General features: G+C 36.8%; 5 protein-coding genes and 1 long non-coding RNA gene across 29 annotated transcripts; all 6 read right to left on the bottom strand.

Annotated features, from left to right (window-relative positions):
- Window positions 1-6,779: 6,779 nt before the first annotated feature.
- Window positions 6,780-7,808, bottom strand: LOC148842362 (uncharacterized). The gene is made up of 2 exons (XR_016103781.1): window positions 7,586-7,808; window positions 6,780-7,259 (listed from the first exon to the last, which is right to left on the bottom strand). It is a non-coding gene; the product is annotated as an uncharacterized LOC148842362 (long non-coding RNA).
- Window positions 7,809-14,734: 6,926 nt separating this feature from the next.
- Window positions 14,735-19,976, bottom strand: LOC148842361 (Transducin family protein / WD-40 repeat family protein). The gene is made up of 12 exons (XM_088956883.1): window positions 19,745-19,976; window positions 19,432-19,592; window positions 19,235-19,313; window positions 18,516-18,701; window positions 18,284-18,382; window positions 17,731-17,899; window positions 17,519-17,625; window positions 17,259-17,398; window positions 17,103-17,175; window positions 15,677-15,792; window positions 15,366-15,483; window positions 14,735-15,273 (listed from the first exon to the last, which is right to left on the bottom strand). The coding sequence occupies exons 1-12, from the start codon at window positions 19,790-19,792 to the stop codon at window positions 15,142-15,144; spliced, it is 1,428 nt and encodes a 475-aa protein (XP_088813009.1). The 5' UTR covers window positions 19,793-19,976; the 3' UTR covers window positions 14,735-15,141.
- Window positions 19,977-22,825: 2,849 nt separating this feature from the next.
- Window positions 22,826-32,093, bottom strand: LOC148842360 (uncharacterized). Of its 18 annotated transcripts, none has more exons than XR_016102969.1 (15): window positions 31,771-32,093; window positions 31,606-31,668; window positions 31,444-31,495; window positions 31,280-31,353; window positions 30,999-31,129; window positions 30,312-30,440; window positions 30,123-30,201; window positions 29,826-29,981; window positions 29,390-29,715; window positions 28,478-29,284; window positions 26,776-26,898; window positions 25,574-25,706; window positions 25,345-25,440; window positions 23,334-23,401; window positions 22,826-23,105 (listed from the first exon to the last, which is right to left on the bottom strand). XR_016102969.1 is itself a non-coding variant. In XM_088956879.1 (13 exons), exons 1-13 carry the CDS (start codon window positions 31,793-31,795, stop codon window positions 23,102-23,104), a joined length of 2,037 nt encoding a protein of 678 aa, XP_088813005.1. In that variant the 5' UTR covers window positions 31,796-32,093; the 3' UTR covers window positions 22,826-23,101. The 18 variants fall into 18 exon arrangements, 4 of the variants coding, with proteins under 4 accessions (XP_088813005.1, XP_088813006.1, XP_088813007.1 ...); XR_016102971.1 differs by having other exon boundaries at window positions 28,478-29,281; XR_016102964.1 differs by having other exon boundaries at window positions 22,946-23,105; window positions 25,574-25,677.
- A 2,148-nt stretch (window positions 32,094-34,241) lies between these two features.
- LOC148842359 (uncharacterized) lies at window positions 34,242-40,358 on the bottom strand. Of its 2 annotated transcripts, XM_088956878.1 has the most exons (5): window positions 40,184-40,358; window positions 39,885-39,974; window positions 39,561-39,761; window positions 39,248-39,409; window positions 34,242-34,810 (listed from the first exon to the last, which is right to left on the bottom strand). In XM_088956878.1, exons 3-5 carry the CDS (start codon window positions 39,604-39,606, stop codon window positions 34,488-34,490), a joined length of 531 nt encoding a protein of 176 aa, XP_088813004.1. In that variant the 5' UTR covers window positions 39,607-39,761; window positions 39,885-39,974; window positions 40,184-40,358; the 3' UTR covers window positions 34,242-34,487. The 2 variants fall into 2 exon arrangements, with proteins under 2 accessions (XP_088813004.1, XP_088813003.1); XM_088956877.1 differs by lacking the exon at window positions 40,184-40,358 and having other exon boundaries at window positions 39,561-40,013.
- A 122-nt stretch (window positions 40,359-40,480) lies between these two features.
- Window positions 40,481-53,862, bottom strand: LOC148842358 (DEAD-box ATP-dependent RNA helicase 20-like). 6 transcript variants are annotated; one of them, XR_016102963.1, is made up of 11 exons: window positions 52,893-53,862; window positions 52,508-52,794; window positions 49,598-49,777; window positions 49,291-49,452; window positions 48,662-48,816; window positions 43,959-44,051; window positions 43,757-43,842; window positions 43,448-43,674; window positions 41,842-42,069; window positions 41,052-41,363; window positions 40,481-40,718 (listed from the first exon to the last, which is right to left on the bottom strand). XR_016102963.1 is itself a non-coding variant. In XM_088956873.1 (10 exons), exons 1-10 carry the CDS (start codon window positions 52,946-52,948, stop codon window positions 41,302-41,304), a joined length of 1,536 nt encoding a protein of 511 aa, XP_088812999.1. In that variant the 5' UTR covers window positions 52,949-53,862; the 3' UTR covers window positions 40,814-41,301. The 6 variants fall into 6 exon arrangements, 4 of the variants coding, with proteins under 4 accessions (XP_088813002.1, XP_088812999.1, XP_088813001.1 ...); XR_016102962.1 differs by having other exon boundaries at window positions 52,508-52,797; window positions 52,893-53,209; XM_088956873.1 differs by lacking the exon at window positions 40,481-40,718 and having other exon boundaries at window positions 40,814-41,363.
- Window positions 53,863-64,740: 10,878 nt separating this feature from the next.
- On the bottom strand, window positions 64,741-66,683 carry LOC148842357 (putative GATA transcription factor 22). The gene is made up of 3 exons (XM_088956871.1): window positions 65,873-66,683; window positions 65,367-65,777; window positions 64,741-65,295 (listed from the first exon to the last, which is right to left on the bottom strand). The coding sequence occupies exons 1-3, from the start codon at window positions 66,095-66,097 to the stop codon at window positions 64,966-64,968; spliced, it is 966 nt and encodes a 321-aa protein (XP_088812997.1). The 5' UTR covers window positions 66,098-66,683; the 3' UTR covers window positions 64,741-64,965.
- Window positions 66,684-70,247: the final 3,564 nt, after the last annotated feature.

The raw sequence follows: 70,247 nt of genomic DNA, 5'->3' as shown, positions 1-70,247 counted from the left end.
ACCAATTGGAGAGAAGCGTTCAATACAGACATATTATCAAAGAGGCTAATTAAGTGACAAATTGAATTGCAGGTTCTTGGTGATTTGTGGGGACATGTTACCTCTCATTTTGTGTAATCCAGCTTAATTTTATAAGAAATATATATAAAATAAAAAATAGGAAGCATTAGGGTGCAGGGAGCACAGCATGCCCACCCATTTGTTAGTAACAAACAATTCTAAGGCCAATTAGACATAAATATCGCATTTGGTTCGATAGAAGGTAACAAGAAAATAGAAAGTTTGAGATCACATTTTCTAACAAACCAAACACTGCCTCGTTTTCTTTTCTTTTATAAGAGAAAATAGAAAACATTTTTCTTACATTTTTTTATTTTATATGCGTTTGGTTTGGTAGGAATTTCCAATTCTTGAAAATTATTTTTGCCATATAGTAGAAAATAACCCAGAAAACAACTCCTTCAAATGAGATGCCATAGACTCCATTCGCCCCATCTCTCCCAATCAGATATCAGAAATTATGATTTATGAATGCTTCCTTTTGCCAAGTATCGTGACATTTAATTTATTGGATTTTTTTTTTTGTGAATGATTTATTGGAATTACCTATTTACCAAAAAGTGGTTGAATCCCATCACTTTCAGTTTTACAAATGAAAATGCTATTTATTCGGGTCGGTTTCGTTCACAGTTAGAATTTGAAATGGAAACGGAATTAGAATCACCAATTCGTTTATTCTGTTAATTCAGATGGAAATCAAAATCAGAATCCATAAGATATACACAATTCCCAAAGATGGTTCGCATTAGATATAGGAAAATAAGCTTTTAAGTAATTTGTATTTTTTAGGGGGGAGGGGCAGTTGGAATGAGATTCTCATTCCTGACGGGAGAGGCTAGAATCGCTACACTTATAGGGAAATGCCATTTCACCCAACCAAAGGGTTGAAATGAAAATGGGTTATTAAGATTCTAATTCCAAACCTTCATTCCCGTGAGCCAAAAAAGTCTTTTCATATCTAAACCTTAAACATTAAATCCTAAAAGTAACAAATAAAAGACAGTTGATTAGATTAAGGTGTGCATCGGGTTGTGTTAGACCGGCATGGCATGGTCTGGGCAAAGTGCGGGTTGTGCTTTCCTCCCTAAGATACTTTGAAGGGTCAGTTTGTGCCATACCGTGGGCCAAATTTTAGGCCAGACCAGGTCATAAACCAGGTCAAGCCATATTTTTTTTAAATTTTTAAAAAGTAATAAAAATTTAACATAAATTAAAAAATAGATAAAAAATAAAAAAAAAATCTTAAATTTTCATTTTATATGAATTTTGATGTATATAATTATTTATATATGCAATAATAAAAGAAAATAATATAATAAAATTAAAAACCTGTAATTAGTGTTTTAACGATAGACTTTAGGTGTACATAGAGCTGACTAGCCATATCCCTAAGAGCTTGTAGATCTGCAGGATCAATTCCATATGTTCTCTGTGTTTTCATGAAAAATCAACAAAAAGTATCAGGAAGACAATTTCAGAAATACATATTATATGTTGTTTATAATAACACAGATTCTCTGTGATATAGCTAGTGAGCTTCACATGCACCCTACTCTTTGCCCCATCCCCAATTCCTCTGATGCAATGTGCGCAACACTTCACCCCTTTAGGCACAACACAACACTGCACCGTACATATTTCTATTTATATTCTTTCTGAGCCTTAATGGCTAAAGCAAACCAGACATGATTTACAAATTATAACTTCCCTTTTTGGCATGGTTATCGGTTTTCTTTGTATCATATTTGAAAATTCAGAATGAATATAAACTTCAGCAAAGTAGAAAATCTGATCTAAATTTATCAACAAGATTGTGACTGAAATAAAATTTTGACGGAAACTTACGCAAAAGCTCTTTAAATGGAGTGATTTGTGTAATAGGGTTTAGAAATGGTCCCCTCCTAGTGGAGAATATGGTGTTGTTGTAGCCAAATGTAACCCAGCTGTTAATCTTACCACTGCGGGTGGTCTCGTAAATAAATAAATAAAATTAGAGGAACATTTGTCGAGCGATTCCATTTCTTTAGTCCCATAATATAAAGAGTTATTTATTCATAAAAATACCAAATAAAAGTATATAAACTATATAATATATAAAGAACGGTATAAACTATAAATAGTAAATAGATCTCACCTACCACAAAGAAGATAAAATAATATTAATTTTGAAACGAGCCAAAATATGCACGTGTATTGAGACTGGTGTGGGCACAACAAATTCTTGGTGAAATGTTTCTTATTGTGGCAAGTAAATATGAACTTTTTTTTTGAAGCAACACAGAATCGGAACATGGTTTTCTTTTACCTGGGAGTCTAAAGACAAAATCACCATTGTATTTGCGTGACACCCAAAAATGTTAGGTCAGTTAGAAGAGTACAATTATAAATGTATATATATATAATATAAGATTTTATATTATACATATTTGTATTTATACTTTTCCAAATGGAGCTTAAGTTTCGCCATGGAGTGGTTGGAACCACACCACACCGCACTGTAAAGACCATTTGCATCATTAACTGTTGTGTAGACAATTACATTTAATAGCTAATACGGCTTGAATCAGCCCCCACAAGGAGGCGCCCCCGCCCTACAACGTTTCGGAAATAATTTATAATTTCATATTCATTACTTCATACTGGGGCTCCCCTTGGGTCTCTATATATCAATCTTGCCATCTGGCCGTCTGGCACCAATATATCATCCCATCATACACCGGGAGCAGGGCACACGCACCGACGCCGCTTGAGAGCATGGCTCCTCCTGACATCTTAGGACTTGGTTCCACATCTCTGCCAATGTTTTTGACGACATATTATGGTCTCCAGGATAGGGCTGGGCTGGCAGCTGGCTTCAATTATTATTCTACACTACACGTAACAGGATGTGGTGTCGGTGATTCGGTGCATAAAGCAAAAAAACGATTAAAATGAGACGCGCATCGTGCGCCTCTTGACCCTATATGAAAATGCGTGCTATCCAACGAGGCAACGACTCTCGGGAACGGTCTGACGTGTAATGTAACCACTAACCAGAAGAACTGAAGAAGGATGCACGTGACGTCTGGTAAGACATAAATCCTTGCTATATTACAGCCAACAGGGGCTGCAACTTTCGGTTTTTCAGGTGGCAAAATACGGACCAGCTCACCACTTAAATTAAAAGGTAACATGCATTTGCTCAACATTGGTCCCAAGCCACTTACCTTTTAATGTAATGCTGAGCTTTACAAACCAGGGTTTGTGGGTCAATGAATTTCTTCTGAATCACTCCATTATTTCTTGCATCCCATATTAATCTCATGATAATGCAAACCCGCACAAAAAGATTACATTTTTCTTTCTTGTTAAGTGAGGAAGGAAGATTATTCCACCACTCCTCAAACAATGATGCGCAAAGGTTTTTGTGCGACCAGTTCAGGATTGATTCCCAGCTGACACCAAACATCTTTTGAGAAAGGGCAAAGGAAAAATAAGTGGTGGAAATTTTCTGAGTGCTGCTTGCACAGAGCACAACTTGTGTCCTCTTCTTTGTATTTATGTTTTACCTTATCTTTTGTGATAACACCACCCTAATAATCCTTCCAAGTAAAAACTTGAAATATATATAGCATTTTGGTACTCCAGATTCTGGACCATTTGATAGAGGAGTTTGATGATGTTGGTGGTTGGTGTAGGAAAGCCAAATAAGCAGATTTTACTGTATATTTTCCTAGTTTGTTCTGAGTCCATAAGATTGTATCAGAATGATTCCTACGGCTTTGAGGTACCTGAAGAATGTGCATTGTAGATATCTCATCAAAAATCTCTGACTTTGTCCATATCCCAGCTTCCATCATATTTTATTAGATCCGAAACCATGCATCTAATCCGTGAATGCCCCAAAGTGGCATTTGGTATTGGTATTTTACCTGCTAAAGTGGGGATCCAAGGGTTAGTTAAAGCATTTGCCTTGTAACCATCCTTGACTTTCCAACAAGTATTTGCTTTAAAAATTTTCACCATTTTCCTTACTTGCCTCCACCAACTTGAGCCTTGCTTTGTGAGCTTCTCATCAAAGAAACTACTATTTGGGTAGTACTTTGTTTTTATCATTGCAACCCAAAAACTGTTCTCTTCATTTAAGAGTCCAAACTTGCTTTCCAAATAAAGCCAAATTCATCTATCTTCCTACTTGAAAACCCACACCTCCTTTGTGCTTTTGTTTGCAAAATTTGTCCCAAGCAATTGAATGTAATTTCTTCTTTTTATATCATTTCCCCACCAGAAATCCCTTTGCCTTCTTTTTATTTCTTTCAATATCTGAGATGGAAATATAGAAGTTGACATTGTGTATATGGGAATCGCTTGAGCTACAGCCTTAATCAAGGTTGTCCTTCCAGATTGCAACAACAGCTTTGCTTTCCAAGCACACAGTTTATTTTGCACTGTCTCCTCCATTTCTTTAAACTGATGTTAATCTCTACAAGTTGAATAGATATTAGATCCCAAATATTTTTCTTTGGATCCCAGTGCTCTCATCCCTATGTATCTCATTAACATCTTTCTGTCTGTGATGTAGATTTGAGTCAGCAATCTTATATCCTTCAATATTCCCTTCTGCAGCTTCTCTTTCCAAAATCGCAGAGAGTACCTACATCCCCAATATGAAAAGATATGGAGAGATTGGATCCCCCTACCAAAGATCCCTTTTTATTTTAAAATGCCCAAAAGTACCACCATTCAATTTTATTGCAAAAGTAGGAGTACTAATGCACTGATGCACTAGATTACACCATTTCTATGGGAAACCCATTTTTCCCATCCCTGCCATCAAAGAACTGCCATCCCATTCTATCATATGCTTTTGACATATCAACTTTGATGGCTACCCACCCTTTTCCTTTCTTTTTCTTGTTCATCTTGTGAATAATTTCCTTTGCTAGCAAAATGTGATCTGTTATTTGTCTTCCTTTCAAGAAACCAGCTTATAGGTATAAATACTAAATTTGTGTTGTTCCACTCCTTCAATAGGGACTCACAATGGAAAAAATTCTACCACTGATTGATAGATGTCCTTCCCCAACAAATTCCAGTATTTCTGAAAGAAGAATGTTGTAAAACCATCCGGTCCCGGGGCTTTCTGTGGATTCATTGATTTCACAACATTAAGAACCTCTTCTTTAGTTGGCCCCTCCTCCAACAATAGAGATATGTTCTCTGTTCAAGCTTGGTAAGTTAAGATTTTGGATCCATGACTCTTGAAAATCTTCATCAACATCCCCTACTAACCGAATAGCTTCTTCAAGCACCTTAGCTATTTCCTTCTTTTTTGTCAGCCATTCTCCCATACTTACCCACTATTGATATATCTCTAACACTCTTCATTAAACAAGGTGACAAATCAATCCCTCCCTAGCATGTGGATGTAATCCATTTGTTTTTTTTTTTTTTTTTGGTGTTGATTACAAAGCTATCCTTGAACTCAATAGCTCATATTCTACCCTCTGTTTTAGCTCTCCCTTCTTTAAACTACAGCCCAGTCATATCCAAAAGATAAAACTATACATAGGGAACTGATAGCTCCATATCCACATAGGGGAAAGGGGAATTTTTTTTAAATAAAATTAGAGAACCCAATTCCTAACCCTCAAATGACCCAAAGGCTTAAAGCTACACAGAACCATCAAACAGATTCAGATAAGCAAATCCCAAAAAACCTGAAAATACAGCATTATGATCCAGCAACAAGAAAAAGTAGTTGGTCTATCCCATCCTCTTTTCTTCTGTCCCTTGGCTATTGATTCTTCCAAAATTTCCTCAAGTGTCATAGGAAAAACAACCACACCTTCATCTAGGGGTGTCAATTGGACTGGATTTGGTTCAATCCAATCCAGTCCAATGTGAGTCCATAACAAATGGACCAGGTCCAATCCAATCCAACAAATATTTTGGACCATTTGGACCGGTCCAATTCAATGTCTGAACCATCCAATCTGTTCAAATTTGTTTTAATTTAGATTATTCTAATCCAAACCTGGTCCATTGACACCTATATTCTTATCTTCTATCAATGGACCAGATATTGGCTCAATCCAACCCAATCCAATATAAATTCATTATGGACGAACCAAGTCCAATCCAATCCAATAAATACTTTGGACCAATAAGTCTGGACTGGCCCAATTCAATATGTCTTGTTGGTCCGTTCAATCCGTCCAAATTGATGTTGGTTTGGATGGCATCCAATTCAAAACCAGTCTATTGACACCCTTCATCCTCTTCACCACTTGACATAACTTCAGAAAGCCGATCCTTGTCACTTGCTGATTACACCAACATTGTCTCCCCCTAATAGCAGTTTGCAGCAGTACCTAGTATCCCAGAAAAAGAATGGAGAAAAGTAAAACAGTGGATGATCTTCATTGTAAAATATATATTTCAACAACCATGGCTTTCTTGCGTATGCCTCACACAAGAGAAGTTTCATGTGACCTAATCTTACCAAATTTCTCAAAAAAGAAAACTCTGCATCAAGTAAAGGATGCAAGTGATCAAGTAACATTTCATCATAATTAGAGGATTTTATATGAATTTGGTTTTAAGGCACAAATCATACCAGCACCCCTCAGCCTACCCTCAAGGTTGACAAGTAGATTTTTTCAATTTCACGTGCAATGGAAATCAAGGTCTCCATTGCTTACCTCTTTTCCAATAGGTCAATACCATCCTTCTCATACCAAAACAGTTCTAATAAAAGAATTCTCCTTTTAGCCTTTCAGTGTCTCCATGACAAATCTGATAACGATACTTGCATTACAAATTACAAAATCAATAAAAATTGAATATAAACCTGGCATGTAAAGCTCTATGTTTAGCTGATCATTCCCTTGCCTTAAGTTTGGAAGCTGCTTATTATCAGTTTTGATTCTTTCTGATTCTACCTTGAGGTTCTGGACTTGCTGAGTGAGATCCTGCCTTAAGATATTCAGTTTCTAAAGCATGAAGCAGCAGGGCCTCCTTTTAAGATTCAAGGGCTCAGTTGCTCGTAGATCGGCCTCCTGCTTTTATCCCTTTGCAATAAGCTCCCTAAAGTAAATAAATGAATATCTGCAGTGACAATATTTAAACAGTACAACAAATGCCAATTTGGATACTCCCCATTTCACGTATCTTCCGGAATCCAGATGCAGAATAAAACAATTTCCGGCCATACAATGCTGCAGGTGTTCAGAAGAAAACACACGAAAGTGAAATTAAATATGAGTGTTCGAACGAAGAAAAGTAGTACACAAAAAACGCGTTCATCTCTCGCACTCATAGAGTGTTTAACGAAGAAATAAACCCAATTCAAATTATATATTCTTATTAAAGAAACATTAGAGGATAGTGATCGGAGATCGGAATCAACAGGCGTCACAATGTAAACAGATAATTCCAACAGTTTACACATGATAATCACCAATTTACATATGCAGCGAAAACCCTAACGCCTTAGTCACAGAGAATGAGTAATGAGACAGAGGATCGTAGTCTTAGAACAAACCTACAAACCTTCGCCTTTGGTTAAAGATGAATCTTCTTTCCTTATTTGAGATGTATCTCGAATCTCAATATAGATAAGGCAGGGGAGGAGAGAAGGAGAACTGGTTTTGACTTTCGAGGCAGAGAAAAAGCACTGCCGGATTGTAGTCTGCAAACACTATAGCGGGAACATGAAACAAACTGCTTAAAGCGCGCCTTTTCCATCTCCGTCACCTCATGAGTCGTGAATCGTGATTTTAAATTGGGTCTCCTACTGAATTTTTACGACTATTTCGGTTTAAGTGGAAGTATTTCGGACGCCGAAATTTCGGAAGTTTAAATTTTCCCCTCAGGGACAATACTTGGCTCCTGTCCTATTGGAAAGGGGGACATGTGTCCTGCCCTTTTTAGGTCCCATTTGGTTCGCGGGAATAGGGGTCTGGAATCGGAATCGGAATGGGCTATTCCAATTCCAGTTGTTTGGTTGAGTGGAATTGGAATCCCATTCCTACTCCTGTTAGAATGAAATTCCCCAATATGAGGAAATGACCATTCCCTACCCCTCTCTTGGAAATGATCTCATTCTTGTTTATTCCAATTCTCATTCTCATTCCTTTCTCAACTAAACATACTACAATAGACCACTCTGATTCCGGCTGTGAACCAAATTGATCCTTAGATTTTTGGAATTAAATCGTAAACTCTTCAAATCTAAACTCTAAGCTCTTAGGGCCCGTTAGGTTCGTAGTTGGAATCGGAATCAAAATCTTTTAGAATTCGGAATGGTCCATTTCCATAGTCTGTTTGGTTCAGACAAGAATGAGAATGAGAATTAAAATCAACAAGAATGAGATTTCATTCCCAAGGGAGGGGCAGTTGACTAGAGAATGGCCATTCCCTCAAATGGAAGAATGTCATTCTAGCAGAAATGGGAATGGGATTCCGATTCCACCCAACCAAACAGTTAGAATCGGAATATCCCATTCCGATTTTGATTCCAAACCCCTATTCCAGCAAACCAAACAGACCCTTAAACCTAAAATCTAAATCCCTAACCCTAAACCTTGAACCTTAAACTCTAAAATCTAACTTTTAAGCCCTTAATCTTAAAGCATTAATCTCTAAATCCCTAATCCCTAACACTAAACTTTAAGGATTCGTTTGGTTTGTGATCATAATCTCTTAAACCCTAAACCAAAAGGATCCTAAGTCCGTTGTAACTTGGAACAATGTCATCCAACAGGGTAGGAATCAAATATTTTCCTTCTCCTGGGTTTTAGGCTTTGGGTCGAATGCTAATTGCCAATGAGATGGTATATGTCAGGCATGAGTTGGCATTAGTAAGAAAATTTATGTAAATAGAAATGAAATAAAATAAGCAAGCAAACATATCCATATCTTTCGTTTTTTCGTCTTAGACCCCCGGTTCTTGTAAACGTGGGCAGAGGTTATGTTTTCTTAGTGTTTTGACTTTTGAGTGCTTCATTCTCTTTTTTGCAAAATGATATGTCAATCAACGATGTCCCATTATCTACGTAGCTCGAAAATCGACTTGTTTAACTTTAAAGTGGGTTTTGGCTCTAAAAACAGATCCGTTTTCAATTGGATATTGATCCGGATCCACCAATTAAGATCCAATAATGTTAACATATTTTTATCGATAAAATTGCTTTAAACACAATGATTTTATTAAAGGGATCATAAGTTGAGGTCTAAGGGAAGTTATTTTTATTCAAATAGAATAAAACAGTCTATCAGAGAATCCAGGTGAATGGCGATTCGGACTATTCCTAGCTGGAGGGTGATTCGGACTCCAGGTGAATGGCGAGTTGGACCGATCTGCAAAACAGTCTATCAGAGAGTCTGGGGTAATTAACCCGGTGAGGTCGCTCCGATGCTTAAGTTAGTAAGTATGCCGTAAATGCGAGTTGAATGCTTGAGAGCTTGAGTGCTAGTGAGTAGAGTAATCACGTGTACATTTGCCTTGAGATTTCGAGTCTTTATATACTAGAGTAGTCATGTACTTCACAAAAGAGCTCTGGATTCCCCGGGCTGTAGAGATAAGGTTGGTTCCGCTTTTGGAGGAGGGCGGTATGTGGATGAGGCTTATCGTCCAACTCCAATTCAGGCAGAACCGAGATAGGTTCTTATCATGACCTCGGGAGATTCGGGATCCGTTGACTCATCGTGATCCCAAGAGATTCGAGATCTGTTGGGAAGGCCTTCGGAGTTGGTTATACGACGCTTCACCCTGCTATTTCCAATCTGAAACTTCGATTCTTCAGTCCCGAACTGGACTAGATACCCGAAGACGCACTTATTTGGATTTAGCTTCATGTTATAGCTTCGCAAAAACCATACCGATTAACATAGCACTCTATTTTATTACCGATTAACGGCTCAAAAATCTTATTTACAAGGCGTTGAAAGGTTGCCCCATCATTTTTCAATCCAAAGGACATGACCTTGTAACAATATAACCCAAGCTCGGTTATGAATGATTTAACCGGAATAGCCATCTAGAAAGCTCAGCAACTCATGCCCTGAGATCGCATCCACCAGGCAGTCGATCTTGGGTAGCTGGAAGCAATCTTTTGGGCATGCTCTATTCAAGTCAGTGTAATCGACGCACATGCGTCACTTGTCATTGGCTTGTTTCACCAGAACGGGGTTGGCCACCCAACTCAGGTAGTGGACTTCCCTGATGAAGTCTGCCGCTAGGAGCTTCCCAATCTCTTCATCAACTACCCTCCAACGTTCCGGGGCGAGGTTGCACTTCTTCTACCTTACTGGCCTAACTAAAGGGTCAACGTTCAATTTGTGAGTTATAACTTTTGAATCAATTCTGGGCATTTCTGTCGTGGACTAAGCAAAAATATCTAAATTTTTGAGTAAGAAACTTACTAGTTGGGAGCGGAGTGGTTCATTAGTCGAGGCACCGATTTGGAGAGTCTTTCAGTTCGTCAACAGAGATCGGTATGTGGACTATCTCCTCTATTAGGGCAGCTCGCTCGTCGGTGTACTCCGCAGGTCGCTCGAGCTCGACATCTTCTGCTAGCTTTGCCTTTCCTTTAAGAGCAGCCACGTAGCATTTGTGCTATTCGAGATGATCACCTCCCACGCTTCCCACCCTGTAGTCAGTTGAGAACTTCATCGCCAAGTAATAGGTGGATACTACTGCGTGTAGAACATGCGTGATGGGCCGACCTACTATGGCGTTATAGGGGGAGGGAGTCGCAACTACTAGGAAGGTGTGCTCAAACCGCACAATATTTGGCCACGTGTCGGCCTCTACAGGTATTGTGACTCGTCCAAGAGGTTTGACCTCCTCACTGTTGAACCCTACAAAAGGGGTATCCGTCGGTTACAGGTCGCTCTACTATAATTGTAATTTATCAAACGTTTCCTTGAAGAGTATGTCGGCCAAGCTACCCGAGTCTACCAATATTCGCTTTACTTCGAAGTCATTGATCCATAGCTTTATTACCAGGGCATCGTCTTGAGGATACTAGATCCTACGTGCATCGTCATTAGAGAAGTATATCGGTCCTTCAAGCTTAGGTCGCTTTGGCAGGTTTTCCTCTTCATTTTCTAGCTCGTGCACCGAGGTCCTCCCGGCTGTCGATGTACACCCCACGATGATGGACCCGTCAATAACCATGTTAATTACCCCATGGATCGGCCTCTCTTCTAGCAACTGTTGTGACGATTGCTTGTTCTGCCTGCTGGCTTTGGGGGCATTCCTGTATCCGCGTCGAATGAGTTCTTCGATCTCATCGTGAAGGTTCCTACAGTTCTCTGTACTATGCCCATGATCTCGATGAAAGTGGCAATAAACGTTCGGGTTCCTTGCTGTTGGATCTCCCCTTAGCTTGGGAAGCCATTTGACGAAGTAGGAATCCTTAATGGCCATTAGGATCTCTCCTCTTTTAGCATTCAAGGGTGTGTAGTTCGTTCTCTCCACAGGTGGGGTCCTGGAGCGCCAACCTGATTTACGAGATCATAAGGGGGACTGACTTCTAGAGTTGTTTCTTCCCCTGCTCAGGGACTTGCTTTTCTTCCTCTTCCGTTTGCCACTGCCCGTTCCTTCACTTTCTCTCTTCCTCTTCTCCGGTGGTGGGTTATGGACCTTCTGATTGATCTCCTCTTCATTGCCAATGAACTAATCTGCTAGCTTAAGGAATTCAGTAATGTCCTTCAGTTTGTTTGCCACAACATGCCACTTAAACTCCTTGTGGGTAATTCCCTTCTTGGCTGTAGTGAGTCTTACTGTCGGGTCGAGGTTTGATATCTACAGGCAAGTGTAGTTGAAGCGTTTGATATAGCTCTTGATTGATTCTCCTTCCCTTTGAATCACACTGAGAAAGCTTTCCTGGGACTTTGGGCACTTTTTGATGGTGATGAAATGTGTAGTGAACAAGTCGGTGAACTACGACCAACTTTTGATTGAGCCTAGCGCGAGGTTTCGGTACCAAGTTCGAACTACCCCTTTAAAGGTAGTAGAGAAGGCTATACACATGAAAGACTCATAAGCCCCAACTAGGTGCATCTGGGACTGGAAAGAGTCCACATGGTCATTAGGATTGAAGGTCCTGTCGTACTTGTCTAACGGGGGGCATCTTGAAGTCTTTTGGCATCGGGGTCGCCAAGAGCTCGAGAGACTGAGGGAATGACCTACAAAGTAGTGGAGGTGCAGGTCTTTGTAGCCACCGAGCTCACTTCTTCCTTCCCTTTGGTTTGCTCTTCTCGCTAGCTTGGCTTTGTTGGCGGGCTGTTCTTGACCGAGGTACGACGTGTCTTGCGACATCTCCACTGTTGCTTCTTCACCGGCTCGGCGTTGGTACTGTTGACTTCAATTTGATCTGGTATTTCAACCCTGTCATGAGGTAGATCCTGGTTGCTTGTGAGATTCTAGGATTGGCTATCATGAGGGACAGAGAGGCCCTGTCTCGAGCTTGCACCTCGAACCCCGAACTGGTTATCTGCTAGCGAGCCATCATTCTCTTGCTGTGAGTGCCGAGGTAGATTCAGCTGACTATCTCTGGACCTATTTCTAAGATTTCCTTGCGAGACTGGTGGAGTGTGTTGACCGTCTCTCCTCCCACGGGGTGATACTTGAGTTTTGAGAGGAATCGGTACTTGCGAGGTCTCTTCACCCTGATGGGGAGATCGACTGATGTTTTGGTTATTCCTAAGGCGACTCGGGTTATGACTATGATGGGGCCCTAGGTGCCGAGGTGGAACCGACTGCTGGTTTGGCTGTAGTGGAGGGAACTGGTGTTGATACTGTTAGTAGAAGTAATACTGTTGGTACTGTTGAAGCTGTTGGACCTGCTACATTTGGATTTGAATAGCATGAATGCATTGAACAAGGTCGTGGAACTGGGAATACCCCACTCCGGGAGGAACCATGGAGGGCTTAGAGAAAGTTGCACCTGACACTAGGGTGCTCACCTGTGTGGTGCTCGGTGGTGCAGTCAGTGGTGGGACTCTAGACGTTGTGAGCAGAATGGTAAACTAGTTGATGCACACCGTAGGAGCTTGGGGGAAGGTTGGCTACTGGGCTTGCTCCCCAGTGGTGTTCATCTCGACGCTTTTCCTGGTGTGGCTGGAGGATGCCATTGAAGTTGAAGTTGAGCTTGAAGCTGCAAAGAGATAGGAATGACCTTTCGATCAAATTCCCACAGACGACGCCAATTGATGGTGCATGATCTAACTACTCCTAGCTGGAGGGCGATCCGAACTCTAGGTGGACGGCAAACTAGACCGATCTGCAAAACAGTCTACTAGAGAACCCGGGGTAGCTAACCTGGCGAGGTTGCTCCGATGCTTATGTTAGTATGTCATAAATGCAAGTTGAATGCTTGAGAGCTTGAGTGCTAATGAATAGAGTAATCATGCGTACGTTTGCCTTGAGATTTCAAGTCTTTATATACTGGAATAGTCGTGTGCTTCACGAAAGATCTAGGGGTTCCCCGGGCTGTAGAGATAAGGTTGGTTCTGCTTTTGGAGGAGGGCGGTACGTGGATGAGGCTTATTGTCCAGCTCTGATTCAGGCAGAACCGGGATAGGTTCTTATCGTGACCTTGGGAGATTTGGGATCCGCTCATCGTGATCCCAAGAGATTTGGGATCTGTTGGGAAGGCCTTCGGAGTTGGTTATACGACGCTTTGGCCCATTAGCTTCGAGCTAAAACTTCGATTCTTCAATCCCGAACTGGACTGGATACCCAAGGTGCCTCTAGGCCAAGACGTGTTTGGAGCCGAGGTGGCTGGATGCCCAAACTATGTATATTGCAAACTGAGCTTGCCCAGTTAAATTGTCATTCTTCAATCAGATCACGCTTACGTGTCCCCTTCCCATCAAGTCGTGCCAAATCACCCTACATCAGGAATTGAACAATGTGGGTTCTATATAGACCTTAAAACTTGGCATCTCTTAAATTGAAATTTAATTACAAAATAAAATAAAATAAATCCCAAACTGGATTTTGAGAACAATTTTCAAGGCAAATCTCACAAGTATCAACTCTTACAACTAATTCTTGTATTTCAGAGCTGGGTTTTTTTATTTGATTTGGGATATTTAATTAATTTTTTATATCAATTGAAAATTGAATTCACAATTCACAGTCGGAATCGGAATCAGAATGGTCTATTCCCTTCCCATGTTTAGCTCAATCTAAAATTAAAACTGGCTAAAATGAATTCTCATTCCCAAGAGAGAAGGGGTGAATGGCCATTCCCTCAAATGGGGTGGAATGGGAATGAGATTCCGATCCCAACCAACCAAACGGTTGGAATTGGAACAAACCATTCTGATTCTGGTTCCAGTCCCTTAGAAACCCTAGGTTCTGATCCAATGATGAACATGGCTCATGTCTAAAATGGGATGCATTCTATTTAGTCCCTTTTTTTAAACCTTAGTTCCGTGCTCTCATTTTATCGGTGATCCAGAGTAAACATGTTAATTGCAGCTCTACCCAACTAGTGAAATCCATTTATGAATAATTGAACATGATACTGCTAACCATTAGGCTCTGTTTGGATAAGCTTCCGTTTAAGCTTTGAGTTGAGAAAACAGTGGGACTTTGTGCTTTTCGACCTTAAAAGCACGAATTCTAAAGCTTATTCAAACGCAACCTAAATATAGACTACGAGCAATGGCTAGATGGGGCGAAAAACGAGTTTATATGTATTTAAGAGCAAACTCAAACTGCATTTGCAGACAAGAATTAAAAAAGATCAAATAATCAATTTCCAAATCCTCTTTATTCTTCAGACATTCCATGAGTGACTTGCATGGCTTTTATAGCGGCTACACGCCTTTTCCCTTCAACCATTCATGATTCACCATTCCCAGCTCTTATCTCCCGCTCAACCCAAAAGGCAAACAAGAACAAATGAATTTGTGCAACTTGCAATGACAGGCAGAATCTAGGAGAGTAGTTTGTAATTCTCTTGAGATCCATTATCCCAGCTACGATATCCAAGTTCTACAGTAGTATCAACGGCCATTGTAAACATACCAGATCTTGATTGGTTGGAATCATGCAATGTATACAAAGGCATAATAAATTTAGGCACCCGCTGATGGAAGTGTATTTTCTAAATTTGAGGGCATTAGGATATTGAAACCATCTGCAGCAGTTGATAAGAGCATTCCTGGGATTTGAGTATGCCAGTGCAATTCCTTCAAATCTTTCTGACCCTGTTTAGCATTCCAAAGATCAAGTCTTAATAGAGGAAAACATCTAGAATTGGATGATTATCCAAAATAAATTGAGATGGGAGAATGTAAACCTGGTGAACAAAAAGAAGCTGAGGTGGCAAATTTTCTGGCGCATTCACTTGCTCTTTCATTGTAGCTCTAAATTCAGCTTCCTCTTCCTCGTCCTTTTCTAATGAAAGGTCCCAAATCCTGTATCAAATACAAAACCAACAAATTTTCCAAGTTGAACAATGTAGGGAGAAACTACATCCTACTGGGTCTTATACCTTGTCATTTTGACCTAAGTTTAGGTTTTGCCCATAAGATATTTTTCTTAAACTGGTTTTCTAGGAAAAAACAGTTGTATTAGTTTTTACAAAAAAGCATGAGGATATTTTCTTACGTTAGTTGATTGTCTGATGATGAAACTGCTAAAGTAGAAGCTTCATGTGGACTCCATTCAATGGACGTAACAGGGTGCTTGTGGTATTCAAAATGTGCAACTAAAGGATCTCCTTCCTATATAAGAAGAGATAAAGAACAACTATTAGTATCATCATAGGAAAAAAGTACAGGTATTGCATGCTAGGACAAAAATAGACAACTTCGGAATACGTAGCCGTGACATAGTACAACGATTTCTAGATAGTATAACAGCATAAACCACAAGAATCTCAGAAACAAACTTTTTATCTTACTTAGATCAATCATCCAAAATAAATGAGAAAATGGAGAAAATCTTGCCCATAGAATTAAAGTAGGGTGGATGAAGTAGAGGAGTGCAAGTGCATTTGGCATGTGGCTCGACCAACAAAGACTAGTAAGACATAAAGGAAAATTTAAATAAGACAGCTTTTTTTTAAGAAAGGTGTAAGGCAGCTATAGTTATAAGACCAGCAATATCATATTGAAGAGACTGCTGGGAAATCAAGAAGCAACATATTCAATAAATAAGTGTAGCCAAGATTTTTTTAGAGGAAAGTGAGCTTATTGATTACAGAAAAAGCAAAAAAGAAGGGAAATTGCAAGATGAGAATGCCAAAATGGATGAGTGGCAATACTAGAAAAGGACAAAATTAGAAACGAGTGCATTTAAGAAGACCGAGTAGCCCCAATAGGTGACAATAATAGGTAAAGTTGACTGAAATGGTTTGGCTGAATGCATGGACTGATGGACAACCAATCTATGTTACTTGGATATGGCATGGAAACAGCTGGATATGGTATTAGATTTAAAATTACACCAAAAGTTGGAGTATTAAATAATATGGCTGTCATAGCAACCAATGGCTGCACTAATGTTACTCGGTGCAAACAAAAGGCTGTAAAAGAGCAAGGAGAAGACCGAATAAAATGTGTCTGAAGTTGTAAGAACTATTCATGGACTTGCAATTTAATTGAAAAATTGGCCCTTGATAAAGCACAATGGCAAGAGAGGATTTATGTATCCAATCCCAGATTGTTAGGATTAAGGCTGAATTAGTTCAGTTGTATGAAAACCATGAGACTGTAATAAACAGAAACACTCCAATGAAGTACAAGAAAAAAGGATGGAAATTAGATGTTCACAAATCAATTCTTGCCAATGGGATTCTTTGTATGAAAATAACAATTCTTGTCATAATCAACTTTAGCATGGTCCACATCTAACAAGAACAAGGACTTCAGCAGCAACTAAGAGCCCCTTTAAGTCAAACCCCGATTATGATATTTGAGGTAGAACTTTTAATTGCACATACAGAATAGGTCTGAAATGTCATGCACAATTTTCAATTAGTGATTATGAGCAGGAATGCTCATTGATATTCCAAAAAAAGGTGTATTCATACCTTCATCAATCTAAGATCACGAATAGAAAATGTGCCATCGTCACTTCCAGATGCTATCATACAGCTAGCAAGCCTATTCAAAAATATTAATTCAAAAAATGATTACATTATAAGAGGACCCGATAGAGAATGAAGTATTTTTCGCTCTTTTAATACCGGTTCCAGGATATAACATTGACATCTGCATTATGCGCCTTAAAAGAAGTAGCAGGGGATTTCCCTAGTCGAGTATCCCATATTGCGATATTACCATCCACAGAACAAGAGGCAAAGACATGAGGTTCTGTAGGGCTCCACTGCATGGACAAAGGGAGAAACCGTTAAGATCCAGCAATAAAATCCCTTTACCAAAGGGCACCACTGGTTAAATCTCAAAATATCTATAGTAGAAATCAAGATAGTGTTAGACTGTATACTTGTAGGTCCTCAACACTTGCAGCATGTCCAATAAATGGATTGGCATCAACATTCCATGTCCCACCAGACTGAGGCTCCCATAGATGAATGGAATTCTTGCAATCCCCTTTCAAAACATTTTTCTAGACTTAGAAAGGTTTAACCAAGAAATAAAGGGTTAATAAATTTTATATCTTTCCCAAAGCATTTCAACTTCATAAAAAGACCATACCAGATACAAGCCTCCCAGGAACAAGAGGACTCCAATCTATAGCATACCCTTCACCTTTGTGCCCACCAAACTTAACTAATGGAGCCTGAGTAAATACATTGGATGCTCCCTTGCCCATTTCTGTTTCTGACTCCGCTAAAGCATTCAGATGAGAACTGAAATCCCAGATCTGCATATAAATTTGTGATATCATTCTGGCAGTGTTTGCAAGATATCAGATAGTGTTGCTTGATTTATATGCTAGGCACTCCATCATAACTAGTTGAACGACTGCCTTGAGCTACTTCAACAACCAAATGCCTAAGAAACTAGGCTTTGAAGATATTGAAAACATTGTACATGAATGTTTAATTTAGTAAGTTACACGTGTTCAACTGTTCAGTGTTTGCATCTCACAAAACTAGGCCACCTCAACAAGCAAATGCCTAAAAACTGATGCCATAATGCCACTACTTGTTCTTCTTCCCAGTCCACAGACACACTCAGTGTAAGTGGTAAAAAAGCATGTAAATGACAAAAATTCTGTACATATCAAGAGAAAAAGAGACCTGACCTGTACATGGCCAGTATCTGCCCATGATGCACATATATGGGGGTTCTGTGTCATTGCACGTATGCGATTTACACATCCTACATGAGAAACTTTGCGTAGCTGTCAAATTGTAGATACACAAACAAAAGGTCATTGTCATTAGGTGAAATCAACAATAAAATAAATTTGCACTTATTGCAGTAACGTGACTAGTGTAGATTACCTTTAAGTCTTACAACACATAAAATATTACCTGCAGAACAGGGAGACCAGATCCACCTTGGCCATCATTTTCATCACCTTCGTCACTGTCACTACTATCATTACTATCCATATCAGTGTCATTATCATCAGATTGAGTAGGCACTAACTGTCTCTTTTTCCCAGAAATGTTAGATATCTTAAATATTCCAATAGAGTTCCAGGAAGCTTTCTCTGCCTACATATCAAAGAAATACTACATCAAGGTATAGGCACACCAATCAAAAAAAAAAAAAAAAAAAAACTTCAAATGAGCTTTCTATACCACAATCACATAAACATGAGGGCAACGGTTACAGTTTCTTAGAGATTAAAAAGAATTCAATCAATCATTTGAAACCTTGGCCAACTTAGTTGAATAATAGTGATATCTCAAGATTTTGAAACCTTGATTAAACAGTAAACTAGCTAAATAGTCAATCTGGACTTACTTATCCTCAATGAACCAAATTATGGTTATGATTAAAGGCCTATAAGTTGAAAAATACAAAACCTTTTTTACCACATATATCATATTATCATCAACAATAAATGAATAAAGGAATCAATGGCTCCTACCCACGCTGTAGAATATTAGATGGCAAAACTGAACTTGATCAATAGCTTGAAATTCATTAGTATAATCAAAATGTGTCAACGAGAGAAAATTGAAGCCACGGAACAAACTAACCAAGGCGAGTACGTATACAGCGAATAAGAAACAAAAGGTACCTGAGTGCCAGCAACACAGTACAACGAGTGCGGAAACTCTGTTCGAACCAATCCCAGCGCATCGCATACTATGTCAAAGCTGTTAAAACAGAATTCACGCACAAAAGTGAACAATTAAAATTCCTAATTTGAAAGGAAGGGGAGATTTGGGACAGAAGGCACCCAAAGAGGGACAAAGAAATGCATCGGAATGAGACCTTAAACAAGGCCATCCAAGATGAAAAGCGTGTAGCGAATTATACGCAGAGGGGTCACACTGAAGTTCTTCTCCCTCTTCTAGGTTATCTACGCCCGGTTGCCATACCTTCGCAGGCAAGGATGGTATTGACGAAGAGGTCCCCTCTCCCTTCTTCGAGCCCTACACGCATTAAAATATGGAAATGGAGCTAAATAAACAATCAAACTAATTAACTAACTGCACACAAATGAGGAAAAGACCGAAAAAGCAAAGGAAGAAAAAGCGGAGGAGCAAGGGAAAGATCGAGAACGTAGAAAATAAAAAACAATGACCTTGTTCTTGCGTTTGGCCTTCTTTGGATTTTTGATACTGCGCACCATTTTTGTGAGTTTTGGGCAAGAAGCAGAGATGGAGACGGAAATGGTGGAGTTAGGGTTTTACTAAACCTTGCATGCACTCTATAGACGGATCGGGCTATCTACGGGAATACTAGAAAAGTCCAAATCGGCACAGGTCCCTCGTAGTCGTAGGCTGTAACCGGATCGGGTTCGGATGAAATTTCCCTCCATCAAGTTCGATTCGATTATATTCTTCCCAAGGGCCCGTTTGGTTTGCGAGAATTCTAATCTCTCTCTCTCCATATATATTAAAATAAAGCGATTAAGAAGTTTTCTCCTTTTTCTAAATTTTTTATTTTTTAATTCCATGTCATTTTTTAAACAATCAATAAAATGCACTTTCCCAATAACCTAAATAATCTCTTCTCCCCCACTTTCTCTAGAATTATCTCTAATTCCTATTTATCTTCTAAATTATCTCTAATTCCCATTTATCTCCAAAATTATCTTAAATGTAGTAGAGAGTTTCTTTCATAAACTTAAAAATTTAATTTAAGTTTAAAAATTATAGTGTGATTATTAAAAAATAAATTAAAAATTAGATTTATAATATAAAACATTTTAGATCAAGAAATATGGGAAATTTCCCACTTTCCCATATTAAAAATTATACATACATACATACATACATACATATATATATATGTGGTTAGGTCATTCTATTTTGGTTGGTTTATAAATGGCCAAAGTGAAATTGATCCAACTTGGTCAAATTGAAAAATTTTGAACAAAAGTCGACCTAAAATACTAGAAAATCAGCCAACTCGAGTCAAGTTGATCTGGTTGGTTAGTTACATCAATTTGATGAATAAACATAACTGAAATTAATTATTGTTATTTTTCTATTATAAAAAATTATTAAAAGTACTATATAAAATATGAGTAATTATTAATTATTTAAAAATTTAAAAAATATAAAACAATTGTATACTCTTATGTGATTTTATTAAGGTCATTTATTATAACACATCTTATAGTTTTACATATTTTCTTAAACCTAGCTTATAGTTTTCATTTTATTAAAACATTCCATGTATTTTACAACTTATTTACTTAATCAACCTCTCATTAAGGAGTGTTTGTTTTGCCATTAGGCCTATGATTTTTTATTTCAAAAATACCTTTAACACTTTTTTTGTATATAAAACAAAATTATTCAAATATAGCCAATAAAGTGGTTATCTGTGTCTTATAAAGGGCAAAAATGACATTTTATTTTTTTTTGTGATTAAATTTATTTAAATGAACATTAGGGTCAACACTGTCATTTTCCACTGGCATCCAATGGAAGATTAATTAAATCCATTTCAAATTATAAGTGGTGTTTTAGTAAAATTTTAATTATAGGGTAGATTTTAGTAAATCCATGAAACTATAAGGTTTATTTTAATAAATGACCATTTCTATTATTTAGCTTTTGCTTAATAAATCCTGTGCATCGCACGGGTCCCCGCTAGTTCCTCTATAAACCAAATAGAATATGGGAATAGACCAACCATTCAAAATTTGATTCCAAATTTTGCATACAAATAGAATTCGAATCCATCGAATTATCCACATGCAATTCGAAACCAAATTGCAAGACAAAAAATAGTAAACTAAAATAGAACTTGCAAGTAGGGGTGTCAACGATATTCAAAAATCTGATTTCGAATTTGATATTCGACATAATCGAATTGAATTTGAATAGTCGACCAATTATTTATTCTTATATAAAATATTTTATATAATTTATATATAATAATTAAATTATATAGTCAATTTATAAATTTATATATTTATTGTTTATCTAAAATAATTAATAAATAATTTGAATTCGAATTGAATCGAATATTTAATCGGATTCGAATTCAAATATCGACTTTTTTCTAATCGGATTTGAATTCGGATATTGCCCGATCTGATTGAACCACCTAACTTGAAGTTATCTTGAATCCAAGTCTTTGCTACACATAGCAAAAGAACTTACCAATTGAACCGCCATCAATCTGATGTAAGGCAAATTAATATTTTCCGATCCAAATTAAGAATTGACCGAGCAAGGGTAGGATTTCAGAGGTTGTAGCAATGACGACACCTTCTTCTTAGCTCCATACCATACAAATAGACTTGTTAATGGACTGGGCCAGGCCGAGTTTGGGCCAGGCTTGTATATATATAAACAAAATACACTTAGGCCTGAGCCCGACCAAAATTTTGAAAACAGAATTGTTTTCTTTTTTATTCAATAAAAAGTGATTTATTTATATTAAAAACCTTTAAAACTCAAAAATAATAAACATCTCACTATTACTTGACAAAAGAGAATAACAAAAAAAACATATTGTATATATATTTTTTATTAAATAAAATATATTTTTATTATTTAATATATAGTATGAAGTTGGACTCGGGCTGGACTTTTCTAAGAAAGCCCAAGCCCGAGCCCGGGACCTAAAATTATGAGCAACCCTGACTTATAACGGGCCGAACCAGGTCAGCCCATCGGGCTATTTCAGAGGTTGTAGCCTTCGCTCTATACCGTACAAGTTGATGGAATATCAAAACATATTTTTAATCATGATAAAGTAGTTCTCTTAACGGCAATGGAGCTTATGAAAAGCGGAAATGAGCGGCAGGCAGATCAAACAACGTAGAGAAAAATACGAGTCTCTGGAAGTGATCGTCCCTTTGAGTAGCCGAACGAGAGATTGAGGTCTTGCAGATTTACCTCGCTTCGGTCCAAAAGAATAAAATCAAACACGATTTTAGTGCTCCGGAATCGGATTACTATTGGATTAATCAGATAATATAATCAGTTTGTAGTCTATTTACAATCAGATAATATAATCAGTTAATAGTGGCATTTGTTTTGAGCACAATTAAACTACCACGCTTGCTACAGAAGCTATCAAATCATAGGCTTTCTTCTGCACATGAATTGCACCTTTTTGATTAGTTTAATTAGCCATTCAAATTATTACATGTCAATGGCATGGGCATGGCATGCAGTTATTTGCACATTGGGCATTCACGTTGTATCAATTTTCACCTTTTTATTTCAAAACTGTTACTTGTATAACTTAAAGAAAAACTTTACACTAGGACAATGAAACCAAAAGCCTACTATGCTCCTGCAGCCAATGAGATCTGAGCTTGATGAAACAGTTGTATCACAATTTTCAAATAGAAAGAATTTGTAACATGAAAGGTATATGCAATAAGAGTGAGCAATAAATGCCAAGGAAAGGAGGTTATATCTCTCTGGTATGTTTTCTTTGGGATGACAGAACCACAATTCACCTAGCAATTTTATCTGCAAGAACATAAACAGGTAAGGGAGACCAGCCTATGTAGCAAAATAAAAGATGGGGCAATAATCTTAACGCAAGTGTTCATCTCTCTGTATATGTGTGTTGGGGGGTGGGGGTGGTTATTGACATTTGCAGACATCATTTTTGTATGTGTCTGTATTTTGATCTTAGGAACAAGCTTATGATCAAAAAACAAGAAAGCTATACATGAGAAATTTCTATATACAAACCTGGTTTTTCTTTGTCTGGTTGTAAGAACAAGTGTCCCAAATGCCACTATTATTGCGACTTTTACTGCCTGTACAAGACACGGGATTATCTCAAGATACTACATACTCTTTTTTAGTTTTTTGTTATTTGATATTCTGCATACTCAAGCTCCTTATAACAAACTCGACTTCCAAAGCTTACAAAGAAGGATAAAGATAAGTTGTAACGATGGACATTATGAGCAAATAGCATATATAAAATAATGATTCATTATTTCATTAATAGGAGGTTGTCATTCAGACTAAATTCAATTATATTTTCCAAATTTCAATAACTGCTGAATATTAGTAATTTGCTATGTTCACTTCTAACCTCTTCCTCATTCAAAAAAAAAAAAAAGGTTTAATAACCTCTTGAATACTCATGCAGAGTCCGTCAACATGCATTTTGGCTCTTTAGTTTATAATAGTGCATCCACTTGATCATCTGAATGTAGATACTCCAATCATGGCCATAAGCATCTTCAATAACTTTCTGTTTTGGACAATCTATGGCTCTATGTCTGATCAGTTTAGATGTTGCATGAAGTAAATGTAATATTGTTTATTACCTCCCACGTCGATTGACAACTATGCACCAACTGTAAGTAGTAAAAGAATGTAATATTGTTTATGGTTAATTACTTATATATACCCTGAAGTTTGAAGAAACTACTTATATATACCCTGTACTTTCAAAAACTACTTGTATTACCTTGTTCAACTTTCAAATGTTAAGTCCAACAGAAACATCCCAGGACAAAAAGTGTCCATAACAGTTAAATAAATTTTCAAAATATGCCCTTGCCTTATACGGTACAAAAGACGACGACACTTTGGAGAGAGATCTATGTACAATAATTTGATCTGATTTAAAATAGTGCCACCAAACATAATAAGTAGAGGACCATATTCAGAGGTCCCTTCTTCTCTGACAATAGTAACCACATTGACAGCCTGGTGATCAATTACAATAACAGAGAAAAGGGGAACCAAATACAGGTGAACAAAGCCACCAACATTTGTAAAGAAGATTGCAAAAGAATGCACTGCTATATCATATGCATCAGTACTCATCTTGAGCAATTTGTGATTCCAATAACTCCATCGTTGCAGCCATAGTAGCCATCTCTGGTGCAACAAGCTCACCTACATACTTGATCAGTTGTTGATGTGATCATAAAGAAGAAAGAGGGTGCGCCATTTTCCAATAATATTGGGAAAAGTTTGGTTCTAGGAACTTTGAAGTATCAGATGGCAATGCGGTGCTAGCTACAGTCCTTAAGGATGTCAACAAGGTCACTATATCAGTGTCCATCTTAATCTTTAACAGAATTTGACCTTTGATGAGCCAGAGACATTTTTTCAGAACTTTTTCAATGTTTTCCTCACACTAAAACATAATCAAGACCACCCATTTAGCATTATAGTTGAATCAGTGCTTCCACTTCCCCACTCTGAAACGTAATCCAGAGTACCTCTTCTTCCTTCCATTTAGCATCATAGCTGAATCAGTGAATCCACAGATTTTTCACTCTCTACAAAATGCCATTTGCATTCATTGTTATATCTACTAATACCTTCCCATAGATGCATAGTTAACACTCTTCCTCCATTTTGAACTTTCTCTACATTTCTTCCCATCCTATTGATATAATCTATACTTCTATAGTTCACACCATTACCCCTCCATGCTAAAATGTGCTTGGAAAATATCACAGAAGAATGGGAAAGATTGGTTTTCTAAGGTTTCATTTGAGAAGTTTGAATAAGATCAACAGTGTTTTCAAAATGAAAGGATAAACTTGGGATTAAAAAAAATAATGACAGCTATAAATGGCCCTAAACGTTTAATTAACAGAGAGCCTGTTTATGTCATGTAGGCCATCTTAAAAGGTGTATATGTAAGCAGTTTTTTATAGTACAGGCTATATATAAGTAGTTTCCTCTAATCTCAGGGTACATATAATTAATTAACCCTATTGTTTATTACCTTCTACGTCAATTGACAACTATGCACTAACTGTAAGTAGTATCAGTACCACAGGAGTATCTATCTGCTGAAGACCCTGCCCACAGGAGTATCAATCTGCAATAGAGCATTTAACTACAATAAAATGACATTTCTTCTACCTATCTCCACTAAGTGATACAAAATTCAACCAATTAGAAATTAGTTGAGATACTTCTATGGAATAAAAGTTAAGTGGAAAGTTTAGCACCTGCCAAGCTGAGTCAAGACTTATCCTTCAAAGCTTTTACTGGTTTTGTAGTTTGTTTCCTGACTAGATCCTTTTAAGAGACTCCAGCTTATTTTATACATGAACTGAAATTTGATGTTTATCATATTTCAATCTGAGAAGAATAATATCTTGCTATTAGCAATCAACATTGGATAATGGCATCTTTGTTATCAGAAACCACATCCCATAACCTCAGATACAGAAATATCTGTTCCAATAAACTTTTGAACCATGCAATGGAATTTATACACCCATATGGGTCTATGAATTGTTTAGCAAACATTGTAACAAGGCATTATTCATTTTTCTCATCCTGTGCAATGGTAAAATCTAGGGCTCATGAGAAAGCAGGTTGGAGCCTGGGAGTAGCCACTTTGTGCAAAAAAGGGCAAAGGTTAGTTCTATATCCAGTCCCAAGACCCCAGATAACCAGGACCAAAATTTTTAATAGTCCTTATCCTGTGTAAACTTCAACACACCTTGATCTACAAATTTCAGGGCATTTTCCAGATATTACGGAAAAATATAGGGGCTAATACACAAAAAAAATCATCCTCTTCCTACTTCGTATAAAGTTGTCTTTTTTACCTTTTTTCATAAGAGAGAGGTTAAAGATTAAGAAGGTAGTAATTAGCATATCCACCTACCTTATATAAAATAAAGTTTTGGCCTGAGAATGTTTCTAATATTTCTACCGTTTCTACCCTTCATCATTCCCAACATTACTCTACACAATAAATAAAATGCTTCTTATATCCATTTACAAACAAAAAGCATCAACATGTAGTGTTCAGTCTTAACATTTGGTTTCTACATCTCCTGCCTTCTCCTATTGTCCTATTCTTTGTTAAATATTTCTCAAAATTATGTCTCATTTTCCTACTACTTTTGATTCTGACATTGTCCTTCTTAACAATAAGCATTGTCATTTTCCTCTAACCATTATGCTCACAATTTATAAGACGTCACCTTTGGTTTTTACATAACATGCATGTGCCATCTAGCTAGTATCATATAAAGAAAATATAAACTCCGTTTCTAACCGATGACATGTTCTGGTCAGTTTGGACTAGTAACGAAATTGATATGCAAAATGAAAGGAAAACGGAATTTTGTAGAAAAATATCAAGAAGTCATTATGTTGGTTAAAATTCTCAGTATATAAGAAGACAAAGTGATACCTGTGCGGCCAGTCCTCTAGAATATTTTACATTTCTTGAACTCTTAGGCTTTGATTTCTTCAAATTGTGGGAAGTCCTCTCATCTTTATTCACCTTGATATCCATGTTACCATGCATATCATGCTGACAATTTTCAAAATGATAATAAGGGAAAAATAAGAGCAAGAGATATGAACTCTTGTAAAGCTAAGGATAGGAGATGCCTTGCTTATTTATAAAGAGGAAAATAGAAGTGGTATGTGATGCAGCATAAAAACTAAATATTATAAGAGAAAGGTCATTGATGTGCCCCAAAATATCTAAAGTTATCATGAATCCATGATAGAGACATGGAAACAAAGAAAATATCCATAGGGAAAGAAATTAACTTTCCCGAGATTTTGACACCAATTTCAACTTTGTAACCCTTGGCCAATTTCAGTTTTAAAGTTATTTTGAAGGTGTATCTTAGGAATAACGTCGAATGTCCCAAGGGGTCAACTAGTTTAAAAAATTCTTACCAGAGAGGCATTAGAATTTTTAAAAGTTAAGCTGCAATCACGTCAGTTTTCTTTCAACCTATTTTTTTAGGGGTTGATATTTTAATTTTTCTTTGTTTACTGAGAAAGTGTCACTCTGTGATGGGATATAAATATTTGCATCTTTTTGGGTCTATCTTGGAGTTATTATTGGTTTGGTCAGTTGTAATAGAATTAGTAATTAGTATTTAGAGTTCTTTTAGAAGTTTGAATCCTTACCTGAGAGTCCCTATAGGTTGTAATATAATTAGTAATGAGTATTTATAGTTGTTTTTCCTTATTTGAGAGTCCCTACATGTTACCTATGGATTTGTCTTAGTATAAAAGCATTAAGGAGTTGTATTTTATCTGTTTTTTAGCTAAAATTGAAGTCAATAAAGAGAGGTCCCAAACCTTATACTATGCCTATAGATAGAACCATTGTAATTAAATTTTGAAATGAGAATTAATGAAATAAAAGCTTGTTTGAAGTTACCTACAGGTAAGTGTGGGACCTTTCTCTCCTTTTTAATTTCTTTATCTCTAAAGGTGCAATCTTTCTTCTATGCCTCTTTTCTATTTCAGATTCAATCTTTCTCTCATAATTCAAACCTTTGGTTTCTTTTTTACCTACCACATACGCCCTAGTAAGACTTTTCTCCTCATCCTACATCATATCAATACTTAATGCAAAAGTGCAAAACCTGTGTGTTGCACCTTGCATCTATTATCTGCTGTTTTGAGATCCATTACACCAACTGGAGAAGATGCTAGATCTATTTTTGTACCTTGAAGCATTATGATACTTCTGAACATTTTACTAAATAATGGAAAACTGGGTGCCACTACACATGCATTGGATATCCAAGGAATGGGAAATGAAGACAAAGAGCTGCAAGCCCATCCTTTAACTGAATTAGAATAAAATCATGGAATTATTCATGTAAAATTGCCAACACAAAAGAGGTTTAGAAGTTGATTTAATTAAGTAGTTAACAGACCAGATTGGGCATATAGCGTGAAAATTCAGATTTCAGTAGGAATTGCACAAATATTATCTTTAGGTTATTAGCCAGACTGTAGGGAACAGTATCATTGAATCAACAGCATTCTCATAAAAGCTAGTCTGCTAAAGATCATGGCAGCTTAACTAACAAGAACAATTGTAAATTCAAAAATATTATAAGGATAAAAATCATGCTTACTTCAATATAAATTTCCTTTTCAGAAAAACTCATCTCCCTGTCATGAGTTTCTCCATGTAGACAGTTTCTCATGAGATCCATCATCTGTTTACTCCCAGTTGTAACACAGAAATTTCTTGCTTCATCTGGGAACAGCCAGCTATTTAGGCCTTCTAAAGCACAATATTTAACTCTAGAATATACTTTTAATTTCTGCTTTTCATTTGAAGCTCCATACACATTCAGCTTTTCCAAATCTTCTCTGCAGGTTGTAGATCTATCCTTATCTAAAATTACACCAACAGCAGATTTTTGTTGGTCAATGTATGGATTAGATGATTGCTGAGTAACCACGGGCCTTTCAAGCATTGTTCCTGAAATTGAAGCTGTTTCTGTTGCAGATGGTACAGGTAATCCCGGTGGAGACATCATTTTTTCATTTTTATTTTCTACCTTACCCTTTAATTTGAACTTATCTTTTCCATCTGAGTCCGTTTTTCCAGCCTGTCTGGTTTTTGCATCTAACAATTCCAAATGTCTGGTGTTTAGAGATGGGAAACCCCCAAGCGGTCTACTTTCAGTCTTTGAATCCAAAATTATTTGATAACTTTGATCTACTTTTTTTCTTAAGTAGTTTGGCCTTTGTTGTGGAGTCAACTCCAATGGCCTCCCTGTGGAAAATAAATTTTCACCACTTCCATATATATGTTCTGTTGTTTTCTCTGCCTTAGCTTCCCTTATAAATGTATTATTATGATAATCTTCTCTGTCAATCTTGTTTGACCGGGATTTTATTGTTGGTGGATAAACTTGAGCTCTCTGTTCCTGCTTTAAGTCAAGTTTATGGATATCAGTTAATAAAAATGAATATCAACTTTCCAATAATAAAGAAAGAAAAATAATTTGTCCTGCAAAACTTTGAGAAAAAGATACCTGAACTAGATTACTCTCGAAGGCACTTATAAGATTCCTTAAATTGCTAGGAGTTTTTTCCAATGCAGTCTCCTTCTTGGTGCCATGACTTTCATCTTTGTGCAGTGAGGCAGAAACTGGGTTTTCATTTTCAGTACTATGGCATCCTGAAGATTTTAACTGAGGATATGAAGTTTCCTGTTTAGGAACAGATCTCAAAGGAACATCAGGAGTTGCCAGGTTCTCAATTTCACCCTTTGAATTCTTTTGAATTGCTTCTGTTATATAGAGGACGTTATGCTGTAGTGACAATGGAGCATTTGATGGACATGCTTCACTGCTATCTGTAACATCCAGAAAAGATGCAGAAATATTTAGTGAAACTCAACCAGTTCATTGGGATTCCCATCCAAGAAAATAGCAAGACTGAAGTAGCAATGAGAAGAATCCATAACTGGGGTTGTTCTCTCCAGTTTATCAAGAGTGGTGTCTTCCTTGTTTATGGGAGCAGATAAATCACTGTGACAATCAACAGGGTTTGATAGCAAACCATCTAGCATGGGACGCTCTCCAATGCTTACAGCTTCAATTTGAGCAGGTTGTTCTTGCAAATCTTGAGAAAATGCAGGACTAGCACATCAAGAAAAACCCTTTCAAAGAAGTTCAATGTAAAATCATAAATCAATCATTTTTTAGCTTATCTTTTTCCAGTTCAATTTATCTTGTCATATTATATGGTAAGCTGGGGTTGAACCTGCAACCTCATGTTTGAGGTATGAAGACAGTGGCACCAACCTACTACCAGCATGTTTCTTCTTCACTGCAGATTCTCTCTACAAGAAACAGACATTACATAAACAATACTAATAGATCTATATATATATATATATATATATATATAAAAGAGAAACAAGATCATCTGTATGTACAAAACCATTTAAACCTGCAAAATGGCTGAAGGAAGGTCCATAAAAGCTATATCATCATATACGGGAAGCAGTGTTTTTTGGAAGCTAAAGTGAACACCTCGTTCAGTTGCTTGCATATATCCGCTAATTCTCTTGCAGACAGCCTTGCAAAATCAGGAGTAGACAGAGCTGAGCTTTAAAGGAGAACTGCTATTCCATAGCGGTTCTGGTTTGTATAGGTTTATTGTCTCCCCTTTTTAGAGTGGGTCCTTTGCAGCTTTTCTCATCTGTATTCTTTGAATATTTTGCCTTTTGGTCTAACATTTTGTCCTGTTTCATAATTTTAATTTGAAAGTGATCAACCCAAGAAGGAGGATTTGATATGGCTGGGTTTTCATTTGAGGACATGGCTGATTATTGGGCCAACAAAATGCTTTTCCCCCTACCACAGCCATTTGATAGGATCGACAGGTTATTGATTGAACCATGATTCTTTTAAACGTAACTATTGCAGTATGTTTTTTTTGGAGATCTAGATATACGAAATGTAATTTATCTAGGAAGGATATTCACTGAATTTCCTAATTTTGTAATTTTCTTTAGTTCTGATGAACTAGTCGAGAATAATCCAGCAACTGGTTTTTATTGTCAAAGACAATTCCGTCCATAGAAATGCACATACTTAAATATTGCTAGACAGACTTAAAAACAAATAGACTCACCACTTGGTGAATCCTCTTGCGCTCCTCTTCACTGAGGATGAACTTCAGCTTCATGTGCAGCTTTCCACCCCCTTCAAGAGGAAATAAATCATCCCAGAACCCTTTCTGAACTATAAACATGGTTTCTATACCTGCCAAAAGCATACTAATCACAACTGCATCAGGGGAAAAAACTAAAAAACTAAAAAAAAAAGAATCAAAACAATTCATTACAAAATTACCTAAATTATGATAAGTAACTGCACAATCAATTCATTGTTAAGAAAAAGAAATTATAGAACCTGTCCGTGATAGTTGTTTCCCCTCGGCATCCAGGAGTGTAATGATCAAGTTGTCTCGGAGGGTCAACAACGGGCTGTGTTAAATGAATTGCGGTTAATTTGCGCGCGCGCCACACACACACACACACGCACAGAGAGAGAGAGAGAGAGAGAGTTGTTCTCACAAAGTGAATTCTCCTTTTTCCCATGTTTGATATTCCATCCTCCCCATAGAAACTGGGCTATGAAGCAAGAAATACCATCCATCAGTACAATGTGCATGGTCATCCAACACCTGGGAGAGGGAGAGGGAGAGAGAGAGAGAGAGGGGGGGGGGGGCTACAGACCCTTCAAAGAAACCGATGAAGACGAAGAAGAAGTTGAAGATGGAAAATCCACTATATCCAACACTGGAGTAAGTCAAAATCGTAAGAGATTGCCGACAGTTGAAATGTAATCAATTTTTACAGTTAGAATCGTAGTTAATGCGGAAAAAGAAACTTGATTAGTACCAGAAACTTGAATGTTTCCTGGCATTTCAGAAAATTCTTTGTGATTACAGCAGCAGCAACCCCGGCAGCTACAAGCACAACATAAAGAGAAAGAGGACGAGAGAGGAGCGACGACGAGCAGTTAGTCCAGTCGTGGATATGCTTGTTATTTCGATCTTAATTTCATTTTGAATTTTCCACAGGTTTTATTGGTTTGAATTGGATTGGGATGGGAAGAAGGAAAAACGAAGATGCTATGGTCACTGAGTGTGGAAGTTTTCGAGTGGTTGGTTGCTGTGGTTTGGAGTTTGGAGGGATAGGAGTGGGTACTGGGGAGAAAGGACAGTAGGACACATCAACCTCAACGCGCTTAATTAACCACCTCAAACGCTCAATTGCTCAAATACATTTAAACCAAGGTGATGTTTGCACCATGATGATTTTCTAGAAATCGGCGCCAATTAGGACCTGAGGGGTGATCATTTCAGTCCGATTCGGCTCGAAAATTTCGGGTTTGGGTCTGAATTTTCTGTTCAGGATCGGTTCGGGTTTGGGTCTGGATTTTCTGTTCAGGATCGGTTCGGGTTTGGGCCCACATTAGGTTTATAAATTTTAGAACTGGGTTTAGGCTTAATACTTCAAGTCCGACTTAGGCCCGGCCCAGTCCGCATATATTTAAACTTACACATTTTATGTGTAACATATACATGTTATTTTATATTATATTATATTATATATATATATATATATATATATATATTATATCAGTGATTTTTTTGGTTGGGGGATTATGCCGTTTTCTGAAAATTAGCCAAAAAACAATTATTGAAATTAGTCTTTTTTCGGTGATTTCATAATTTTAATTGATTCTGATTTTTTTTAAGATGATATGGCATCAAGTCCAGCGTGGCTCGTGGCATTGAATAATAACCCTAATACAAAAATAATAAACCCTTGAAAATTGACTCAAAGCTGATTTTTCAAAAATCAGCTTATATAGCATAAATGATACCAAACAACGCTTTTTGATGATTTTTCAAAAATCATTGATTCCAGAAATCACCGATTTCTGAATAATCAGCAAGGAGAAATCATCATCAATGCCAAACATCACTCAAATCTCCCACCTTTTGTCTCACTCTCTTGTATTGGGTTAGCATTGTGGTCATATGGGCCCATTTCAAATTTGGTAAATTGCTAAAACCTCTCCTGAAATTTCTAACCATTGTTGATACCACACTAAATTTGTAGTAACTGCAATCACCTTGCCTGAACTTTCTGACACAACTACAAGTAGATTCCCTCATATAAAATATTCTAACAAGAGGCAGAAAAATGCCCAAAATATCAGTGCAGTAACTATTGAGATTGGTTTTAATAGAAAACAATACAAAGTTTATCGGCAACAAATAAATAGAAGTTAAAGTTGTAATTTTACCTTTAAGCAACTGTTATGAATGGAAAACTTGGAAAATAAATCAAATTCAAAAAGAGATTGAAAGGACTTGGGGTAGCAATTGATATGAAAACATAAAGAAAAATAAACATTTTGGTCAAGAGTAGCATAGGTATTTTGAATATTTTGGTGCCTCTTATTAGAGGATTTTAACATAGGGGCCTACTTGCAACTATGTCACAAAGTTCAGATGAGGTGATTGCAATTATCAAACTTTATGAAGGTTTTAGCAAAAGTCAAAAGCTTCCACCGAGGTTTTAGCAATTTACCCATTTCATTATTCGACTACTCAACAGAAATTACCTGCTCATAAAATGATTCATCAGAATTAAATTCTTTGAAATCATGCCAAATGCGGTTGAATCTTTGCTAGAAATCCTATCTTCAGAATGATAATCGTTTTTTCTTTGTTAGCAGACACAGTTGACGTTCAACCTAATCTATTTTGATCAGATCATCGGAAAGCAAATTCTAATCTCAGAGCCCGCGACAACGAGGGGTGTACTTTCAAGAACGTTAACCCATTGCTGATTCAATAACAAAGTAAACCAAACTCGGGACACTTTGGACTGGAAGTCCGGAACAAAATGGTTCTGCTGTAGTTTTTTCTCATCGCAATCCGGGCTACAAGGCCCACGACTAACCCAACTTTTCCGGTGAGAATTCCATCTTCGTGATGAATCCATGGATTTCAATTTGCTTGGAAGAAAGAATCAAATGAATTGATATCATTCCATGTAGCCTGCAAATATCCACATATCAATTAACATAGCATCAAGACTACCAACGAATCATCGATATGGTGATTAAAAAAACTATCTGATGTCAAGTGTCAAGTGTCAAGTGTCAAGTCCGCATGATGAAAAGGATAGAGCCAGAGTGTTGTGCTTGGTGCCAACTGGAAGAGCAATACCAACCAAAGCTCAGGCCAGCTGTGTCTTAAAAGCCTATCTGCTTCATCTCTGCAAATTAGCCCACCAATTGCAAAATGACTACATCTACAAAGCCATTAGGCAATCCTGAGCACTTGGTCTGCTGAAGGGAAAGGTCACTTCAATATTATGGTTCCATACTTCAATACTTCTTCATAGGCTCAGGAAGCTACAATGCAAATTTGATATGTAAGGGAGACTAACTGAAAGGGAGGAGCATTTGCCTATTCATCATACACACCCAAAAAAAAGAAAAAAAAATCCATAAGCACATTACAACAAACATCACACAGAACCCAAGTTTGGGAATCTCTAAATTACTAATCCAGATTCCAGAAAGAGGTTTCTCACTAAATAGTCGGGATGGATTTTGCTCGAATAAACTGTTTAAGAACGGCCTTCTCCTCATCAATGTGCTTCCTCTCTTGGGGATCCTTGGGCTTGACCTTCCTTTTCTCCTCCAATATCCACTTGAATAGCTCACGCTGCTGATCCTCAGGGATGGGTTGGAGTACCTTCGGGGGCTCTGTAATGGGTGGGACAGGTGGAGGTATTTGCGGTGTAGTTAGGGTAGCTACACCTACACCTGCAATTGGAGCAGAGGGAGCATTTACCACAGCTTCAGCATCCTCTATACTTGTATCTTTCTTTTTTGTCCTCATAAAAAGGTAAGCTGCAAAGGCCACATGCACCTCAGTACATAATCATATTAAGATCCAAAACAATTAATGGAATTATTTATCAAAGCATGCATTAAAAAAGACAATAACTTCAAAAATATCCACAATTCTTAAAATCAGTAAGTATTGCAATAATAAAAATGAAGAAAGAATGTTTTCTGTTTTCATTTTCTTCCTTTTATTTTTGCATCAATAAGAAAGAATGGTGATCATCTCTTCTTAGACCCAATAATGTGTGAAGTTTGTTCGACACAGCGATCCCCACCCAACAGAGATGATTATGGTTATCAACTCTTCATCAACAATACCAGGTGCTTGACATACAAGAATAACCAGTGTTAGAATAAACAAATAAAACAAAAGGCAGACCAGTTTACAATTCTGTCCAAGGGCCTTGTCACCCTCATTGTAAATGTGGTTTCCCAATCCCATTACTTACCTTAAGAAATGATCAATATGTAAAAGATCATTCTTTTAGTCATCTGAGAAAAAAAGGTTAATTATCATAGCAACCACAAGTGTTAATGGTGAAAAAAGAAAAGCATGTCAGAACTGTGGCAAATGCCAGCTCTTCATGATCTGATTTTGGAGAGAATCTGGATTCTAGCATGCAACCCAAATGCTCCCTTGGATAAATATCAGGTGATACTGCAGTCCCTTATTCTAGCAGCATTTAGGGGGAGAAAAGTACAGGTGCTAAGCATGATGACGGATTAAGTAATGGGATCCTTGAATTCTATAAATTTATTAGTTTATTTACCTTCTTAAGCAGAGAGGTGCAACACTGAATGGGAGGATCAGTCTCAAGAGTTTTTTTCAAGAAGGATCAAATTATTCAACATTATGAATAACCACAATGTTACAAGTTTGTTGGTTAAAGCATGAATGGACTGAGTGATACAAACTGACTATAGGGGATAGCAACGCATACTTTGTACATACATTCTACAACCTTGAAAAAAATCAGGAAACATGTTATTGCGGAAATGTTTCAACCCCTCCCCCTTGAAAAATGTGGCTGTTAGGATCTCTCTGGAACTTAGTGATCATATTGTAGAACAGAAAGAAGTGTGGAGTGGAAACAAATTGTAGGAGCATAATATCTGAAAACTCCAAAGATCTTCATGTGGGGAACTCACTCCACAGAGACCTTCAACCATCATAGATGGTTACTATTATCAACTTTTCATTAATAGTATCACGTGTTTAAACCCTCTTTTACTTACCTTCAGCAATGATCTATGTGGGAAAAGGTCATCTTTTTTATCAATTGAGAAAAGGTCAACTATCATAGCACTTGTGGGAGTTGATAATGGAAAAGAGCATATCATTGCTATGAATACCAGTCAACCATGATAAAGATATTTAATGGTGTTTTGTATTTGGTGTCATAATGTTGAGGACTATGGAAAAATTCATAACATCAAGGTCACAGAGGATCCATGGTCTGGGATCAACTAAAAACTCAAAAGTCCAGAAAAATTACATCAATGCTTTTATATTTCCCAATAAACCTCCATATGACATAAATTGATATAATCAAACAATCGTAATCTGGCAAGCTAGCCTGCTCTCAAATGCAGAAAAAAACTTATTGCAAGTGAAAACAACATCTCCTATTGCCATTTAGGTGGGTGTGTGTGTGTGTGTGTGTGATCCCCCTTAGGGATGGCCACGAGCCGAATAATAATATATATTATTATTATATAATATAATAATAATATATAATAAAAATTATAGAAAATAATATATAATAAAAATATCAAATAATAATAAATAAAACATATTTTTTATATATAATTTTTTTTAAAACACTTTTTCTCAAGTCGAGCTCGAGCCTTGTATACCTTGGCGAGCTGAGCTCGAATAGCTAGATATTCTGCTTGGCTTGGCTCTAATCCACCCCTAATCCCCCTTCCCCAAGAACAGAATGGAATGGTGAAATAGGATCCGTGTAGCCAACCCCATATGATTGAGACAAGGCTTAGATGATGATGATGTTACCCTTCCCCCACATTAACACATCATACATGGAATATTTATTCTTAATAGCTGTCCAAAATCAGGTGATACTGCACCCCCTATTTCTAGCAAGCATTTAGGGGGAAGAAATATGCAGGAGTCAGGAGATAGGTATACTGAGGGGTTGGGTAGCTGATCCTTAAAATCTATTTATTCATTTACTTTTTGTGACTCAACAAGAGGTTTAGTTTCAAGGATTGAGTCAAGAAGGATCTAGTACCATATGGAACTTATGATTAGAGTGATAATAACAACTAAAAGTAATGTTGCAAATCTGTTACTTAATAATGTAGGAATTGTTGTCCTAGCTTGGTATTCAAATCCCAGCAAAATTGGAAAAGAATGTTTTGCAAAGTTTCAATCCTGTAGAAACATGTGTGTGGCTAGTCAGAAGAAGGTCTACTTGTGATTCGCAAAGGATTTCGCTGAAACTTAGTAACTAAACCATGGAATGGAACAGAAATGAATTATTAGAGCATAAAACACAAATGATCAAGATATGTTAGATAATTTAAGCAAAAAAGCTCTCTTTCTTTATTTCTATTTACCATAAAATTATTTTTGTTATTTAATTCATTAAATTGGGTAACTTTTTCTATAAAATTAGACTTGCTAACTGTCATTTCTAATTAAATTGGGAGCATAAGTTGTGATTAGCATCTTGAAAGGATAAAAACCTTGTAATTAGCATTAATTTATTTTAATAGGAATATATACTAATGAATAAGCATTGCCCTCTTTTTGGTAACATGAAGGTCATAAAATAGCTTTGCTGTCCTTCTCTATTACTATGAGGGATCTTATAAGAACTTCTAATGCTTAACAAGCGGAGAAGGATTGATACCAGAGGATAAAAAAAATACATGTATGGTAGGCGCTGCACTTATATTTAAAGGGTAATGAGATTTTTTTCTCCTTTTTTTCTCTTTTAACAAACATTAATTTTAACAGTAGAGACAGATTTAGATTTTACTGAACGGATCTCCACTTTGTGCAGATTATCCTTCAAAATTGGCCAAGTTATGGACTATATATGGAGTAGACGTTTATAGGCTTATAGCCATTAAAGCATGTGAATTTCTACCTTACAACATTCACCACCTCCTTGTAATTGACATAGACAGCTAAGGTTGACAGAGGAAATGAGAGCCCAAAATCTACAGATACAGATTATACCAAATATGATGCTATAATGTTTTAACTTTTATTTTTGTACGCTAACATTTTTTTGTCATCCCTGCTATCAGATATAGACATTGCGGATTAATAAATGTGGACTGCAATTGCAAGAACCAAAGCATGATCATGTAAGTTTCAGCAAGCCTCTCTACTATGGGTTAGTCAAAATAAGGGTATTTCGGCATCCCTCCTAACTGTTTTTAATCTAAATATGCATATGAAATGGAAACAGTAACTGACTTCTAGAGAACAATAGAAGTGATCTGTAATATCAATTACCAAAATCTTGTTGTTGAAGAACAAATAAGGGTTCCTCATCCTAAGAATAGCAGGCTAATATGCTAAAAAACTTAGTGGTTGTCTAAATGAACTCAAATCATCTTTGAAGTTGTTATACCTGTAATATAACTTCTTTTACTGGAAAAACAAGTGATAGAAAATCGACAACTTCCCAATTCTAAAACATTTCATGTGGTAATAAATGAATACTGTGAGTCAGTGGTATTGGAAATAAATTACCACATGAAGTTGATGAACCCTAGCAATATTCTGTTTCTGGAGATGTAGTGTTAGGGTGAGGAGGCACTAATTATTTGTTCCATTCAAGAACTTCCATCCTTTAAAGTTAATTTTCACAATAACCATTGCAAACTCTTTATTTCTGAAGCAATTTCTGGTATCAAGGAGACAAGGGAAAGTGACAATTATCACTTGATAATTATCAGTTAATCTTTTTTTATTGATACCAGTTAATCTATTCAATAACATCCTCACTGAACACTCAAGAGTGGAAGGAAATTGTCGTTCCCTTTCCATAATCTACACAAACAACATCCCTTCATTACATCTAATGAAAGTTCAAGAAGAAGAAGTTAAAGCTAGTAAAAACATCAGACAGGCCAAAACATAGTCAATATCGAACTAAAGCAACAAGAAAAATAAAATAAAAAGCAAGTTAACAATCTAAATGCAAGCAATAAGCAAGAAATCAACAGTACAAAATCCACGTGCCAGAGAACAACATAATCAATCGATGTATGGGAACTACCAGAGCATACAATGTCTGAATATTTGTCCAAATGAAACAACATTCAGGAGGTAAATCCGAATAGAAGATATTCGAACTGAACTCTAGAAAGCTAGGGTTTTTTTTCTTAGCTAAACAAGAATCTTTATATGATTGATCTAAGCAACGAAATGGAAGACAAAGGACGAAAGAGAGACCGAACCTCCTACAGCAAGATTGGCAGTCAAGAGGAGTGGCCACATGAACTTGTAACGTCTGGCAAACGATTCCTTCGGAGGCTGAGGAGGAGGAGGAGGGGGAGGAGGAGGAGTCTCCATTGATGGGGGTGAATAGAATTCCTTTCCCTTGTGTTGCTTCAGCTGTGCTGCTCAGCAAAATCAACCATTGTAATTAAATAATTAATTTATATAAACTATACCTGATTACTGATTAGTGCTTAAACAAAGATAGAGAAGACAAGCAAATTATTCTTGCTTGCTCCGGAAGAAATCAAGAAAATTTTGATTGATGGATACATTTTTTGGGTTTGGTGGTGTAGAGCTTCGGACCAACGCCGCTCATTGATCTCTTGCTCTTTCGCCTCCTCAGTCCTCTCTGTCACGACTCTCTTTCTCTTTCAGTTGGTATGCGACTCTCTTTCTCTTTCTGTTGGTATGCGACTCTCTTTTCCCAGAACCAGAACAGGAATACTGGAATAGTCCGAGTCCGATCCGTTTCTTTTCGCAGTAATATTTTAAAATTTGTCATTTTAATTATCCAATAGTCGTTAGGCATTTGTCACTCGTAACGGGCAACCTCAAAAGGAAAACATTGTTCAAAACCGTCAGATTGATACCCACCAAACATCGGATGGTTGCAATGTTGAATCTTCTGGCGACACGTCAACTTGAATACCTGCTGGCATAGTGCTAACTGCAATGCACGATCAACTTCAAACCAAGATCGGATCTGCTCCTCACACAAGGCGCCTCACACCGATCTCAACCAATGTATGGTGAGATGTGCATGTAAGATCGGTGTGAGGCGCCCTGTGTGAGGAGCAGATCCCAATTCTCACCAATGAGGCAACTTATTAGAAGTGGAACTAAACAAGCAAAGGACGCAGAATCGCAGACTATTACGATGACCTGACCCCTACCTATTTCTGCCACGCAGACGAGTCCTGTCCTGTAACTGTAACTCCTGTTTGGCTGTGGCTGTAATCCAGACTGTCCCTCGAATAAGCCAATAAGGTACTCCCTCCCTCCCTCCGGATTCATTGAGCCAATACACAGCCACCATGTCATCTCCTTGTGCATGGTTATATGGGTCCCACTCATCATGCTGATGTGCAGAATGTGCCGTATCATGATTGACCCATCATCGGGAGCCTGTGATGGGAAATGGGTGACTTGATAACATTTCTGATGGTGAATTTTATCCCCTTTCTGTCTAGTTTGGATGTTAATAGGGCTCTGAATAGTGGCGAATGAGTAGGTAAGTAGTAAGAAGAGCTGGATTCTTGATAATCCTCATAGTTCTAGCTGGTGGCTTTTGGAGTTGTATCAGAATTTTTGTTTGCTCAGTCCTCAGGGAGCCAGGGAGGGGAAAATCATATACACGTTTACTACAGTTTTTTTATTGGTATGGCTTTCTACCAAAAACTCTCTCTCTCTCTCTCTGGACAGTCCCACCTGCAAAAAAGTATGTACCCAATCAGAAGCAATAAGTGATAATGGTTTCCCTGAAACACAAAAAAAAAAAAGACAAAAACACTGAAGGGACTTCGTGCTGATAATGGGTTTTGGGCTAATTTTAACCTTTCAGTTGTCTTCATACATGCCATGTAAATAAGCGTCACACCCGGAAAATGGTATTTAAACCAGGGATAAATTTATCCTTGGCACGACAATTCAACATTCAAATTTACCAATTAATTCAATCCTACTCTTACAGTGGAATAAATCAATAAATAATTAAATTCTCCTGCTCTACTGTTTCCTTCAGTGTAAAAAGTGATGGTGTACTTCTCCTATCTTAAAATCTGCAATATAAGCTCCGGCATGACATTTAAGCTCCGACCTCAACCCTCCAGCAATTGAAGTCAACTTGGTTATGGCGTTATGCAAGTGAGACATCAAGAAAATGCTATTACATGCCTTGAGGAATCCGCCATCAATTAGTAAATGTAAAACCAAAAATACAAGCCCGAGGTAATGAAGCAACCAGACCATCAGCCTATTTGATGTCCATAGCTACTCATTTCCTCTTGACCTATTAGCCCCAAGGCCGCCCACCACCACCAAAACCCCTCCCGCGATCACGAAAGCCCCCATGACCTGAATGAAAGCAAACAGGGAAGGATCAACAGATCATATTTATGATGCATCCAGAAGAATGAGAGAGAGAGAGTAAATATAACACACAAGCTTTGGTTGGCTGCATAATACAGTATACATAACCACCTATAAACTGTAACATGGTTCACAGAATCATCAGTTTGAATTGTTCGATTGATGGATCACAGCCCAAAATATAACCAGACGTTCTGAAAAACCCAATGTCAAGTAATTGAACCAAGTCTAGTTGGCATTGTTTTCAGACAAGGTCTTGAACTAGATGGTCAAGATAGATGAACTAATGATTGGTAATTATGAATTAGAGTATGTGATGCATGTAGCTGCACCACATTCTTCTTTGTGAACAATACTAGACAACATAGTAGTAGCTGTGTTTGTATATGATCCGACTTGGCCCTTATCACACACACACACACACAAAAGATGAAAGAAAGAAAAGTAACTTGGTGTGACTAACCTGGAGGAGGTGCACCACGTCCCATTGCAGCCAGTTCTGGACTGACTTTTTGTCCAGCTTCTTCAAGGATGGTAATAAGTTCCTTGGCGAATCTGGCATTTGCAGCTGTAAAGAAAGTATATGCTGTTCCTTTGGCCCCAGCCCTACCTGTTCGGCCAATGCGGTGGACATAATCCTCCAAAGATCCCGGAAAATCATAATTTATCACATATTTTACGTCTTTCACATCTGCTAGCATGACCAGAAATGAGCAGGGGTGAAAAAATGTGTTTATTGAATTTGTTTTTCTTGGTATTAGTTACTACACACAGTATAGAGGTATCAGGGGTGGTGACAAAGCAGGGTGAATATGAGGCCCACTGATCATACCACGAAGAGCCTGCAGTTCCGCAGGTTTGATCCTGTGCCTCCTATTAGGAGGGATGCCAACTGACCATCTCAACTACTGGGTCATTGGCATATTTATTGAAACTGAGAAATCCAGTTTAAATAATATACTTTGTCTGAAAGTATTGTCATGCCACATGATGCTGATGCTTATTTCTACCAATCTAGATTTTTGTTTTCATTTTTTCTTATTTTAAAACATGTGATTGGCAATCAACAATATGTTGAAAAAATGAGTATAGCTGGGATGGATGAATGGCAAGACTATAGAAACATCACATTTGAGAGGGCTTATGAGTGGCTCCAATTGGTGACAAAATAAGGGAAATTTGGATTTAGACAATTCCATGACATACATTTTGTCACCACTTATAAGGAATGACTTGGTGCAAGAAAGAGAAAAAAAGCAGACCAAATAAAAAATGGGCCAAATGGTATTAAATAATCCAAGGACAGCCAATTTGACAAAACATGGCTCTTAATGGAGCACACTGACAGGACAAGGTTCATAAATCCAATCCCAATGGGATTAAGGCTGAATAGAGTTGAGCATCTGCTATATTAGCAGATGATCCACAGGAGTATCAGGTATAGCAGCTATTCAACACTTCAGCTATTGTACTAAAATAAACTGTATACACATGTCCAATATCAGTTTATAAAGAGTTCAACACCAACAATATCTGTCTGTCTAATGGGCCATCTGATAACAGATGAAGTGGCTGAACTGAAATGGCTTATTGCTTTGGCTTTAAAGGAGGTTGTGAGCTCTTCAATGGCTGAAACTGAAGTTAGGTTGATTACTATATACTCAAATAATTAATTATTAAATTATTTCATCCACTAAAAGACAAGACAAAGTAATAAGTCATATGCTTCGGCCAATTCAGCTGTTATCAAACAGCCCCCCAAGTCATATATACAGTGAATAGGAGAATGGCTTCCAGTGAAAAAATCTCATCCATGCACTATCTAACTTGAGTCAAGGCACACACCTATGAGATGAACTTGCTCAAATATAAATAATAGGTTATAGATGCATGGTTAAAAATAATGACTGCTAATCTTTTCAGAATGCCAATAATAGTATTCTAGTTTATTTTCAAAATACATTATATTTTATAAAATGTTTTTATACATAAAATATTGAAGAATAGCTGATAGAACATTAATAGCAACATAGATCCTTTGCCACAACCAATGCAAACACTACACATACCCAAACCACGTGCTGCAACATCTGTTGCAGTCATAATCGGACTCTTGCCAGCCTTGAACTCTGAGAGGACCCAATCCCTCTCTGCCTGACTCTTATCTCCATGAATTGACAGAGCAGGCCAACCATCCATCCGAAGCTGCCTTGTGGTCTGGTCACATCCTTTCTTGGTATCCATGAATATAAGAATTCGGCTGCCATCCATGATATCCTCCAGCAGCTTCACCAATCTAAAATTATTAACACAATCAGTAAGGGCTCATGCATACGTCGAAAACCAGATGGAACCAGCAAATATATTTTTTGCCCTACTTGTTATATTTCTGATTCTCCGAAACGATCTCCACAATCTGGCGTATTGCACGGTTTGCTGTCAGATCTTGAGAACCAATGACTACCTGCACCAAAACAAATGGAAGGCAATTAATTAATTAGTATGCCTGGAATTCAAGATGGAGACCCAGTAGATGACAATCATATTCTACCATCCTAGGTTAGGGTGTAAGGGTTTCACCTTGTATGGATTGTAAAGAAACGACCTGGCGAGCTGTTCAACCTCCTTGGGCCAAGTAGCACTCCAATACAAAGTTTGACGATCTGGGCGAATCTGTACAAGGAAAAGATATTAAGAACCACAACTCTCAGGACAAATAGTTCAGGATGTCATGTCAACCAAATCCAAGGATCAGATTTTGTTTTCACAGAAAGTTAATACCGTGATTGTTTCCTTCTTTTTCCACATAGGAGTATCTATCCATCAAATATGACCATAAATCAGTAAAAATTTCCTGAGATTTGATGATTTTCTGCTAGATGCTGTTGCTATCTCATGAACATTATACAAGACCAAAATAAGCATTCACAAAGGTAAAATGTTTGGACCACTTCAGAACCAAGTTGTTCACCAAATCATGGATTCTATTTAGCCAAGACACTCTGTTTTGTGAGCCAAAAATACCCTAGAAGCATGCAAACAATGTGAAACTCACATGTAACAATTGGTCTCTGGAGTAACTCAGTAAAATATCAATGGGGACACATGCATCAGGTTGTCTGAACTTGCCTGATTCATGACCATGGTACAACTATACAAGGTTGGAGACAGCCACATTTCAGAGGAGCATCCATGTAAACAATTGTTAATATTTATAAATAAAAAAGCCAAGGGTTCACTAAAAAAGCACTTCATTGGAAATGTTGAGAGGCTAGAGATGCCTTCATTCAAGCTGAACATCAGGTATGCAACAGTTGAGATCAAGGAGATGGTAAAGACGCATTTACCTTTATGGCTGCAAACAAGGTCCAATTTCTTTTTTTTTTTCCCTTTATTTTTTATCAGCTAAATAGGGCCCACATGGTCATGCTGCCAACACCAATTAGGTAAATTAGGCAGGTGATGATGATTTATGAGAGTGGCACATTTCTTGAATCCAAAATACATTGAAAAACAAGGCACCAACTCCTCAGCAATTTACAGAAATCCCCATATATTGGGATAAGAAATAGAAGAATAAAAACATCCTATATAGACTCTATAAGACTCAAGGTTCAAAATATCGATACACCCGATATGCTGGCAGAGGCGTATTGGGCAGTATCGTTGATGCTTCGATAGCTTTTTTTTTAGTTTTTTTTTTTTTTCAAATCTGGTTCAGAGGAGCCAGTTTAATGTCCATCCACCTCATGAACCGACCGAAACCCCGATACACCCTCTGTAGGGGCGTATCGGGAAGCTCCCGATACGATACTTATCAGCCGATACAGCCCGATATGTGTCAATACTTTGAACCTTGACAAGACTTGTTCTTTTAGTTCATAAGAAATTCATGAAAAAGATCCAATTAGGAGGTCAAATATTTATAATCTAACTAAAACACCAATAAGGAATATATAAATTAGAGGGTTTACTAGAAGAGTCATCTATTTCTAGTGAATGAGCTATGGCACTCTTACTCAGCTTTTGATGATGAAAAATTTTTCCTAGACCAAAAGATCATGGTTCTCATTGCTATGGTGCCTTAATTGAAAATTTTTCCCTTCAACATAAGGATTCAAGAGCAAGGGCATACATCGTACAGGAAACAACATAGATGAATCACTGGCAAAGCAGGGGGTAATAGGAGTTGAACATTTACAAGAACGAGCAATGATACTCTTAGCTTTTAATGGTGAAAAGTTTTGCCCAAACCCAAAGATCATGGTTCTCATTGCTATGGTGCCTCGATTGAAATTTTGTCCTTTCAACATAAGGACTTACTTGATAATAAATTTACATGTCAGAATAATTAGTATTTTTTTATTAATAACTGTAACTTTCGTTTATTAAAGATAAGATAAAAGACATTTTTCCAAAGCATCAACCATGCTATTAGCTGTCCTTTGGACCCATTGAATTCTAAATTTCTAATATTCATACTCCTAGTTAAGTTATCCATTTAATCTTCTTTAACTCATTTTTGTACATCCATAGGTCATTCCCTTTATTTTGTAGCCACTTAACCACCAGTTGAGAATCCCCTTCTGTAATCAGCTTGTGTACATCTAACTCCTTTGCTTTGACTGCTCCTTCCACAACCATCATGACTTCAGCCCTCAATGAATCCCGATGCCAATTGGACCTGAGAAGTACCATCACCTGACCTAACTCATTTCTGAACAAGCTACCTACAATTGAGAGGCCTGGATCCCCCCTACTCCTGCCATCAAAGTTCAATTTTATGTATCCCTCAATCAACGGTGTCCAAGACACACTAACACCAAGTTTTAAAGATGATGAATTAGCCACTTTCCATAGAATTCATCCACTGAGAAATCTGAATACGGCTTTAGCTAATGAACAACTCTAATGATTATGCATTCTATGAAAGCCTCCTTATTCCTTTCCCCTTCAAGGGAAAATTCTTGCATTTCTTTCTTCCCAAAGCGTCCAGGTTACTGCAGCTCTTATACTTCTCCACATGACTCTCTCTTCTTCAGCCAAACAAATGAAGTGGGAGCAAAGAGGCTTGACATATTGGAAGGAGGGGTCTACCTGCAACCAAACAAAGCAAGAAAGCAATCCCAAATACCAGTAGCAAAAAGGTAGGGGATTAGTAAGTGAAAGGAGGATTTACCATTTGCCTTGCAAAAAATACACCAATGGGGAGAAAAGCATGAGTGAGGTCTCCTTTTCAGTAACAGGTCACAAGTGTTGATTTTTTCACAATAAACCTCCCAATTGAAAGCTACAATTCTAGTGAGGTTAGAATAATTAGATATAATCACCTGGGAGAAAAATTTATCTACCACTTCCATCATTATTCACTGCAATAAGTTCAACAAGCTTTGCTATTCTTGAAAGATACCATTTTGAAGTTTTATAAGTTGTTTTTACCCCCAAAACTTGGGAACAACTAAGAGTTGTAACACATCCATAAAATATTGAGCAATCAAGAAAGGATGCATGCACTAAATCAGTGGATCCATGATAAGGATGCTTAGATGGGTGAGTGGCAAAACTAGGAAGAGAAGATTAAAAAGGAATACATTAATGTGAAACTTTCAAGATAGACCATTAGGTGTCAAAAAGACAGAGTCAATTAGTCAACTTAAGTGGTTGGATCATGTCCTAAGATAATCAATGATGGCAGCAGTAACAATAAGTAGATTGGAACATCTTGAAGGAACTCAAAGAATGAGGGAAGGGTCAATGGCCAAAAAAGAAAGTTGATTGAAGCAGTAAATAAAAGATTTTGAATGATGATAATAATTATTTGGGAGGCTATGGTATGACTTTCTTAAATCCTGACAAAACTGGAGTATTTCATTAATCGTTACAGGACAAACAAAAGGGGGAACTAGAGGAAAAGTCCCCAGAATAACTTCATAATGACAGAAAGTTGCTTTATATGTGTACAGCATGTCACTGTATAGGGATTATTCCCTCTTTTTGCTCCATTAATGAAAATATACCCTACCTTTTCTCAAAAAAAGACAGTTGCCACTATACAATCCTCTCTACCAACCAGCCAACCCTATTTCTAGCTAGTTGACGATAATATTGTCTTCCCTTGGATTCTAAGAGAACCTGGAAATTCCTTAACCAAAAGTTTTGCATCCCTGATATGATAAGCTAATGCCAAATGGATTCTTTGCCCACATGATGGCATGCTTGACTCTCCCTTAACCAAAGAGATAGTTCTTAGCCTTCCAATCCGAAGTAACTGGAGTAAGACAATAACTTCCACCATTGTTAGAACCCACCTCTCTAAAGGAGCAATCAGGAATGGTGAAAAAGATATGATCCATTATGCATGGAAAAGACTCCTCCCATCCCAGCCAGTCTACCATCAAAATCCATTTTAAAATCTTGAGGAACCAGGGATCCATCTAGCTGACCATAAACAAGTGGGGTTCAACAATTAATAATATCCTAAGGGCATGGAAGGAAGTAGCACAGTCCTCTAGAGAAAAAAAAAAGAATAAGAATGGAGTGGAAACCCCCACAAGGCAGCAAAGTAAAGTTGAACTTTGATGGAAGCTCCTTAGGCAACCCAAGTATGGCAGGAAGTGGTGGGGCAATTAGAAATTTGGAGGGCAAGATATTAGCTATTTATTCAGGACCAATTGGAACAGCTAATTCTGTGAAGGCTGAATTGTTGGCTCTACTACATCTACATGGTCTCCAGTTGGAAAAGCAATTGGGTTTCAGACAGATGGAAGTAGAAGGGGATTTAAAAATAGTTATTTCTTGGGCAAGATGTAACAAACATATCCCTTGGACTCTTAAGAATGTTTACAGGGAAGTTGAAAGGATTGCAAAAGAACTAAATGCTAATTTCAAGTGGGTACGTAGGAGTGCAAATGGACTAACTGATTCCCTTGCTAAACAAAGAGAAGAAAGGCAACAGTTGTTTTGGGCTTCTATGTAACCTAGCAAACATTACTTGGGATGACTTTATGGTCATCAAACTGTACTGTTATCTTATAATTAATTAATACAATAAATTTCTTGCTAATAAAAAAAAAAACAAGTAGGGTTCAACAATGTGACCGCATTCATATTTGTAGTTTTCACAATATAATGACAAAAAAGAACAATTCAATGGCATCCTAGCAATTGAAACTCACTAGTGACTTTAGTCCAAATGTTTTTCTAATAATTAGGATGTAAAGCAAGTAAGATCAAGACATTAGACATTCTGCACGGTAAAGAAAATAAAGGAAAAATAAGCACACCTGAGAGACAATCTTTCTAATCTGAGGCTCAAAACCCATGTCTAGCATTCTATCTGCCTCATCCAGAACAAGGTAGGTGACCCTTCGCAAGTTTGTATGATGGGATTCTAACATATCAATGAGCCTTCCAGGTGTAGCAATTACGACTTCAACACCTAAATAGGAAAACAGAGAACAGAATGTATTTCCATCAATAGCTTTTAAGTTCACAAGGACCAAATTGTATTCTTTTTTTCACAGACAGATCAAGCAGGGATCCAACTTATTTTGGACCTTTCGACAAATTTAGTTGCTGCACAGAACCGTCTATTGGATAAGGAACCCTCTGGATTGGCTTAAGAGTTCATTCATCCAATCAGCCCCATACCAAGAGTGGAGCTTTTCCCAAGTCATACAGCCATGTGGGGTTTTAATATTTTAATCTGAGAAATATCCCAAAGAACGCTCATTTCAGTCACATGGCAAGTAGTTTTAAGCTGAAACTTGCCCCGCCAATAGAAGGCAGTGAGAAGAACACTGACCCCATCTACACCCCAAGTTTCCTGGGATGTCTAGATCCGATACACAACACAACTAGAAGAACCAGATTGTATGTTAGCTGGATTATCTTAATTGTAACAGTAATCTACCTTTCTGAAGATCACGAACTTGAGGTCCTTTTGGAACCCCACCATATATACAGGTATTCTTAATCCTAGATGATGCCCCAAACTTGGTGGCTTCTTGTTGTATTTGGACAGCAAGTTCACGTGTTGGGGCTAAAACTAAGACAATAGGACCATCTCCAGGAGCTGAAAATATAGAAAGAGAAGAAAATTTATGCCAACTATCAAATAATAGAAATACAGAAGAACCATGCTAATGATATAAAAGATTTTTTTTGAAGAAGAAAAAGAAGAAGAATGACATAAAAGAATAAGGAAGAAACACTTAAACCTAGAAATGGTTGTGCATTAACGTGGACAATAGCAGGCAGTAGATAGGCAAGCGTCTTTCCAGATCCTGTTTCAGCAATACCAATGAGATCACGGCCCTTTAAAGCCATGGGCCACCCTTGAGATTGAATAGGAGTAGGTTCAACAAAGCCAGCCTTCAGAACTTCTTGCATGACATAATCTGAAGTTGAGTATGTTGTAGTTATCACTCCCATCCAGATCCAGACAACACAAAAAGAGATAAAAATGGATCCAAGAATGTCAAATGAAAATGCTCGGAAGTTTACCTTATCTAAGTATTTGAATAAATAAGTTCCTATAGCTAAGTTCCCAAGAAACATACTCTAGACGAATGGATTACAAGTATATGGCTTAAAAGACGATTGAAATAAATTGTACTAAAAGTGTGTGTTTCTTGTAGGGCTGTCAAGAGGTCGGGTCTGGGTTGGGTCCAGGTAGAACCAGAACCGACCCAATAAGAAATGCTAAAGACACAGAACCGAACTGGACCCAATAGGGTCTATAGTATTAGACCCCAGAGCCGAACCAGTCAGTTCTTGGGACAATCAGGTCTGACCCGATGGACCTGATTATAATAAATCTACTAAAAATATTATATATGATATTAATTTATTTAATATATTAGACATTTAATATGTATATAGCTTGGGTTGGGTCTGAATCAGTTAGGGATTGGGTGGAACCGGTTCCAAACCGATAAGAATCGGGACAATATATATCAGGAACCCAAACTGGCCCATCGGTTCGGGTCCAACCCAACCCAGGCGATGGGGTTTTTGAATAAAAACCATGAATCCTAGGGCAATCCCTAAGTTCCATAACAAATGGCAATCATTTGTCCTAGGAAAATGTATAAACTTCATTTGTCTACAATCTTTATAAAAAATGTATAGACTTCATTTAAAACAGAAAAAAAAAATCAACATATTCATGGAAAAATGGAAGGAAGAAAAGAATTTTCAGGAAATAGAAAGGGTTGATCCACTATTTTTGTCCTAGGAAAACTGGAAAAGAGGAAAAGGAAAAAAGAAAAGAAAGGATGATTGTATAAAGAAAGGGTGAAAGAAGAAGAAGAAGAAGAAGAAGAAGAAGAAGAAGAAAAATAATCAATATGTGCTGATTAGGTAAAATTTCGTGTTCTTCCATTGTTATCGGTTCATGTTTTGAAGTCTTCAAGGGTTCATGGAAGTATACATGTTGATTGAACCCTAACAAATGAGAAAAATAATTAAAAGCACTAGTATTTAAACTTAAACTGAATACTTTAGTTTAATAATGTCTATTTTTTTTTATTTTAATCTAAAAAAGTTAAGAATATAAAAGTATCCAAGAGCACTGTATAAAATATCTTGACGGTTAAGAAAGGCAACCCTCCATGAGCACCTTATCGCCTAGGTGTTGCCTTGATAACTATGCTTGCCAAGTTTAAATGCCCATTTTATACACAGCCATACAAGCAAAAGGTATCAATATAATAATTTCTCTCGCTTATATCAATTCCTTTTTCACCAACAGATCTTGAACTTTCTCAATTCAGAAGCTAAGGTACCATACATATGAATCTCCCCGTAAGGAGAACAGGGTGAGGCATACACAGCTCAACCTCCAAACATACATAACACTATTATTTCTACGGTTCATTATGTTGTTTTACAGTTAAATTCATTTTTATATGTCTTGTTTCAATAAGTATTTTATTATGTATTTCAAATTTAGTAACAGTAGAATTTCAAATGATTGGATCTCAATTGGTTTTCAATTAATTTTGTACATCACCATACATGCTATAGTGATACTCGTATAGATTTTTGTACATCTTTTGGAGGGCGCCTTGCCCTCTTTTCACAGTAATATAATACAATAATCTTTCTATTTGTCCAAAAAAAGTAACAATAGCATAGTAGTCTAAAGTCCTGTATTGCCTTTCCTCTATGAGCCCAGTGGAGTTGATAAACTAAGGATTGTTTACAAAGCCAAACTGACCAGTAACCCCAATGTACCAAGTTCCCTAATCCATGAAGTCCACCCCATGAACAGTGAACCTTTCTCAAAGATTAAAAGCAGATAATTTCAACTTTAAAGAGGAATTTGATAAACCTGCTCAACACTAGGGTTCTCCAAATTTAGATTCCAAGAAATGAAAATCAACTCAGTGGAGTTTTACTTTTTCACAAAGCAAATAACTGGATGTATTAGATTCTGAACGTTTTCCTGGAAACTTAAAACCTGCCCTAGTTTTCCAAGTGTTATGTTGTGTTGCCGTGGTCATGGTGTTGAGTCTTGTTGGTAGTACTTCTTGTTTTCCCGAGTGGTTTGGTGGGTCCTGTTGACCTTATGCTTTATTAGGGGTGTGGTTGTGAGAGGGATCTTTTGCTTTGCGTAAGAAGATACCTTATCACTTATTAGTTGTCCCAGAATTTGTATTCTCTCTTTTTTTTTCATTTTTAATGAATTTTATTTATTATTTAAAAAAGTAAAGCTTCCTTGAAGATTAAAAAATTGAAGAAGTTTTAGAGGAAATGCAGACAATTGAAGCATTAGCCAGCAATGCTCTAGAACAAGAGGGTCAAGATTGAAATAAGAGAAGGAATATAGCACGAAACTCCCAACTTACTAGCTTTTGAATTTAGTAAGAATAACACGTTAATCTCAAACTGAGATATCTACTTTGCTTGTATTATCATTACTCATTAGGAATCAATGCTATAGTGTAGTAGCTAAAAAATAGATTCGAGGACCTTCCGCAAGTAATTCCAGACTCGTAATGTTACAAACCAATTACATTCCCAATGCACAAGAGAAGTATCAGACTATCAGCATTGCAATTAGCAAATGATTTCGAGATCAAATGAATGGTAAGGGGCATTTCCGCTCAAACAAATAAAAGTACCTGGAAACCCTACGTCGCGAAAGTCCTGGACCGGCTTGGGAACGTCTCGGCCCTCAACCGTAATCTGTCTCCGTTGGCGGTACTCCCCAACTTCACTCTCGGTCATCGCCGCCACAGACGCAGACTCAATATAGAAATTCTTCTCGAAATGGGTTAACCCATCGAGGCCCTGCTTGCTGGGCGGCCCACCACTATCGTATTCCCTGTTGCCTGACAATGACGAACGGCCACCGCTTCCATAACTCGCAGCTCCGCCGCCACCTCCACCACTTCCAAAACCGGAATCACTGCTAGTTAAAAAGCAAATAACAAGAAATGTGAAAAAAAGGACAAATAAAAAGAAATCTGCCTCCGCTCCTGGCTCCAGAGAGATAGAGATAGTCACCTTTTCCGGTCACGGTACAAACCCGGGTCGCCGGACCGGCTGTCGTAGCGGCTCATGTGCTTCTACCAATCGTTGTGTAAGAGTAAAAGAGACAACTCGGACACCGGACTATCTGCAGCACTTCTGCTCAAGTAAAGTAACCGAGGGTTTTTTTTCCTTGGTTGTTTGGCCGGAAAACAAGAAGCAAAGAAACCCAGCAATGGAACTCAACAAAATATGGACTAGAGGAGTAGAGGGGGAAGATCCCCCGCTCGCTTCGCTTCTTCGGTCTCAATATGGTTAGCGTAAAATAAAAAAAAACCTCCCTTCAAGTTTCTGACCATCATAAAACCTGTCCTAAACTTTTAAAAGATTTCGACCAAAACCTCCCTTCCGCCAGTGATGCAGACGGAAACTGATAAAATTGCGAAATTGCCCCTTATTAATTGTCAGGGAATCAATAAAATATTTTAAAATGTTAGGGTTGCCCCTACTACCCCTTCCTCTCGCAACAAGGGAACAGCATGAAATCTTTCCCCCAATCTCCCCTTTCACTGGTTTTTCTTGTTGACTTCTTATTCTTTTTCTTCTTCTTCTCTCTCTTGCATTGAGTTGGAGCAACGGAAAGGCATTGTTAATCTTCTTTGTGTTCGTTTAAGAATTGTAGTGTTTTGGTCCTCTCATCCTTTGAGGGTTTTACTACTGCGATACATTGGCCATTTCAGACCAAGCTGTGATCTCGTGGGTTTGATTTGGAAGTCATGGTTTCTCTATGCCTTTCAGAGACGTGGACTGTAATGGAGGGCTTATTTGCATCAAGGCAAGCAAGGTGAATCGGGTGAGCAACTTCTCTACAAAGAAGCTGGAGGACCTGATAAAATATGTGAAGGTGCCGCCTGCTATGAACAAAGTTGAATGCCATCCTGTTTGGCAGCAGCTTGCATTACACAACTTGTGCAAATCAACCAGTGTTCATCTCTCAATAAACTTCTGACTGGTTAATTTGGAGTTGGATAGATCAAGGTTCAAAGTATCGATACAGGCCAATATGCCAGTAAGGTGTATCGATACTTTTTTAAAGTTTTATTTATTTTTTTAAATTAATTTAGAGGGATTGGTTTAAGCCTTGGCTACCCTCTGAACTGTGGTCTAACCCGATACAACCCCTATAGGGGCATATTGGGAAACTACCGACACGATACGTATCGGTCGATACTTGTTAATACTTTGAACGTTGAGATAGATTGCCGAGCTTCATAGAAATTCCTTGCATGTACCTTTGGCCTAATAGCATTGCCCAACGATTCTTAGGGGATCAAAAGCAAGGAAATTGAAGTCAATTCATGAGGGAATTTTTTTCTATATTTATTATTAAATTTTCAATTGTGTAACGAGAAGAAAAAGGAAATGCTTGATTCATGAAAACATGGTCCTTTCTAAGAAGTACAACAACCTTCATCAGAATATCTTTTTGTGATGCAAATATGGTTCTCTAGCTTCTTTGTAGAGAAGACTTATTCTCTCTCGCTACCACCGTGAAGAAGATGAACAGTCCCTTCGGTTGCTCCAACTCAATTGACTTGATAGAAGAGGAAGGGGACAAAGGAAAAGAAGAAGAAAAAACCACGTAGTTCCCTTCTATTGCAAGAAGAAGGGGAAGCAGGGGTAATTCCAACATTTTGAAATATTTTATTGATTCTCTTACAATTAATTAGTGGCAATTTCATAATTTTATCAGTTTTTTGTCTGAGTCATTGATGGAATGGAGGTTTTTGTCAAGATCTTTAAAAGTTCAAGAGAGGTTTTTGTTAAAATAAAACTATAAGGGAGGTTTTTATGATTGTCATAAATTTTAGGGGAAGTTCTTGTATTTTACCCCATATAGTTTTGGGAAAATTAATTATAAGTACTTGTAACATAATCAACCACCCTAAATATTGAAAAACAAACACTCAACTCCAACCGAGAACACTTCATAAGTTATTTTGGGCACGTGACGTGATGTGTGTTTTGGGCCTTTGGGGCTAGTCTCATTCTAGCACCCAAACTTCAAAATATACTACTAAGGCCTTGTTTGCTTTTCATAAGTTATTTACCTGAGTAAACATAGTTATTTGGATAAGTTTTTCTTACACTTATCCGGGTAAGTGCATTTACCCTTTTTTTTTTTTATTTCTCATGTAAATAAAGCAATGACCATTTTATCCATAAAATTTCATTATTAAAAGGGGCACTGTTGTCCCATTCAAGTGTTGGCAACTTTCCCCCTAAGTGACAATTATTTATTCACCTAAAAGATGAATAAGTGATACCCAATAAAATAAATTTTCCTTAATTCCCACATAAATCTAAAAAAAGAATATGAGATTCTTGGTCAATGAAACCAAAATTCCATTGACTAACTTTCCCCCACTCAAAATCCAAAAAAAGAATGCCCCCGAACTACTAAGTACTTGAGCTCCCACCAATTGTCAATTCATACCCTTATTTGTATTATACTTTTTTTAAAAAAAATTATTTACTTTGACTGTCTTCATCAACAACAACAAGAATTATTCATCTTCTCTCGCAACAATGACAGTCTAACCCCCTTGTTATGGATTGAATAATTTAAAAAAAAAAAAATGATTACAACGACGTTATCTAAAGCCCTCTTTTCCGTAACAACATCATCTTATTTTGCAACATTTTTCTGTACAACTTTTCCGATGGGAAGCATTGGTTTTTAGGCATAAAGGTTAGGGCACAAAGAGAACAGTGGTGCTCAATTGTAAAGAAAATGAATTTAAACATGGCTATTTTGGCCATTTCAAATTATGTTTTACTTGCTTATTCAAACTCAAAGGATATTAGTGTCATTTCACATAACATCTAACAATTATTAAGGATAAATTCTCGATTAGTACCCTCTACTTTGGCTCGAGTGACAAATTGACCCCCAAACTTTAAAATGCGATAATCTAATACCTAACATTAACCAGATGTTAAGTGATATATAAAAAGACATGAATGCCCTTAAAGTGTTATATAACTTTTTTTTATCAACCATCCATTAAAATCAGAACAACCACCAATTCTTTCATCCATGGGACAAACTTTTATCTCTCTCTCAAGTATCAAGACACTTTTGTCTTTTTGCCAGATTTTTAATGACATTCGTTTATTTCTATTATGGTGTTATTCGAGGTGGATTTTGAAGTATTGAAATTGTAACAAACAATTAGGATTAAATTTGAAACGGGTTTTGATCATTCGACACTACAAAGAAGTTTCAAATTGATTTTCGGCACTTTACTTTAACGATGCATTCTTTTCGTGTTCGATCATCATCCATGGATTCATTATGTTGTTGAAATATGCGGCTTTTTTTAGCTTTTTATCTTTCTTTTTAATTTTATCAGACCGAGTTACGGTTCTTTCATCTTAATAATACTAATCGTATCTCCACATTGCATAAGGAAAACCAATTTTAATGATACTTAATATTGAATTAATGATCATGTAATTAGACAGTGATAACGTAATAAAGGCACATTATAGAAATCAATTTTAGTGATACTGAACACTGATAAAAATTAATAATGATAAAGGTGCATCCATGGTAGACCCACCATAGCTAGTGCCCCGACTTAATTGGGAATCTTCAGTATGGTAAGCTTGGAGCTCAAAGGGAATCTGCGATTTCCTGTCCCTCCATTCATGCCTTCATGAAACTTTGTGGTTGAAAAGCCATTGCCATGTGTTTAAAAGACACAAGATTAGGTATAGGGCTGATATGGCTATTGGGATTGAACACAATGCCAATCCACCGTCAGCATCAGCCACAATAACCTTTCTTTTTATTTTTCACTTTGGCTTTTACTTTAAGGATATGTAATGGTAAATATGTGCGGATTATATTTTTTCTTTTCTTTTTTTGTTTTATTGAAAGAGAAAAGGTTAACTTTCATTAAGGGTATATTTGGTTTGAAGGAAAATGTAGGGAAAGGAAAGTAAAGGTAGGAAAATCTATACAAGGTTTTTAAAGACTTTCCTAAAAGAACAAAGGGTGTATTGGAGGAGATGTACAAAACTCCAGCTAAACCAAAACCCAAAGAATAGAGCACAAGCTTTTTGTTCTTGAGGAAAGAGATAATGAACAATGTGTTTTATTTTCAAGGGTAATTTTGACATTTTAAAAGTCTTAAATTACATATGAGGTCACATGATATACATAATTGACTATCCATTAAGGACAGGTACTAGATTGTCACGTTTCAAAAGTTCGGGTACTAAATTGTTGCATTTTAAAGTTTGGAAACCAAATTATTACTATAGCCAAAATACAAGATACTAATCAGGAATTTTCCCAATGATTAATGATTTTGGACTACTAGTAATTTTCTAGAGTTCAAATACTATAATGGCACATTTTGAAGTTTGGGTACTAATATAAAATTAGCCCTAAAGTAGAAGGTAATAAACTATAATTTACCCTTTAAAATCTAAAAAAAAGTATCCTATTTTTCATCTCTCCGACAGTGTTCTTTTTCTTTTATCCTCTGCCAACGTCGAATAAGGTTACCATCTTGAACACATGACATCATGTGCACCTTAAACATTTCTAAAATCACGAAAGCAAACTTCTCTTCAAGGTCGGGCCTCCATTAGGCATGGAGCCCGTCTTCCTCTTTCATCAGAAATAATTAAGACTTCTTATATTTTGATAATTTAATTTAAGAATAATAAATCACATGTGTGAGCAATGCACGGGCTTAATAGAAGTGAGAAATAGCTGTGTGATAGCACTACCCGTAAGAAAATGTCTTCATCAATACCCGCAGCTAGCTAAGGATCTTAACAATAATATGGAACTTTTTCTTTTGTTAATTTTGTTCTTTTTGCATATAATAGCTGGGACTCATCTAGCAAGGATTACAACTCGAAATTGTTTATGTATACTATAGTTGTTTCTTTAGCTATTTTTCTTGGATTTCCTCTTGAAACATCCTTGGAAGTTTTGCAATTTATGAAGCTCATTCCATTATCCTTAGTGATATTAGATGTTTCATCACAGTGTTTTTGAACCATTTTGACCTGGATGGTCAGACCATTCGGCCTAAAAACCGTCCAGGTAATCAGTCCCATTTCACCCTTAACCCGTTTCTGGGCTAAAACCCATTGATTTGGTCAAAGAATTGCTGACCCGGGCAGTTGAACCATCAATCCATTTGACCTGGACAGTGGTTCACAAATATAGCAGAAAAAGAAAAGAACATCTTAGGTCTGAGACAAGAACAATCTCAGATCTGAGATCCAAGTACAACAGACAGAAGAAGAAGAAGAATATTGCAGGGGCTGGGGACTAGAGAAAAATCAGATCTCAGATCTAAGATTTGAGATAGATATGAGAACTGTGTTTCTTTTGTTGTCACAGTCGTGGTCATCAACACCATCGCCATCATCATTTCCAGTGAAGGTCAAATCCTCTTCCTTCTTCTTCCCTCCTCCTCCTTTTTCCCTCATTTGTTTCTTTCTTTCATTTCTCTCATTCCTTTCTTTTTTTCTATTTTCTATTTTCTTTTCTTTTTCTTTCTTTCTCAGCTGAAAACCATAGCCTCTCTCTCATAAAAACTAAAAGTCTAAAAGACTTAATACCAACATGTGCCCTAACAATATAAAACATTCAACCGGGACAGTCAAACCATTGACCAGGAAACTAGTGGCCACACCAATTCTGTTTCCGGGTAGGTTTTTAAAACCTTGGTTGGACCACGAAGTGACAGATTATATCAATATGTCAAACATGTGTATTGATTAGTGTTGTTTACTTTTCATTCTTTACAATGTGGACTGCTATTTTATTTTAGGCAGGTTATAATAAGGTAAAATTGAGAGTTCTTTTGTATTGGACTCGAGTCAATACTACTAGCTTATTATTGTGAATCTTGCTTTTGACAATGGTTAATATAATTTAGGGAATTTTTTTTAAATTATCCTTATAGTTTAGCTAATTGACCAATTCTATACTTGTTGTTTATATATTGTCTTAAATTACCCTTACTAATTATGACAATTGACATCATATGAAATGTCAAATTTTCCTCCATTATTCATCAAATTTTCAAAATAAAACCTAATTAATGAAAAAAATCAGAAAGATGCATGATAAGCAGATTGCTATTCGGTCTCCATCTCAGTCAATGTTTTTTGTATCCGTATCCATTTTCTCCCGTCTCTATTTTTCGTCTCAGAACAGAATCCCTTCTTTTCCATACCCCTCAATCATCGTCTCTGTTGTAGTGGTCTCAATAGAAACTGTTGTTGCAAATAAGAAAATTTATATGGTCCGAAATTGATTTGAAATAGATTTTACAGCTTTTTGCATGCAGAGCAGAGGCCTTTTGAAGCTTCAGCAACTTGAGGAGTTAGACTCTACTATCCAAAATACCTAAATTTTAAAGTGTGTAAACCCTTTTTTTAACATACCAACTTCTTTGGGATGCTTGCATAATCTTATGTCGTTGATATAACATTGGGAAGGTGAACTCAGATATATAAAGTTCAACGAAAATATAGCTTAAAATCTTGGGGTGAGTGAGACTTGAATGGATGACCGTTGTCGTGCAGGTTTGAGAATGCAGTTGCAAGTGTTGAGAAAGATGGAAAGATTGATCCCCGCACCATTAAAATCACAGTAAGACCGGAATGCTCCAATTCCTAGCCTTGAGGATGCCGGATCAAACTCAGTGGTGACTTCTACAGCTTGGACGCAATCATCGGCAATGTCAACACATCCGGTTACTATCAGATCTATGAAAATTACATGTGCATAAACGCTTCTAGTTCGGACTTCATCAAGTGCCCAGTTTCACCTACCACCAATTTTCCTTCGACCATCCTGTTGCCTACCTTCGTTGAAAGTGCTAGTGCTGCATGGATTTATCTTCTTTTCCGATAATGTTAAGTTAGGATTTTTGAAATAGTAGAGGTGATTTGGGGATTTTTGAAAAATATAACGGTCATGCACGTGATGTTATGTGTAAACTATTTATAATAAGGGGGTTATAGGCAATTGTCAAAAACAATAGAGGTGGTGTAAGGCAATAGTTAAACAATAAGAGTATAGTTAGTCGATTAACAAAACAATAAGGATAGTTAAAGAAATTTGGTCGCACCTCCACTGCAGTAAAAAAATTGCATTGGATCTGTCTGTACTTCTCCATAAAATCTACAGAAATAGTGGATCACATTTTGTGTAATTATTATTTCTTATGCACATTCGTATTTTTTTTCAGGTTAATTACGTATATAACAAAGCCTTCATAAATGTATTTCTCTTGGCCGTGTTTGGATTAAGTTAGTAGAAATGGAAATGAATTTTACACACTTCTCGGTTTCGCCCAAGTGAGAGATTTCCGAATGTTCATAGGGAAAAGGTTGTAGGAGTTGAGACTCAAAGATTCAAGAATGGTTATCCCTTTCCCTTATTAAGAAATCTGCTCAAATTGAAATTGGCCCATTTAAATTTCTCCTATTTCTTGATCCTCTGCCCTCATATAATGAAAACGAAAAACAGTGTTTGAAGGTAGCATTCTATTTCTACCCCCTCTCAATTTCTATCAATCCAAACACTGTTATTCAAGAAGAAACTATATATAGTAAAAATTAATTAAAACTACGATCACTTAAGAATTTCCTTTATAATCTCTATATATATATATATTTTCATCTCCCTGCCTTTTCCCTTAGGGATAAGTAGACCATATTGCCCCTCAAAAATCTGAAATTACAACCACCTCCTAGTCTATTAATAGCCCCCCCTATAAATTGCATCCTACCTGTGGATTTGACATCAATCCACAATCAGGATTCATTCCACCCCTAGGGTGGAGCTAAGATTTCTAAGAGTGGACTAAACAGTTAAACCCCTACCCCTTAACGGACCCAATACACAGCTTTAATTTTTAGAGGATAATTAAAGGGGAACCAAAATAAAAAGAACTATGTTTTGGTCTTTGAACTGTTTTGGATTGTTTTATATTTTCTTGATAATCCAAACTTTTAAACAAGAAGAGTAAAATTTTGTGAACTTGAGAAACAAGCCAAATTTTTAATAGAAAAATATGAGAGATGAAAATGGTTCTACCAACTTCTACTTTATCATTTGTCCAGGCAAAGAGTAAATTGTTAAATTTATGATATATATATATATGGTTCGTCTTAATGAATTGGACTCAACCTTAAATTAGAAGGCTAGAGAACTGATCGGCTGCCAGTAAAGCTTCTTTTACATTTAAATTGTTTTAGCTATCAAAATATCTTTTATAATTTAAATTCTTCTATTGCAGCATCTATCGAAAAACATTTGAAGAAAAAGTAAAAAAGTTTATTATATGATAAAATAAATTAAAGTATAACAAACAAGAAAATTAGGCATTATTCAATTGAAACAACTGAAATTCGGGCCATGAAATTCTAAACTTTTTTAATGTTTCAGAATTTATATTAATTGAATAGAACAATAAAATTAAAATTACTATATATTATTATGGAAATTCCAAACTTCCATGAAATTTCGTTTTGTAAACCTTAGAGTCTGGTGAACAAATTGATTCTATTCTAAAAGATAATCTTTTTAATATTCTGGAATGAAGGGGGAGGGGGAGGTGGAGAGAGAATGAGAGATCAGCGATCTTCTTGAATGAGGAGGTGGTAGGGCTGCAAGTCAGGCCGGGTAAGGTCAAGTGTTGAGGCCAACCCTAGCCTAATCCTAAGTTCTAAACCCCAACCCTAACCCTAACCCAACCCAACTTTCAACCCGACCTATCCAACCCTAACCCTAATTCTAACAAAATACCTTTAACCCTAACCCAACCCAACCCGGGTTGGGCCCAACCCAACACTCTTCCCATCCCTTAAAATCTTTTAGAACTTTTTAATCTAAGATCTTAACTCAACTTTCACTACATATATTAATCTTGTGTTTTATTAGTATTTGTTTGTTAATATTTTTATTGGTTTTCTAAGTACAAAATTCAGAAAAAAAAAAGTGTTTGAAATAGCTATAGTTTATTATGAGTTATGACTTATAATAGATCTTTTATAGGCACCAAGCTATGGGTGGCAAGCAAAAGAGAGGAAATAAAGAATAAAATATTCGGAAAAAATAAAATATGTTATTAAGGTTTTAGTATTTCCAATTAGAATTAAGTGAAGTGATCATCTTAAAAGAAATAAATGATAGTATGTGGTGGGGGCTATACAACTATCATGCATCTAAACAAATCAATGTAAGATATTATATATATATATATATATATATATATATATATATATATATATATATATATATATATATATATGATATGTACTATGTAGTCAGGTTTGGGTTGAGTTGGTTGCCCGAGGGGTCAACCCTAACCCAACACGAAGTAAAGTCGGGTCCATAAATTTCAACCCTAACCTGAGCATCAACCCAACCCAATCCAACCCGACCCATCTTTTTCAAGTTAGGTTTGGGCCAACCCGACCCAAGTTGCAGCCTTATGGGGTGGGGGATGAGTTTGATGGAATTTATCCACTATTCAAATACTCTATGCCCAAATAAAAATGTATAGCTTTTACTATACATTTTTACAGCAAAAAGAAGTAATGCTTCTTAAGCCATACTAGCCTATATATTTTAGTAAACAAAACGAATAAGCAAATTGTTAGGAATTGAAGAAAGTTATAATAAGAAATTCAGCATAAATTTATTCCTCAGAATTATCCATGCATGCATGTGTATAATGCAATGTTGTTTGTTTGTTACTCTTAAACCATGGTTGGGAGTGCTTAAAAATAAGTGCTTATTTGGGCCATTAAGCACTTATTGATATTTGGGAAATAAGCCCAATAAAATTTCTTATTTTAAAAATAAGGGCTTATTTTTTAAGTCCAAGCTTCCAGTTTTTTAAAGTGCTTACCCTAGTTCAATTTTAAAATACCACTTATAAAATTATCCTTAGTTGAATTTTATAGAAGTACTTTTATAAAAGTACTTTTATGAAAGTATTTTATAAAAGTACTTTTATGAAAGCACTTTTACGAATGCTTTTAAGAAAGTACTTCTATAAAAGCATTTTTACAAAAAGCACATTTAGAAAAGCATTTTTGCAAAAGTACTTTTATGAAAGCACTTTATAAAACTTATAAAAGTGCTTTTATAAAAATGGTATCATAAAAGTACTTTCTTAAAAGTGCTATCATAAAAGTGCTTTTATAAAAGTCCTTATTAAAAATACTTTCACAAAAATGCTTTCAAAGGGTATATTTTGTAAATTTGAAAGAAAATGAAGGACAAAATAGTCACAAATGCTTATTAGAGAAAAAGACTACCAAATGCCCAATATAAAAAATAAGCACTTGAAAAAGTTGGGTGCCAAATACAAATAAGTGCTTATTTGAATAAGTACTTGTTTTTAAGCACTTATTCAAATTACGTATTTATTTTTAACTTAAGCACTCCCAAAGATGGCCTTAGTCTTTTAAGACATGCTTCCATTAAAAATGAAGGCAATCCCACCTAAGAACAAATTTAAATGGAGCAGTTGTAATTTCCTCTATATGCATGTCTTGAATGGATCTGCTCAGAACTGAAGGTAGTGTTGCTTGGGGTACTACTTGTCAGTACACACATACCAATAATAACATAGTACATTGAAGGTTAATCTGCAAATTAAAATAAGCTTATGTTGTTAGGCTTTGCAACTCTAGCTCATTGATTTATAATTATTTCTTGTTGAAATTGACACCATAATCAAAACTCACTTACCCATAAAAAAAAAAAAAGAGAGAGAAAATCAAAACTCAGTACTTAGGTCCTTCAAGATCTTCACTTGCTTTAGTACCTAGTATTTATTGCTTCAAGATCTTCACAGTGAAATTGAAAAAAGAAGAGGAAACAGAAGGAGAAGGGAAAGGGAAGGAAAAGATCAAAGGGTATAACCTTCTACCAAAGAAGGGTATCCTCATCATGCACAAAAGACATGCATTTTTTCCCCCTAGAAACCAATGCTCTGGTAATCTGGTTAACTCGTTCAGCTGCATTAGGACTTCAATTACAGAATTACTACCAGCTTTTCAGAAGCCAAAGAGCAAGGACACTGCGACCATCTTACGGTTTAAATCCAATAGAAGCCACAAAATTATTTCTTCCCTGACTGTGGAGTTGATAACTTCCATTGACCAAAGAAAGAAATTTGTGGTACTTATGGTCATTGCTCCTCCTTTGTACTTGTGTTCACAGAGAGAGAGAGAGAGAGAGAGAGAGAGAGAGTTGCTACTTTTCCTTGGCTCCACCTCCTCTATGATTAAAGCCCTTCCGGCCTACCTATCTGTCTGAAAAACACAAACACTGTGAAGATCACGGTACCAAACACTTTCCTAGAGACTGGGTTGAGTCGGTTAATCTTCAACACTCAAATTTGATACTGTAATCAGCATGCAAAGCTTACACGTGAATTGAATGCCTGGTCGCATCTTTTATTCCCCATTTCCAAAACCTAGGATGTGGGGTTGCTCTACTTTTTTGGCAGCTGTCTTTGTTGTTGGGAGATGTTCCATTCAATCAATGGCTTCATATATTCAGAATTCCATCTTTTCTATTGAGTAACAAAACATCCTTAACTTGCACTCTCTTACGTTCTTTTATTCATGAAGCGAAGAACCCTTATCTTCTTTTTTCTTCAAAGATGAAACAAGGAAAAAAAAGCTGGTGAAGCTGAAAAGGAGAAAAAGAAAAGGCATAGGAATAAGCAAGAGATTCCTGAGCCTTGTGACTTGGAAACCATAAATATTCAAGTTGCTGGTCATCACAAAACAAGAAAAGATGTCAGAAGACGAAAAATAATTAAACAGGTAAACAAAGAATTTATTTATGCGTTTATTAGTTTTTGGTACCTCACCTGCTATTAATGTTCCCTCTTGCTCTCACTCTCTCTCACACACACATTCTCAGCCACTACACACAAACATTTGCTCTACTATAGCTAAAAAAAAAACAATTTAAAACTTCTAATAATCAATAAAAAGAAACCAAAAAGAGGGACAAGGAGAAAAGGACAAGAGAGATTCAGCCATGAACAAGGCCACAAGATAGAGCCATTAGCAGGATCGCCGCTTCCTTTTCATCTTGTGGGAATACTCGATGAAAAGCCGAGTTCTTACTCAGGTTTATAGTGAAATCCTCAAAACAAAGTTTCTTCCTGCTGCGAGGAGAGGGAGCCAGTTTGCAACGTTTCTTGTACTGTTGGACGTACCCAGTTTCTGATCTCTTCTCCTTGTGGTGCACCTTTCTCTGCAAAGATGGTGTATCTGCAGGAAGAAGTGTACCACTTGCAGCTGCTGCCGCCATGGCCCGCCTGGCTTTACGTTGCCGAATTCCACAGGCGTTGCATAGTGACTGCACCACTTGAAAAGATAAGAAAACGATTCTTGGATATTGATAAAGCCACAGAGATGAGGGTGAATTACCTTGGGTCCTCTAGGGCCACTCCTCCATAGAGGGGTCTTGGTTGTATTGCAATCTGAGCAGACTCTAACAGTGATATTGCTATTGTTGGAGGAACTGTTGCTGCTGCTGCTGTCCATCTCCAATGAAGATGGTTGCTGATGATGATCCTGAAACTTCTGCGTATTCCCAGAAGCTGGTTTGTCTGCACCCATTCGATCTGAATTCATCATCTTCCTCATCAGCCTCATCTTCGAAGACATCCACCTCGCTGAACCAGTACTGTTGCTTTGGCTCTCATCCCGAATTTCCTGCTTAATGGACAATTCGAGGCTGCTGTTTATGCCGTTCTTCGAAGATGGAAGTGGATGATATGGGAAGTCCAGATGATAACCTTCACTTGATGATCCGCCATAAGAAACACCCTTATCAGCCTAAAATCGACAAAGATATATATATATATGGATCAGTTCAGATCACATAGTCCAAAGCGTCCAAAATTCAATTACATAAACCCTTTTGCACTCACCCCTTGCGGTTGCTGCTGTTCTTGTTGTTCTCTATCATGGGCCTCATGGTCATGGCTGCCTCCTTCTCGAGCCGAGTTGAAGGAAAGGGGAGTAGAGTGAAGAGAAGAATTAGTTTGAGATGGTGGAGGACTAAAGAGTTGACAGTACTGCTGATCCTCATCATTGGGCTCTACGAGAGGAAAGGAGGAGAGTGATGGATTCAGATTCAGATAAATTGGATTCATGGGGGAAGAGAATGATGAAACAACGAAAAATCTTGTTGTTGACCAGCACAGAAGGACGAGATATTAGATTGGAAGATGGGAAAGTTCAAAAAAAAAAATGCTAAAAGGGCCTGATCAATAGAGTGGTAAATCTAATTTAAAAGAGGAAGAAGAGAGAGAGAGATAGGGGGGGAGAGAGCCCTAAAAGGTGTATTCACGTGACTTTATGACACCCAAGCAAACAAGTTAAAAGGATAAACCAAAAGAAGTGCAGAATGCAACTACAACTAAGAATGCCAGAAACCCTATCTGCAAAATTTCACCCTGCTACTCATTGTAGGTGCCACACAATCAAAGGCAAAGGTAGGGACTTCATTGGAGCATTGATGCCCACACATCTTGTTCCATAGAGCATGGCCCACCTGATTAGGTTTTATCAGACCAGATGATTTGATCGGATCATCAAAGTAAATCCATCAGATTGATGGGTTGGGCTTAGATCACTCATCATAGTGTATTGAACACCCTTGGGCACATAAGTGAGCTAGGTGGCACACAGCTGCGTGCCACAGACTCACAGTGGCGGTGCAGAACACCGACCGACCTTACTCCAGTTCCCCATATGAGTGATGAGATATTGAGAGATCGTTGCCTTAGTGGGCCAGGAGGAAGGGACCATGATGCCGGCCCAATAGCCCAACGGAGTATAGAATAGTTTCCGTGGTGCAATAAATGGTTTTTGGAATGAGAGATGATTTTTAGGGGATTGTGGGGATGAGAGATGTGCTAGAATTGCATGGGAGCATCTTTCGCTCCTTAGTCTTGCCAAAGATCATTGAATGCGTGTACAGGCAAGGGACAGAGACAGCCCCATACAGGCCCCATACGGGCCCCATACAGCTTACCTTACTGTGTTCATGTCCATCACTCTTCTCTTCTTGAGCTTCTCTCCTTCCTTTTACCATCATCAGTGAAAATTACAAGTATTCTTTTTTCATGTCCTCGGTGAAAATTACAAGTGTTGGTCAGCTTTATTTCTTTCTTCAGTTTTCTCTTTTGCAACATAGTTGTATAGAAAGCCAAGTTACAGACAAAGAAACAAAATTGTTCTTCAAAGGCCACGAATGTCCCGAATTTGGTACGCATTTACCTAAAGAAGCTAAGGACTAGGAGTTTTTAGCTTTTTACTGCTGGGACCGAGCTTTGAAATTTGGAACTGGCTTGGGGTTATCAACCACAGACTCACAGACAGATAGGGATGATATTACCTCTCTCATTCAACTTCAACTATTGGTGTGGTGACTAGCTTATATGAGCAAGCAATGATTACTTAAAAAACTGTGGATCAAGCAATATTTAATTCACTCTCTGCAATGCAATTGTGCAAATGGATATAATATATAGGGTTTGCAAGATAGAATATAGGTATATATTCTTAGCCTTTCACTGTTCTTCCCCACATTTCAGAATTTTATGGACGTCTCTATCCGTTCCTACCAAAAGGTAAAGAGAAACAGTAAATTCACCAACTGGAAGATAAAGATTAAATCTCAACTAAGAGGGATTGAGGTAGGCATGGTAATCAGATATATTGAAAAGAGCAAAAACTAAGTTTTTTGTCTTTAGGATAAATACAGAGAGAAATTATTAGATCCCTAAAAGAAAAAAGTTTGTTTCTATAAGACACCATCTTTGTTTTTGTTTTTTTTTCCATTTCTTTCATAATCTCTTTCTACTTTTCTATTGGGTACATGGCTAAACCGTTAAACTTCTTATTTCTGATGGAATTCTGAATGAAACAAGTCAACCAATTCTTCTAGTCTTCCTAGGGAAACTCCCTAATTAACTTACCGGCCTAGGGTTTTGTTTTTTATATTTTTGAAGACACTTTTAATTTGGGCTTCTTCTTCTATTATTGATTGGAATGAAAGATAGCCATATATAAATAAATGGTGGCTAGAGTAAAACCCATATAATATATATATATATATATATATATTATATTTGTGAGGTAAGCAAATCAACAGATGAGACAGATATTCTATGAAAGAAGATAAATAGAGAATACCCAACTGCTTAATGTAGGGTATAGATATTTAATTTTAGAGATAGACCCATAAGAAAACAGCTAAAACCCATAAACTTCTTATCCGAATTGATCAGATGATCATGATAATATATACAGGTAGACCAGAAGAATGGATGAAATAATTTTTAAGATGAAGAGGTAGGCTACGTACACCATTTATGAATCATTCCCGTGCATGTTGGGAGTATAGACGTCTTGATGGAGACCTTGTCACAATGTATCAGGTATGCTGTCAATAATATAGAGTATGTCCAACTATAAGTAGCTTTCAAACCAGTGCTCACAAATCTATTGGGCCAGGTCCCCTAGCTAGAGGACAATCTGTGCTTGTAAGGCAAAAGGTCCCATCATCGTCCCTCTTGCTATTTGCTACAGATAGATGTTCTATATATATATATATATATATATATATATATATATATATGTCGGCAGATAGATGCTCTTAATGGCTTGAAGCTGCAGTGACCAGTTGATGCGTAGGGAAGAAAATCTTCCATTGGTCCCTCTCCAGCCCGTATTTACTATTTAGTATGTAGAAAATTGAAATTATTGATAAATTACACATCAACACATTCTTTCAAATGCACTTCAAATTATGTGGTTCAAATCCTCTCACCAGTAACTAACTATGACACTGACTTAACAAAAGTCATAGACATGCGAATGTGACTGTACATTGCTGCCCTGCTTGCTCATCTTTAGTCAACTTCAGATAAAAATTTTAAGTTGCAGAATTATTAACCATTTCATGAATAATACATATTTTCCACTACGCATACAAGCTTGGGCTGGATCTTTTAATTTTTAGAAGAATAATATAAGGAGTGGAATTGGTTGTTTATGTTTTTTGTTTATTCTTTCTTCTTTTGGGCTTATTATTATTTTCTTATTTTCTTATTTATATTAGGAGGTTTGGGTTCTTATAACCAAATTAAAAGGGTCGTAATAAGGGGCCCTTGTTGAATCAATATATTGAAAAGAAATTTTCTTTCATTAAGGACTTATCTCCTTTTTGCTGTTAAAAAATCAGTTTTCATAAGGGCATCTTAACTGCAAAAAGTAAATAAATCCTTAAAATAAGGAACGCCAAATGCAGCCCAAAGTGGAATCAGATCAGTTAGGCTTTTCCTTTAATGGACATATGATATAACTAATCTAAATAATCCATTAGGTAGTGGACCGTTTGAACATGCTCTATTATAATAATTATAAATAATAATAATGAAAAAACACATTAAAGATATTAAGCCCATTTCTCCTATACACTTCCTTTCTCCTTTTAGAACAACTAAAAATTTCCCCTCTGTTCCCATCATTTTTCACTCTCCTTCATTCTAGTTGATGTGGGCAGTACAACTTGTAAAGGATCTCTTGAGGAAAAGCGCAGCTGATTTTGATGTATATAGGAATCAAATAAATAGGAAATGCTACATCTTTGTGTATTAACCTGTCTAAGAACAATTCAGTAGTATTGAATCAGAAGCTTTCGATGATTAAAAGCATTCTTAAGACTGCTTAATTAACATTACATAAATACAGGGTGATTATCAAAATATTGATATATCTTGATAGACACATTTTTTTTATTATTATATAAGGGGTTGGTCTTAGCAAGCCTACCCCCTAAAATATTAAAATTGTAAAATATACACTTAATATTTCATGTATTGAAATGGAGACGACAGTACAGTCACGATACAATATAGCTACAGTAGCCCAAGATCTACCCAATGCATGCCTAGTATTTTACGAAATTGATAATACTAGGGATCTAAGACGGAATATCTTTCCCATGACATGCATCTAATCACCAGCAAAATTTCAATTTAAATGGTTGCCAAAACATATGGCTTTTTGATTTTTTTTTTACAACTCTTAATTGATCACGTGTCACAAGTGACCATTTTGTCGTGTCATCGACTGTGCCCGTAATATGCAATTAGAGTGTCATCTAATGTGTTTTGGTGGAGCAATATATGTATTTTGTACGAAGAATACGGATGTCATTATTGTAATTTTTAGTATGATTGTATGGGGGAATACGAATGTCATTATTATAATTTTTAGTATGATTTTTCATCA

Source organism: Nelumbo lutea, chromosome 8, assembly GCF_056320005.1.
Source record: "Nelumbo lutea isolate HS-2025 chromosome 8, American lotus-T2T, whole genome shotgun sequence".
NCBI classification, from domain to species: Eukaryota; Viridiplantae; Streptophyta; class Magnoliopsida; order Proteales; family Nelumbonaceae; genus Nelumbo; species Nelumbo lutea.
This window is presented reverse-complemented; position numbering and strand designations above follow the sequence as displayed.

What these genes read in the sequence shown, in the direction of transcription:
- LOC148842361 (XM_088956883.1), bottom strand. Translation starts at nt 19,792, where the DNA reads ATGGTGCGCAGTATCAAAAATCCAAAGAAGGCCAAACGCAAGAACAAG. An exon ending in CAAGTGTTGAGGACCTACAA is followed by an intron (nt 17,399 to 17,518) that starts GTATACAGTCTA and finishes TTGTCCATGCAG; the next exon opens with TGGAGCCCTACAGAACCTCA. An exon ending in GTGATCTTAGATTGATGAAG is followed by an intron (nt 15,793 to 17,102) that starts GTATGAATACAC and finishes CTTCTTATATAG; the next exon opens with GAAGGAGATCCTTTAGTTGC.
- LOC148842360 (XM_088956879.1), bottom strand. Translation starts at nt 31,795, where the DNA reads ATGCCAGGAAACATTCAAGTTTCTG. An exon ending in TCGAGAGTAATCTAGTTCAG is followed by an intron (nt 29,285 to 29,389) that starts GTATCTTTTTCT and finishes CTTGACTTAAAG; the next exon opens with CAGGAACAGAGAGCTCAAGT. An exon ending in CTAGAGGACTGGCCGCACAG is followed by an intron (nt 23,402 to 26,775) that starts GTATCACTTTGT and finishes TGTCTTGTACAG; the next exon opens with GCAGTAAAAGTCGCAATAAT.
- LOC148842359 (XM_088956878.1), bottom strand. Translation starts at nt 39,606, where the DNA reads ATGAGCGGCGTTGGTCCGAAGCTCTACACCACCAAACCCAAAAAAT. An exon ending in CACCACCAAACCCAAAAAAT is followed by an intron (nt 39,410 to 39,560) that starts GTATCCATCAAT and finishes TTTGCTGAGCAG; the next exon opens with CACAGCTGAAGCAACACAAG. An exon ending in TGCCAATCTTGCTGTAGGAG is followed by an intron (nt 34,811 to 39,247) that starts GTTCGGTCTCTC and finishes TGGCCTTTGCAG; the next exon opens with CTTACCTTTTTATGAGGACA.
- LOC148842358 (XM_088956872.1), bottom strand. Translation starts at nt 52,948, where the DNA reads ATGAGCCGCTACGACAGCCGGTCCGGCGACCCGGGTTTGTACCGTGAC. An exon ending in TTAGAAAGATTGTCTCTCAG is followed by an intron (nt 44,052 to 48,661) that starts GTGTGCTTATTT and finishes TTCCTTGTACAG; the next exon opens with ATTCGCCCAGATCGTCAAAC. An exon ending in TTCTTTACAATCCATACAAG is followed by an intron (nt 43,843 to 43,958) that starts GTGAAACCCTTA and finishes GTTTTGGTGCAG; the next exon opens with GTAGTCATTGGTTCTCAAGA.
- LOC148842357 (XM_088956871.1), bottom strand. Translation starts at nt 66,097, where the DNA reads ATGAATCCAATTTATCTGAATCTGAATCCATCACTCTCCTCCTTTCCT. An exon ending in AACAGCAGCAACCGCAAGGG is followed by an intron (nt 65,778 to 65,872) that starts GTGAGTGCAAAA and finishes TGTCGATTTTAG; the next exon opens with GCTGATAAGGGTGTTTCTTA. An exon ending in GTGGCCCTAGAGGACCCAAG is followed by an intron (nt 65,296 to 65,366) that starts GTAATTCACCCT and finishes CAAGTGGTGCAG; the next exon opens with TCACTATGCAACGCCTGTGG.